Source organism: Oryzias latipes, chromosome 13, assembly GCF_002234675.1.
Source record: "Oryzias latipes chromosome 13, ASM223467v1".
Lineage (NCBI taxonomy): Eukaryota > Metazoa > Chordata > Actinopteri > Beloniformes > Adrianichthyidae > Oryzias > Oryzias latipes.
Genome location: NC_019871.2, coordinates 12610655 through 12680809, shown reverse-complemented (window position 1 = coordinate 12680809; position 70155 = coordinate 12610655). Strand labels below are relative to the sequence as shown.

At 38.5% G+C, this 70155-nt stretch overlaps 9 protein-coding genes across 9 annotated transcripts in view; all 9 read left to right on the top strand.

The window, feature by feature from the left end:
- The first annotated feature begins 6575 nt into the window (after window positions 1-6575).
- On the top strand, window positions 6576-9509 carry LOC101174763 (extracellular calcium-sensing receptor-like). Its single transcript, XM_004075615.4, has 6 exons — window positions 6576-6703; window positions 6788-7076; window positions 7150-7899; window positions 7968-8195; window positions 8285-8408; window positions 8554-9509. Exons 1-6 carry the CDS (start codon window positions 6615-6617, stop codon window positions 9453-9455), a joined length of 2382 nt encoding a protein of 793 aa, XP_004075663.2. The 5' UTR covers window positions 6576-6614; the 3' UTR covers window positions 9456-9509.
- Window positions 9510-17468: 7959 nt separating this feature from the next.
- Window positions 17469-21548, top strand: LOC101174520 (extracellular calcium-sensing receptor-like). Its single transcript, XM_023961858.1, has 6 exons — window positions 17469-17644; window positions 17723-18011; window positions 18171-18977; window positions 19061-19288; window positions 19801-19924; window positions 20620-21548. Exons 1-6 carry the CDS (start codon window positions 17469-17471, stop codon window positions 21546-21548), a joined length of 2553 nt encoding a protein of 850 aa, XP_023817626.1.
- A 2055-nt stretch (window positions 21549-23603) lies between these two features.
- On the top strand, window positions 23604-27174 carry LOC111948491 (extracellular calcium-sensing receptor-like). Its single transcript, XM_023961857.1, has 6 exons — window positions 23604-23790; window positions 23862-24150; window positions 24367-25173; window positions 25257-25484; window positions 25767-25890; window positions 26264-27174. The coding sequence occupies exons 1-6, from the start codon at window positions 23615-23617 to the stop codon at window positions 27172-27174; spliced, it is 2535 nt and encodes an 844-aa protein (XP_023817625.1). The 5' UTR covers window positions 23604-23614.
- Window positions 27175-35167: 7993 nt separating this feature from the next.
- On the top strand, window positions 35168-37176 carry LOC101174281 (extracellular calcium-sensing receptor-like). Its single transcript, XM_023961856.1, has 4 exons — window positions 35168-35484; window positions 35652-36458; window positions 36560-36769; window positions 37021-37176. Exons 1-4 carry the CDS (start codon window positions 35230-35232, stop codon window positions 37174-37176), a joined length of 1428 nt encoding a protein of 475 aa, XP_023817624.1. The 5' UTR covers window positions 35168-35229.
- Window positions 37177-46678: 9502 nt separating this feature from the next.
- On the top strand, window positions 46679-47478 carry LOC101174038 (extracellular calcium-sensing receptor-like). The gene is made up of 2 exons (XM_023962029.1): window positions 46679-47038; window positions 47111-47478. Exons 1-2 carry the CDS (start codon window positions 46821-46823, stop codon window positions 47424-47426), a joined length of 534 nt encoding a protein of 177 aa, XP_023817797.1. The 5' UTR covers window positions 46679-46820; the 3' UTR covers window positions 47427-47478.
- On the top strand, window positions 47478-48383 carry LOC111948489 (extracellular calcium-sensing receptor-like; the record flags this gene model as incomplete). Its single annotated transcript, XM_023961855.1, has 1 exon — window positions 47478-48383. A coding segment is annotated over one exon (906 nt), but the record flags the coding sequence as incomplete, so codon positions are not given.
- Window positions 48384-54219: 5836 nt separating this feature from the next.
- On the top strand, window positions 54220-57862 carry LOC101173802 (extracellular calcium-sensing receptor-like). Its single transcript, XM_020708219.2, has 5 exons — window positions 54220-54659; window positions 54785-55070; window positions 55198-56022; window positions 56090-56320; window positions 56443-57862. The coding sequence occupies exons 1-5, from the start codon at window positions 54400-54402 to the stop codon at window positions 57601-57603; spliced, it is 2763 nt and encodes a 920-aa protein (XP_020563878.1). The 5' UTR covers window positions 54220-54399; the 3' UTR covers window positions 57604-57862.
- A 2082-nt stretch (window positions 57863-59944) lies between these two features.
- LOC101173565 (extracellular calcium-sensing receptor-like) lies at window positions 59945-63384 on the top strand. The gene is made up of 5 exons (XM_023961671.1): window positions 59945-60223; window positions 60321-61115; window positions 61235-61462; window positions 61556-61679; window positions 62306-63384. The coding sequence occupies exons 1-5, from the start codon at window positions 59960-59962 to the stop codon at window positions 63208-63210; spliced, it is 2316 nt and encodes a 771-aa protein (XP_023817439.1). The 5' UTR covers window positions 59945-59959; the 3' UTR covers window positions 63211-63384.
- Window positions 63385-68031: 4647 nt separating this feature from the next.
- LOC110014533 (extracellular calcium-sensing receptor-like) overlaps window positions 68032-70155 on the top strand; it is a 3309-nt gene continuing 1185 nt past the window's right edge. Inside the window, exons 1-4 of the mRNA XM_023961854.1 lie at window positions 68032-68323; window positions 68418-69212; window positions 69337-69561; window positions 69672-69795. Coding sequence (XP_023817622.1) covers window positions 68066-68323; window positions 68418-69212; window positions 69337-69561; window positions 69672-69795 — 1402 coding nt within the window. The 5' untranslated portion in view covers window positions 68032-68065. The remainder of the gene's footprint in view (window positions 68324-68417; window positions 69213-69336; window positions 69562-69671; window positions 69796-70155) is intronic.

Below are 70155 nucleotides of genomic sequence, written 5' to 3'. Positions count from 1 at the left end.
GACAGAAGTGTTTTTTTTATATTTTGTTTTTTTGCCCGGAGATTAATGAATAACAACTTGTACAACTACTACACAATACGCACTTGGGACGTACTTGTTTGTGCGCTCAACATGAAGGCGTGTGACACCATGACATCATGTCAAACCTGCCAGATTACCTTTTCCACCTCAGGCTAAAAAAGGGCGGGTGAGGAACCAGATGGGCAAGCACAGACAAGCAAATGTTTCCGATAGGAGTAATTATATCGAGACCCGAGGCTGTAAAACATCAGCTCACCAGGTGGTGTGCAGGAAATTTGGTTTGAATAATCAAGACTTAAATAATTGTTTTTCCCAAACAGTTTTTCCAAGTAAACTAATATTGAGAAAGTAAAATTATCCTCTTGAAGAGTGAAACAAAACATGCAAAGCTTATAGATTTGTTTATGTGAAGATTATGATTTAAACTATGCATACATAAATAAGAAAAATAAAATTCATATAAATAGAAAAATATCCACATACTTTGCATAAGAACCATATTTTAAGAAAAGATGAACAGTTAATAAAGTAACATAAAATAAATCTAATTAAACCTGTAAAAACTAAAAAGTGTTATTTTTATATTTATTATTATAGTATAGTATAGTATAGTATAGTAGTATTTTTATTTCATAATATTAATAAAAATATCTCTTTATGTTTGTCCCAGTGTTACTGTTGTCCAGCCTTGGTCTTCATAGTAGGATCAGAACCCTGTACCTGCACTAAACATGCGGCTATAAAGACACATGGCAAGAAAAAAAAATAGATAATTAAACATTTTAAAAGATGCTGGATGTCTTTTATAACTTAAATATAACTTAATTATTTGATTTCTGCTCGCAAAGCATTGTTGGGCATAACATCTAACACTGGTAAAAAAAAAAAAAAAAAAACAGTACAAAATGCCATGTTTTGTGGAACTCCTCTAAAAGTACTAGATCGGATTGTTTGAGGGGCATTGTATGAATGGTTCAGTACCATGGAGAACATAGTGCACTCTTTTGACAGCATACATGAGTCTCATTTGTACAAAAACCCAGCTCAGATGCCACAAAAACACATTTTCCTTTTCAGGCTGAAACATTTTTTGTTTTTATTTGGATTAGATAAATGTATGTACCGGTATTTTATCAGTGTAAAGGATTTGAAATTGCTCTTAATTATGCGTTGGTAGGTACATCATCTTGTGTAGATTATTATTCGTCATGTAATGATTTATGCCAGTAGGCTTATTTTATCAGAGTTTTGACTAAATAAATATTTGGATACATGCACACAGTCATCAGATATTTATGGCAAACAATGATTTAAGTCAATTATTCCCTGATGCTCTAGTTTTCTTATTTTTGGGAATAAAAATCTTTTTGCCTTTAGCCTATGAGGTAACATTGCTGGTGTTGGAGTCCTAGGTCTGGGTGAATTAAATATTAAAGGGTCTCATAAATTTCCCAGTGATATTTTATATCAAATGATGTTTCTCTGCACTACTATTGATCATAGTTTGTTTCCTGCAGCACCTAAAGATTTTGTGAAGGATTAAGAAAATATAGAATGAAAGATTGCAAGTTAATCATTGACATTCAAAAGACTGTATGACAAACATTTTCAAAATTTAGATTCCAGTTATGACCCTACAATCTACATTGTTGTAGAGTCCTAGCAGAGGCAGGAACAACTTGAAACACTACTTCTGAAACAATTTAAGGCCTAAATAAAGTAAGATGCTTGTGCCAAAAATGTTGGCGTAGGAAATAAACTAGTGAGTTTTAAAGTTGATTAATCTGAAAATGCAAATATTTTTTTATTTGATTTTATGCTTGAGTCAGTCTCAAGCTAAATTCTATGTAACATAACCTTCGATTTTTTTGACAGTCTGATTTGTTTTAAAGATTAAACCAAAAGATTTTTTCTGTTTAATCTTAGTCTTTAAAATGTTTGTCATAAATGTAAAGTTGTGGCACATTGGAGACTGCTCTGGCACAATGAGGAACAGCCAAGACACTATTTTTTACATATATTATAATATATTATTTTATTAAAGTGGTTTGGCTTTAATTTCCTGCCCCACAACATCCTAATTATAGTTCATAATTGCATTTTCTATTTAAAATATTTTACCTCCAACACTGCTAAATTTACTTTCTGTGTTTGCCTTTAAATATTTGTTGCTCTTTTGTCATTTTTCTCTTTGCATCACCAGCGTTTGCATACTAACCTGTGGTATTTTTGGTCTTTAAAGCAGTACCACAGCATCTCCAGAAGATGGAAACCTAATGCATTATATGAAAGTTGTGCACCCTTCAGAAGTCAGAGTTGGATACCATAGACTGTAAAGCAGAGTTTGTTGGTTTCCACCATTCAGTTCTATTGTATGTGGACACTACACCAACATGGAAAATTATCACCACTGGACCTACAGAAGCAAAACTTTGCAGCTGATCTGTTTGATTCAGTATATTACATTTATTTCAGACAACTTGGATGCAGTCTGTTTTTATTATTGACAGGTGAAATTCTTCTTTATTTAAGAACAAAGAAAGAGAAAATATGTTTCCAAATCTGCAAGTGAGCAAACAATGACACATCTAGAGCAACGGCTGACAACAGTTTAGTCTCTGGCATGGAGCAGAATTGACACTGGGGTTTGAATCACTGCACAAGTCGCTGGCAATGATTCTGATATTTATTCATATTCTTTGCCTTTTGGCTGCTCCTTTTAGGGATTATTACAGCAACTCAACCGCCTCCATTTAATTCTGTGTTCAGTATTCTCTTCATTCACACCAACTGCCCTCATGAACCTCCTCTGTGGGCTTACACTAGGCGTCTTTCCTAGTAGCTCCAATCTCAGCATCCTTTTACGAACATTATCATACCTTCTACTCTCAATGTGTTCAAACTACCTCAATCTGCTTCCCTGCATTTATCTCCAAAACATCTAACATGAGCTCTTCCTCTGATGGATTCATTTCTGATCCTTTCCATCCATGTCACTCCTAAAAATAACCTTTAGATCTCCAACTTTGCTTCCTCCAGCTGTCTTCCTCAAGGTAATATGCCACCAACAGATACATTCATTCATCATTCATTTTCTTCCGTTTATTCCCTTTCGGGCTCACAGGGCTGCTGGAGCCTATCCCGGCCACTTGTGGGTGAAGGCAGGGGGCACCCTGGACAAGTCTGTCGCAGGGTAGATACAACAGATACAATGAATTAAAAAAATAGATTTAAAAAAAGGCTTGAGTCACAGGCCAGACCTTCGCCCAGACTAAAGTAAGCTGGATAAATAGATAAGCGAATAAGGTCAATGAACTGATACAATGTTGTAAAGATAAGTGGGTAAAAGCTCCTCTATGAGAATAACGGAGCTGCATAGATAGTCAATGTTGAATTGGCAACAATAGAGCTACTTAGTTGTATCTACACATTTTATTTCTTAATCATTTATTTAAGTGTTTAAATGTTTAGACACGCCAAAACAAATGTTTACATAATTAAATACTATTTTAGAAAATGACCACATTGTTTAGTGTTCAAAATCTTTAAAACTGTATATAGATTTTAAACCAAAAAATCTTGATTCTGCATCTTTGTGTTCTAAAGTTAAAAGTAGTGCCATGTTTAATTAAAACTTCCACTGTGTCTCGAGTGGGTGTCGGGATTCTGATGCAACCTTCCTGAGATGAAGTTTCCACTCCAACATTACAGGAACATTCTCAAGGCAGGATGGAGACCTTTTCAAATCCCAAAGGAGTTGGTTTATTAACAAGCTCATGTTTTGGAAGAGCAAGAGTCACAGTCAAGCCTAAGGCAACTGCAATTTACCACCGGCGTGTTGCTAAATAAGCTCCCAAAAGGCATGACCAATGGCGTGTGAAGGCCACATCTAAAAAAGCGAAGAGTTGAATTCTTAATTTTAAATTGAAGAGGGATTAAGAGACATATCCAATGACTTTCAAACCTCCCGTAGGCTAAAAACTAGAACAACACCAAATTAAACTTGACACAGCTCAATGCTTTGTTAAGTCAGCTATACCTAATTGTTTGTTTTGATCTTATGAAGAAAGTGTCATTTTTAATTCCCCATTCAGTAACAAATCCCTGTGTAATGTGACATGTATAGCTAAGAGAATGATCAAAGCCAAAGTAATGAATTAATTATTTGTATGACTTTTTTTTTACAATCTTCATTCACTGTTTTGAAAATAAACATATAGAACAAATTAGGAAATGAAAAAAATTAATAAAATAGAACAGAAATATAATATAACATATATTTAGAAATATATATTAAATATGTAAATACAGTGAAAAGATTCCATTACAATATTGCTAAGTTCAGCTAAATTCTTCTTCCACTTTCGGCTTCTCCCATCAGGGGTCGCCACAGCGAACAAGTCGCATGGTAAATTTGGCAATGTTTTACGCCGGATGCCCTTCCTGACGCAACCTTCTCAAGCCGGGCTTGGAACCGGCAGAGGTAGAGAAGGGAACAGGGAGCAGCCCGGAGTTGAACCCTGGTTTTGCTAAGTTCAGCTAAATAACGTTATTTTTTTATTTAATTCGTTTTTTCATTTTTTTTTTCATGAAGCAGTAAACTGGTGGCTCAGGTGGTCTCAAGGCCCCACAGGAAATCCAGGAAAAACATAGAAACAAGCAATGTAAGTTATGGTTATGATAGCAGATTTGTCAAAAATCAATCTAGATTTGCATATCTGATCTACTGAAGATTCCTTCAAAATGTTCAAAATACTCAAATTGTTCTTCAATAAAACCCTATAAATAATCAATAAATGAGAATTAGTAGAATAATTGCTCTGACTGCAGTTTGATGTCTGTGTAAGGGGAAGGAGTGGTAATAAAAAGGATAAAAAGTCAAAAAATCTCAATTCACACATATTACAAATGTCAGATTTACACTTCACTGGCTGATAAAATTTTTAACCTGAAAAAATAGTAATATTTCTTGCAAGATCACCCAGTATAAATCAAATATGTGAACAAACAAACAAACAAGTAAACAAGAATTAATGTCAAATCCATTTACTTTTGTTTCATAAAGTTCAGTCCACTGTTGTTTTTCAACATCAAAGGAAATATTAGAACATTCTACCACACTATATGATCACATATCTTTGCAAAATTCAAAGTGTTTCCACACATGGTATTGGAACGATGGCTTGATTATTTTTGCTGTCATCACACATGTGTTGTCCGCTGTGATGGAACGTAGTTGTTTTTACCGTATTGTAAAATAAACCTACTTAACCTCAATCCAAATGGTATTTTCCAATATCGATCATAATAGTTTTTTTTTTTTTTCATTTTGAAACAATTTTATAATGGTAAAGGCCAATTTGATTAACAACTTGCCTTAGACAGATGGATCTGGTTGGATCATGGGAATATAAATCGATTCATTGATTAAGTCCATTAATTGTTACACTCCTATTTCCTCTTCCCCAAAAGCTTGCAGTGACACAATATAATCAGAATAATAAGCCAAACGAATTCTTCGTGCCACCATTGCGATTGACATTCCAACAAACTTAATCTGATTTGTGCAGACATGCAGATAAACTTAAGTTGAGCTTTCATAAACACTTAGTTAAATGGTTAAACTAACTCTAATAAATGTGTTTTTGAAAGCTCCGGAAATACAGAGAGACCACTTTGATTGACAGAAAAAGAATACGATGGTTAAAGAGCTTAAGGTCTGATTGTGCTCACCTAAGCATTGTGCTTTTACAATCCAAACTAAACTAGTTTTAAAATGGTCTTGTATTAAAAATGTTCAGTGTGTTTGACATTTGTCTATGGCCACCATCTGACTTAAGCCGCCATTGTCACATGATAAGCCAAAGCTTCATTGAACATAAATCTGTTTAAAATTTTATTTTAAAGTACTTTTCCTATTCAATCTATTATTCTTTTAGTACCATAAAAAACTAGTTAAAATCAAGAATCACTTAACATTGTGAGCTTTTTAAATAGCAGCACTGAAGTAAGGTATGTAGACTTTGTATGTAGAATTCTAAGAGTCAGAAGATTGAGAACAAACAAAAAGTATGACTGAAATAACACAAAATAGACATTGAAATACTTAAAAGAACAGAACACATTTATTTTTTCCTTATGTGTTCATGTTTTCATCAAAACAGCAGTGTGGTTGTGTCAAATAATCATTACCAGTTTATGCTTTATTGCATAAAAGTATTTAGAAGAATTTTGGTTTGCATCACTAAAAATGCAGTAATGGGATTTTTTTTTTATAAAAAAGAGAGATGTTCCAGGAACTGCTAAGGCACCATGTGAGAACAAGAAGTTAAGCAAGTTACAGTGATGATAGCGCTACTTTACTTGTCTCTGATTGGCTATTAGGTGGACAATAAGATAATAAATGCCACCTCACGTTCACATGGAAGTCTGTATTCCTGTAAACATCTATGGGAATGAAAATGGCACCATTATTAACAGGGCTGTTTTTCATGGGGCTACTGTTGGCTTGTGACACAGCAGGGGAAGATGCTTCTGACTGTCACGTACTGGAGAGCCCGGAGCTTCCCCTGCTGTCTAAAGACGGAGATGTGATGATCGGAGGAGCCTTTTCTATCCACAGCAAAATTGCACAACCTTCTCTTTCCTTTACAGAAAAACCAACACCCTTCACATGTTCCAGGTACTACAATTTTGAGCTTTTTGCTGAATCAATTAACCTAGCAGTAGACTGGAAGTCTTTTAAACTCAAATGCTTTTGTTCCAGCATTAACCTCAGGGAGTTTCGATTTGCTCAGACAATGATATTTGCTATTGAGGAAATAAACAAGAGTAAACATCTTCTTCCAAATGTATCTATTGGATATAGAATTTATGACAACTGTGGCTCCACTTTATCTTCAATGCGTGCAGTGATGGCTTTGATGAATGGCGATGAGTTGTTGATAGAAAAAAATTGCTCTGGTCAGTCAGCAGTACATGCTATCATAGGAGAGTCTGAATCCTCGTCAACTATTGTGCTGTCACGCACCACCGGACCCTATCAAATACCAGTGGTAAGAGAAACATGTCAAATGTGTACTGTGTCCAGTGCATTCACTACTAGAACTTTCTCCATCTCTTTTACAGATAAGTCACTCAGCTACATGTGAGTGTTTGAGCAGCAGGAAGGAGTATCCCTCTTTTTTTCGAACCATTGCCAGCGACTTGCATCAAAGTCGAGCTCTAGCTCAGCTGGTCAAACACTTTGGCTGGAGCTGGGTAGGAGCAGTGAACAGTGACAGCGACTACGGCAACAACGGCATGGCCATCTTTCTTTCTGCTGCTCAAGAGGAAGGAGTGTGCGTGGAGTACATTGAGAAGTTTGACAGGGCAGAGCCGGAAAAACTCCTCAAAGTGGTGGAAGTGATTCGAAAGAGCACGGCTCGGGTCATTGTTGCTTTCCTGGCGCATGTAGAAATGAACAACCTGCTGGAGCAGTTAAATGTGCACAACATCACGGGTCGACAGTTCATTGGTGTTGAGGCCTGGATCACTGCGGACAGCCTTGTAACTCCTACCAGCTTTAGTGTGCTGGGAGGCTCACTCGGGTTTGCTGTGCAGAAGACCAACATTAGTGGACTGAACACGTTTTTGGTGGAAGATTTCTGGGAAACAGATTTTCAGTGTGAGGAGAACCACATTGATGTTGCTTCAAAAAGCTGCAAAGAAAATCAAGATTTAATGAAGTTAAGAGATTACAATGATGATGTGGAAGAGCTAAGATACTCCAGTAATATATACAAGGCTGTTTACGCAGTGGCCCACTCACTGCACAGCATCATGAAATGCTCAGACAGTCAGGGGTGTGACAAGACTTCTGAAGTTAAACCGTGGCAGGTAACACAAACCCCTGACTACACTTTTCAGATATTACCTCCTTAAACTATTGTAATTTCTTACAACAGGTTATAGAAGCTCTGAAGCAGGTGAACTTCATCATCAAGAATGGTGAGCAGGTGTGGTTTGATAGCACAGGGGCAGTCCTGGCCAGGTATGAAGTGGTGAACTGGCAGCAGAGATCAACTGGATCTGTTCACTTTGAGCCAGTTGGCTACTATGATGCTTCTCTGCCTCCTGGACAGAAGTTTGTACTCAACACGGAGGCTATAATGTGGCCTGGAGGAAGCACGAAGGTACACATTTCAAATGGTAAAATTTGGTTTTCATAAAAACAGTTATAAAAAAACATTCAAACTCATAACTCTTTTTGTTTGGAATAAAGTTGCCTGTATCAGTATGCAGTGAAAGCTGCCGTCCAGGAACTTACAAAGTCCTTGAAAGAGGAAAGCCAGTATGCTGCTTCCACTGTTTGCCATGTCCAGATGGGGAAATCAGCAACAGCACAGGTACCTCAAACTTGAATTGCGAGAATCTCCATGCAAGGTTTTCTTTTTATAGTATTTGCATTATATTAAAGTCGGAAATGCTTTGGTCTCTCTTTAGCCAGTTTGTTATCTAATATCAATAATACTAACATTATTTTTGTTACAGATTCTAATGACTGCAATCAATGTCCTGAGGAATTTTGGTCCAATCAAATCAGAGATGCCTGTGTACCAAAAAATGTTGAATTTCTAAGCTACACTGAGGACATGAGCAAAATACTGATGTTTTTTACTCTGTTCGGTGTTGTCCTTACTGTAACAGTGGCTGTTCTGTTTTTAATCAACAGGGACACTCCATTGGTAAAGGCCAACAACTCTGAACTGAGCTTCTTATTGCTTTTCTCCCTGTCTCTGTGCTTTCTTTGCTCTCTTACCTTCATAGGCCGACCAACTGAATGGTCCTGCATGCTGAGACACACGGCTTTTGGTATCACCTTTGTCCTCTGCATCTCTTGTATTCTTGGGAAAACAATAGTGGTTTTAATGGCCTTCAAAGCAACACTTCCAAGCAGTAATGTGATGAAATGGTTTGGGCCTGTTCAGCAGAGACTCACTGTTTTTTCGTTAACTATCATACAGGTCATAATCTGCATCCTATGGCTCACAATAAATCCACCCTTTCCCTTTAAAAATATGAAAATCTTTCGGGAGAAGATTATTCTTGAGTGTTCTCTTGGGTCATCTCTTGGCTTCTGGGCTGTTTTAGGTTACATTGGAATTCTCGCACTTTTATGCTTTGTATTGGCCTTTTTGGCAAGAAAGTTGCCAGATAATTTTAACGAGGCTAAGTTTATTACTTTTAGCATGGTAATATTCAGTGCAGTCTGGATCACATTTATCCCAGCTTATGTTAGCTCTCCTGGAAAATTGACTGTTGCTGTGGAGATTTTTGCAATTTTGGCATCAAGCTATGGCATACTTTTTTGTATATTTGCACCAAAATGCTATATTCTTGCACTAAAACCTGAACTGAACACAAAGAAATCCATGCTGGGTAAATCAAAATGATGTTAAAAAGCATGTAATGCCTTTTCTTTTAAAATTACACAAAACATTATCTTTAGAGTCACTTGTACTGTCATATAAAGTTAAACAGTAATGTTCTGTAAATAAAATAAATATAAAAAAAAGACTTTGTTTTTGTGATTATCCTTGTCAGGGCCGCAGAGACTGTTGGTTTTTAAAGGAAGGCTTAAGACCTACCTTTTTAATCTAGCTTTAGGTTGACATTTAGGAACTTATTTGATATTTTTTGTTCTATTTTTACCAATTTGATATATGTGTAAGTGTATATATTTTTTTATTTTTACTCATTTATTTTTTATTTATTTATTATCTATTTATTTATGTTAATGTATTTATTCACATTTGCCATTTTATATTCATATGATGGTTTATACAGTATATGTTCTTATTTGTTTTTTTGTTTTAAATCTATTTTAACTTTTACTTTTTTTATTTTTCATTTTAGTTGTAACTTCAGTGTTTTCCTCAGAGTGATGGCGAACCAGTAGAACAAAATTATTCTTGCACATTTTTTCTACGGAAATACAGTAGTCGACAAGTCATGGCCAACACTTACTACTTTCACACCAATTGTGTGCCCATTATAAATGCCTCACAATACACTCATATGCACAGGGATGGTCGTTATTATCATGATGTCCCTCAAGGTGGCCTCACAAACCTCAAGGTAACTGCAAGACACACCTGCACTCCCTTTAATATGCACACCTTTCTATGACCCTCCACAGCAAGCCAAAAATACCCTACAGGTGCATGTGACTAAGATTTTACTTGATAAAGAGAGAATCAGAGAGTTGAACATTTCTTTAACCAAAAAAATTATTTGGTTGTACACTTGAAATCAGCAACCTTTTCCATCAGCCACATTTGACATCCTAAATTTTTAAACAGTAAAGCAGCTTTCTGTGTGCCTCTGCAAATTATTTAAAATTATTCTATTCATTAGGTTACTTCCGGTTAATTTTTGGGTGTGGGTTTTTATGTAAATAGTTGTGTTTGATGATATTATAAAGGACTTCTTAAACAAAAGGTTGTTTTTTTTTCAATAATTTATTTTCATTTTCAAGTGTACAAAATCAAACAGGCAAAACAAACAGTTCAGGTGCTCTTTAGACCATTACAATACAGAATGTAAAAATGCAAGTAAATAAACAATTGCCAGTTACATTCCATTCAATATTTATTTAAAAGGCCGTCCAAATAGGACATAAAGAGAAGAAAGAAAAATGCAGTCCCAACACAGAGATAAATAATTTCAACTTTCTTTAAGTGATTTAGAAATGGTGTCCAGAGTTTATAGTGAACATTAACTGAGGCAGTCCTGAAATGGTGAATTTTTTTCCATGTGGATGAGAGATAGCATGTCAGTGAGCCACACTTTAAAGTATGGAGAAGCCGCAGAATTCCACTCTCGCAAAATTTGTCTTTTTGCAATCATCAACCCAAGTTCTAGTGGCTGCTGCATTATAGTTGGGATAGCTCTTGTACGTAAGCAGCCAAAAATGGCATGCTCTGCACCGGGTGTAATAAAGCAACCATAGGCTTTGGAATACCAGTCAAATATTCTGTTCCAGAAGTCAGCCAATGAGGGACAAGACCAAAAAGCATGAGCCAATGTGCCTTCAGATATTTTACATCTATCACAAATGGGAGTAACTGAAGGATATATTTTGTCCAACCGTACTTTGGAGTAGTGGAGCCGATGAATGATTTTAAATTGTATGAGTTGGTGTCTGCTGTTAACTTCTTAAACAAAAGTTAATGCAAATATAAAACGTCTTAATCTTAAAAAAACAAAAAAAAAAACGGCATAAACCTTTACCAAAAAACACACACGATGCCCCCAACACCCCACCCCCCGCACCCAGTTTAAGGTAACATAAACTGCTATATGATTAGCACGCTGAATATGAATACAAACTTGGATTGATGCTAATGTTTAGCAATGAAGCAATGATTAAGTCTTCATCAAAGTACCACACTAAAATAAATAGGTGTTTCTAGTTTATTACAGATCCTTTTTGCATATTTTGTTACAAATATACGGAGCCTTTGTCCTGACATTACGATATTAAAATATATCTTGTTCCCACAGATTAATATCTTGTTCCCTCAGATTAATATCTCGTTCGTACGAAATACTATTCCGTTCCCACAAGATACTTTTCCGTTCCCACAAGATACTATTGCGTTCCCTCGAAATACTAGCCCGTTCCCTCGAAATGATTAACTCGTGCGAACGCAATAATTAATCTGTTCGAACGCAATAATTATTCACGTCATAAGTCATTCACCACGCGGATATGCTCTCTGTACGCCGACGAAAAGCCGCTTTCAGCGGTAACTTCCGTGTCTCTGTGACCCACATTCGTTCAAAAAAGGAACATGAAAAACAAAATGATCACTTTATCACTGTCTCAATGAATATAAGAAAAATATCAAAAGATTTATGATAACTAGGCTGCTTTGTCATACGATAGCTCCTGCTAGGCTACTGCTAGCTCCGCCGCAGAGCTCTTTGATCTATGCCGGCATTTGGGCAACTGGCTGGTCGGTTGACAGACAGACAGCTGATATTGTAGTTTAGGGTCGAATTGGAATAATAATTCAATTCAATTCAATTCAATTTTATTTGTATAGCCCAAAATCACAACAACAGTCGTCTCGATGGGCTTCGAAGTAAAACATGAACTTAAAAGGATCACGAATACAAAGAGTTCAATAGGAAAATACTAAAATGAACTAACAAACTGACTATGCTATACTGGCATCCCTGCCCTTGGACCCCCCCTTCGCGGTAAGGAAAAACTCCCAAAAATAACGGATTCCGGAAAAAACGAAGAAACCTCAGGGGTGCCCACATGAAGGAGGGATCCTCCCCCAGGACGGACAGGCGATTTACCAGAACTCTTAGAGAAGAATTAACTTATCTAAATCTATAATAACATATATAAAAGTCCAGCAGACGAGCTTCATCCAGCCGTGGTTGTGGGGACAGTCAAAGGCGCGAGTCGAGCCAGAGACAGGAACCACAACCAGGTGTAGGAGCAGGAGCAGAGACGAGGTACTTGGTCAGGTACAGAGCAGAGACGAGCCAGAGATGAGCCAGAGGCAGGATCCACAGCCAGGTGTAGGAGCAGGAGCAAAGGCGAGGTAGACGGTCAGCAACTGGAGCACGGATGAGCCAACTGGAGTCTGGAAGCACTCCCACTCCCCAGGAGGGGAGAGGAAAAGAGGGACAATACATGAATCGCACTGTACCAAACAGAGGCATGGAGAACTAAATGATAAATTATGATCAAGAATAGAGGAGAGGAAGGGTAGAAGTAGAAAAGAAAAGAGGACAGAACCCCAGTGCACCATAGTTACCCCAGCTTCAACTTAGCAGCCTTTTAAAAGAAATAATTATTAAGTTTAATTTAAACAAATTAACATTAAGTTAAGTAATCTCTAAATACTAACTAGTCTGACAATAAGCCTGTCCAAAGAGGAATGTTTTCAGTCTAACTTTGAATGTAGAAACTGAGTCGGCCTCTCTTACATGAGCTGGGAGCTTATTCCATAAGACAGGGGCTTGGTGGCTAAACACTCTACCTCCAACCGTACTTTTACTAATTCTAGGAACCACAAGCAGTCCTGCATTTTGCGAGCGAAGTGTTCTCATTGGATAGTATGGGACTATGAGGTCCTTAATATAGGATGGGGCCATTCCATGTAAGGCCCTATAGGTTAACAGGAGGATCTTCAACTTGATTCTGGAATCAACTGGGAGCCAATGGAGCGAAACTAACACAGGAGTGATGTGATCTCTTCTGCTAATTCCTGCTAACAATCTTGCTGCTGCGTTCTGAACAAGCTGGAGACTTCTTAAGGAACTCTTAGGACACGCTGCTAACAAGGAGTTACAGTAATCCAGCCTCGACGTAACAAATGCATGGATGAGTTTTTCAGCATCACTCTTAGAAAGTATATTTCTGATCTTAGCAATATTCCACAAGTGAAAAAAGGCAGTTCTACACGCCTGAGATATGTGAGCCTTAAATGATAAATCCTGGTCAAATAAAACCCAGTTTCTAACTGTGGAATTGGGGGCTATACTTATGCCATCCAGGGAGACTATCTGAGCAGACAGAGTATCTCTGAGGTTTTTAGGACCTAGTATAATGACCTCAGTTTTTTCTGGGTTCAAGAGGAGGTAATTAATTGTCATCCAGGTCTTGATGTCACTGATGCAGGCGTTCAGTTTCTCTATCTGGTCATTCTGGTCAGGCTTCATGGATAAATACAACTGCGTATCGTCGGCATAACAATGAAAATTAATGCTGTGTTTTCTGATTATGTTTCCTAGGGGTAGCATATAAAGCGTAAACAGGATCGGTCCCAAGACTGAGCCCTGTGGGACTCCATAGTTGACTCGAGTGCACTGAGAGGAATGGCCATTTACATTAACGAACTGATACCTATCGGACAGATAGGATTTAAACCACTGGAGAGCAGATCCTCTGATCCCTATGTCCTGCTCTAATCTATGGAGTAAAATACTGTGGTCGATGGTGTCAAAGGCTGCACTGAGGTCCAACAGGACCAGAATAGAAAGTAGACCCTTTTCTGAGGCCAATAACAAGTCATTAGAAACTCTAACTAGTGCAGTTTCCGTACTGTGGTGGGGTCTAACCCCCGACTGAAAGTCTTCAAAGTGGCTGTTGTCCTGTAGGTGGCAGTAAAGCTGCTTAACTACAACTCTTTCTAGGATTTTAGAAATAAAGGGGAGGTTTGATATTGGTCTATAGTTGGCCAAGATGCTAGGATCCAAACTGGGCTTTTTCAGAAGAGGTTTAAAAACTGCATATTTAAAAGACTGTGGCACGTAACCCGTTTCCAGAGAGGCATTTATCATTGTTAATATGGGATCATTAATTAGGGGAAAAGTTTCTTTAAAAAGTCTAGTGGGAATTGGGTCTAACAGACACGTTGAGGATTTGGAGGACGTAATAATTGATGTTATTTCCGCTTGATCCACAGCAGTGAAGCAGTCTAATGTTACAGAGGTTTCTATAGATGCCTCCATTTCTACCGCTTCAGCCTGTTCTGGGCTGATAGTAGGAATAACTTGATTTAACTTATGTCTAATATTTGAGATTTTACTATCGAAAAATGTAAGAAAATCATCAGAGCTTAGAGAAACAGGAACATGTGGTTCTACTGAGCTCTGACTGCGAGTTAATTTAGCAATAGTGCTAAAAAGAAATCTTGGGTTGTTTCCATTCTCTGATATTAAGGTTGAATAGTACTGGCTTCTAGCTCTACGCAGAGCTTTTTTATAATTTAATAGGCAATGTTTCCAGATATCCAGAGACTGCTCTGACCCGGAGCGGCGCCATTCTCTTTCCAACTTACGGGTTTCTTGTTTAAGAGAACGTGTTTCAGCGTTAAACCACGGTGCTACTCGGTTTTGTCTAATGAACTTAGGTTTCAAGGGGGCAACAACATCGAGTGTACTCCTGAGGGCTTGTAAGGCATCATTAACAAAGTGGTCATTTATACTAGGACTGATGCTATGGGAGCTGGACTCAGAGTATTTTCTCAGAATATCACTAAGTACTGGCTGAACTGCGTGTTTAAACTCAGACACAGAACGGTCAGTTAAGGTTCTTCTAAGCTGTTTCTTATTCACTGGGGCAGAAGGATGTTCCAGTGTAAACTGGAAGGTAATCATAAAGTGATCAGAAATGATGAATAATGAATGATGAATAATGATGAATAATATTCAGGACTTGTATTTTATTAACTTTAGCAGTCAGTCGCTTTACACTCGAAGGCTATTAGGCTACATGCAAACTAACTAGCCGATCATGTATCCTGTTATTAATTTACGTCATAGATTTACAGCCCATAACTTCACATTTCTGTCTGTGTGTGTCTCATCAAATTGCATTGAAGACACGAAGGATGTTTAGAGAACAGATTTATTTATTTTAAAAAGCACAAAAGCATCCATCATATTCACGTTCATTCACATCATCCTGATGGTACGCCCTCAGTCCGTCATCTTGCTGCAAAAGCCGCTTCCTGCCGCTACTTCCGTGTCTCTATGAGCATTGAATAGGGGTAAAAATAAAAGCAAGAATGGTCGATCTGTTATTGTCTTGATGAAATTCTGAAAAATATCATATTAAGCTGGCTGCTCCGCCTAATGCACTTACCTTTAGGTCGTAGCATAACAACAAGAGCAGTACGTCACGTTTCCCAGAATGCTTTGCGGTCAATCATTGGTCTTGTTGTTACACCTGGGTTACAGGGACACGGTGATTGGCCAATGATGAATAACGTGAATAATTATTGCATTCGAACGCATTAATTATTGCGTTTGAACGCAATAATTATTGCGTTCGCACGAGTTAATCATTTCGAGGGAACGGGATAGTATTTCGAGGGAATGCAATAGTATCTTGTGGGACGGAATAGTATTTCGTACGAACGAGAAATTAATCTGAGGAAACAAGATATTAATCTGTGGGAACAAGATATATTTTAATATCTTAATGTCAGGACAAGGGCTCCGTACAAATAAATAAAATTTACGCCAAAGTTTATTTAAAGATAACCTGGAATAAGATACAACTCTGATTAAATGATTAAATAAATAATTAAATGATTAATTTAATTATTTGCACAAAAGGCTATTACATCTTTATTGGCCATGTAAGATTTCATATCTCCTTTGTGCTAACTTTAGGGCAGGAACTTATGATAACAGATAGTTTTTTACATTTAATAAATATTATGTGTATTTTTTTGATAGAATGAAATCAAAAGCATAAGGTTTTTCATCACGAGCACATTTTTTTAAATCTGACTACACCGTCTTAAAGTCCCACTCTGATCATCTTTTGATATTGTAAAGCGTTCGCAGGAGTCTTTTAATTGTGATTATACCATTTTTTACCAACATTAAAAAATGTTTCATTTTCTGGGACATAGTTTCTTCAGAGCCTCGGGAACTCGTGGGTGGAACTGTTAGTGCAGAGTAAGCCTATACCCTTTCCCATCATCTACGTGTCTTCATGCCCTCTCGCTTGTTTACAGCCCCTCCCACCACTAACCAAACATTACAAAAATGGTGAGCAATATTGGACCTATCCAGCTGTACAGTTTTGAGCTAGCTAAAAACAAGAATCAATAAATACAAAGTAGGAAAACAAAGACATACATCCAGCTATTTGTCTGCAAATGGATCTATCAGAATGGAGCAGAGCAGGGAGCTTATGGCTTTACTTTTTGAACAGCCTTAATGCGTCTGCTCCTGCTATGACTATTTTAATTAAGAAATACTCACAAATGCAACTTTAAGATTTAATTTTGTTATATGTGTCCTCCATCATAAGAAAAATCCCAAAGGAACATGTTAAAAGCATCATAATCACATTTTTTTTAAATCAGGCATAAGTGCATGTGTTACTTCAAAATCCATCCGTTTTTGTTTTATATTTGTTTATATATATTGATTTTAAGTCATAATTTGAGTCATTTAGAGTTGCTTAATCTAGTGGATGCTTGGTTCATTTAAACCAATACATTACTTGAGTCCCCCAGGCCATGAACTGATGGAACATTTTATGTCAAAGCCTAAAAATCGATTGCTTTATTAATTACTGCAAGTAAATCTACACTTTTAAAGATAACATTGAAAACATTTTTAAATATGAAGAACCACAGTGTGATTCAAAAAAACTCAACAATAGCCTTTACAAGAATGAATCATACAGTTCATTGGCGACTGAAGGCGTGTCTCTAGAATGTGTGCACCCATATGTTAGTAGATAAATGTAAGTGTTTGCCAAAGGCAGCTCAGAAAGCCTCAGTCTTCAACTTCTGTAGAAACTATATATTTATCTGCAAATAGAAGGATATGTTTTTTGAGACATGAGATTAGAAGATCTTAAACAATTGGTAAACATGTATGTCTATATATTTGTAATGTCATTGTTGGTAGTTATGGAAATCTTAGCAGAAGACGACTCTGCTGTCTGTGAAATGCTGGGTAGCCCTGAGTTTCCCTTGCTGTCTAAGTCTGGAGATATCATTATTGGAGGAGCTTTTTCCGTGCACTCTCAAATAGTAGCGTCTTCATTCTCCTTGAGTGATGCTCCAGATCCTCTGATTTGCACCAGGTATTGGCTTATTGTTTTCTTTTAGAATAGATACTTGGTTAAAAAAAAGATCAGCATAAATTTAAATTCTTTTCACAGATTGAACTTCAGAGAATTCCGTTTTGCTCAGACAATGATTTTTGCCATTGAGGAGATCAACAAAAGTAGCTCTTTACTGCCGAACATCTCAGTTGGTTATAAAATATTTGACAGCTGTGGTTCAACACTTCCTTCAACACGTGCAGCCATGGGTCTCATTAATGGACAGGAAAGAAGTTTTGGAAAAACCTGCTCTGGTCACTCAACTGTTCATGTTATCGTTGGAACATCTGAGTCCTCTTCAACCCTCGTCTTGTCACAAATTGCTGGAATTTTCCAAATACCAGTGGTAAATATGCATTTTGCTATTTTACTAATTCAAATCAGGCACTTCGTGTCAACAGGTTTTTTATGAATAGGTTTGGCAATATTTATTTTTTTATCTCTGGTATAGGTAAAATGTTGATCAAAGTCTGTCTAGTATCTTTCATTGTGTTTTTTCATTCAGATCAGCCACTTTTCCACATGTGCATGTCTCAGTAACAGAAAGGAGCACCCCTCCTTCTTCAGAACCATCCCCAGTGACTACTATCAGAGCAGGGCACTGGCTCAGCTGGTAAAGTACTTTGGATGGACATGGGTCGGTGCAGTCAGAAGTGACAATGACTATGGCAATAATGGAATGGCAACATTCATTGAAGCTGCAACCAAGGAGGGGATTTGTGTTGAATACTCTGAGGCCATAGCAAGAACTGCTTCCAAAGAGCAAGTTGAGAGGGTGGTCAGAGTAATCAGTAGAGGCACTGCAAGAGTTTTAATTGCCTTTCTGTCATATGATGAGATGGATGCTTTACTTGAGGCAGCTTTGAGTCAGAACCTCACTGGGTTACAGTGGGTGGGAAGTGAATCCTGGATCACTGCTCATCATTTGGCTACTATGAAATACTCAGGTATTCTTTATGGGTCCATAGGCTTTGCCATAAAGAAGGCAAAAATAGCAGGTTTGCAGGATTTTCTTTTACAGGTTCACCCAAGTCAGGACCCTCAGAACCACATACTGAAGGAGTTCTGGGAAGAAACCTTTGGCTGCAGTTTTCAGTCAGGTTTGCAAGACACAAAGCAGTGCTCTGGATCTGAGAGACTACGTGACATTAAAAATCCTTTCACAGATGTGTCAGAGCTGCGAATATCCAATAATGTATACAAAGCTGTATATGCTGTAGCTCATGCAATGCACAGCATGTTAAAATGTGGAGAAAACAGTGAAACAGTCAACGCGTCATGTACCTTGAAAAGCATTTTACAGCCTAAAGAAGTAAGAGGCTTACTTTGTAAAAAGCTATAACTATCTAGAAATATTCAACCTTACATTAGTCTCGTATTTTTGTGTTTTAACAGGTGGTGAAACACATCCAGGATGTGAATTTTTCTCTTGAGTCAGGAGAGAAAGTGTATTTTGATGAAAGAGGAGATCCTGCAGCAACCTATCAGCTGGTGAACTGGCAAAGGAACCCAGCAGGAGACATTGTGTTTGTGGTTGTTGGAAGTTATGATGCTTCACTACAAAACGGAAAAGAATTTACCATGAATGGACTTAACATTACATGGGTTACAGAATCCTTTGAGGTATTATCATCTAAGATGATTAAATACATTTAAGACTTGGGCCTACATTTGTAAATTGCTCTTCTTTCAACTTTCGTCTTTATAATTCCTTCATTAAGATTAATAGGAAATAACATGATGCAGTGCTTAGGGTGTAAGCAGAGCATTGTGACATATTGATCATACAGAAAAAATACAAGCACCATGGAAAACAGGACAAATAATTATGAACTATAAAGTCTGTCACTTTAGGAATTCAAACAATCATTATTGTAATTATCTGGTCATTTTGGCCTTTTTAATAATCCAATGTATATGCCATGTAAAATATTTTTGTTGCTCTTGTTAAAATGTTTGATTGTATATATGGGCTATTATACAAAGTTTTTCTTCTAATGTACAGTGATGTGCACATATAGGTCATTAATAACTACACAACTCCTTACATTTTGTTGCCATGTTAATGTTACACATCATCTTGTCTCAGATATCTGCATCAGAAAAAATGCTGAAATGTTTTTTTACTGTCACAGAGGCCAGTTTCTGTCTGCAGTGAGAGCTGTCCACCTGGTTTCCGACAGGCTATAATTAAAGGAAAACCCATCTGCTGCTTCTCCTGCATCACCTGTGCTGCTGGAGAGATCAGTAACTGCACCAGTGAGTTCATGCTACCACACTTCTTACTTTAATTTTGGGTTACTGCATTACTATAAATTGATTTATTATTTAGAAAATTATTGGTTACATCATAATCTAGATTTTCTTTTATGTTGTATTCACCCAAAGTATGAATATGTCCTATCATTTGGACAGTTGATGTACGTTTTTTTAAGGCAGAACATTTGCACTTATACATTCCCATTGATACATACCTTCCCCCTGGATCTATAGAATATGAGGACCTTTATTACAGATGATTCTTCTGTTCAAGACTTTTACCAATACATAATAGTTTCCATTTGTATTAATGCAAATGGAAGTTCTTGGGAATACAACGGCAATATGACAGGAAAAAGACTCGCTACAATCCTCTTCCATATCAACAAACATCTTGGGTTAAAAAAATAAAGACTATACCATCTTATAAAGAAAGCAGATCTCTGTATCAAACAGAGATCTGCTTTTTATGCAACAAAAAGTTGCATAAAAACTTAAACTCTTAAAAAAGACCAAGAACGAAAGATAGCATCTTATATAACAACTCTCTCTCTCTCTCTCTCTCTCTCTCTCTATATATATATATATATATATATTTATATATATATATATATAATTGCTAGCCATTTACAAGTTTAATTAAATCTTTTCATTCACACCATTAAATATTTTTATGTTTTATTTTTTCCAAGCAGATTCTGCAGAGTGTTCTCCGTGTCCACTGGAGTACTGGTCAAATGAAGATCATAACAAGTGTGTTCCAAAGGTCCTTGAGTTCCTATCTTATGAAGAGACAATGGGCACCCTCCTCACTGCTTTCTCTTTGTTTGGAGCGGGTCTAACGCTTGTTGTGTCTTTTGTCTTCTTTTGGTTCCGTCACACACCTCTGGTCAAAGCCAGTAACTCTGAGCTGAGCTTCCTCTTGCTATTCTCCTTGACTTTGTGTTTCTTGTGTTCTCTGACCTTCATTGGCCGGCCCACTGACTGGTCCTGCATGCTTCGCCATGTAGCATTTGGCATAGCCTTTGCCTTGTGTATTTCATGTATTCTGACTAAAACTATTACAGTAGTGATAGCCTTTAAAGCAAGAACACCAGCCAACACAGTTCCTCAGTGTTTGGCTTCACATCAGAGAATGGGTGTTGTTGGAGGTACTTTTCTGCAGGTGTTGGTTTGTGTTGTATGGTTAGCTCTGGCTCCACCATTTCCACACAAAATTACAATGTATGCAGCTGAAAGGATTATTCTAGAATGTAACTTAGGTTCATCTATCGGGTTTTGGGTTGTGTTAGGGTATATCGGACTTCTGGCGGTGTTATGTCTGATCCTTGCCTTTTTAGCCCGAAAGCTGCCTGACAATTTTAATGAAGCAAAATTCATCACATTCAGCATGTTGATATTCAGTGCAGTCTGGGTCACATTTATCCCAGCATATGTGAGTTCTCCTGGAAAATTCACTGTAGCTGTAGAAATCTTTGCAATTCTGGCCTCAAGCTTTGGATTGCTTTTCTGTATATTTGCTCCCAAATGTTACATTTTACTTCTAAAGCCAGAGAGGAATACTAAAAATCACATAATGGGGAGAGATCTGCAAAAAAAACAATTAAGTGAAAATGATAAGTAAGTTTCCTTTTAGTTAAATTGGCTTATTCAATTACCCGATTATCGTCTCACTGGTACCAGCTTTAGTGGAAACCAAAAGGTTAAAAAGTGTAGCCTACGTATATTTGTAAAAAAAAAAATATTTAAAATTAATTAAAATTTTTTTTAGTTTCCAAACATTCCATTTAGAGCAACCATGGTTTTGGTTTGTGAAATGTACAGATTGCATTCTGTGAAAAATAAAAATGGAAAACCAAATGAATGTTAATGGTCACTGTACTTTACACAACATGTTCTATTTTCAGAATTTTTTTCTGCAAACAAAAGAGGAAATGTCTTTACAAAAGCATCCAGCAGGTGCCTGTACAGCAGTAGAACAAAGAGACACAAATGAGTTGACGTGAAAAAGGGCTTTTGAGCAGCACGTGGAGCAGGATGCAACTGATATAGCAACTAACATCAATGGAAAGCTAACATACTCACTAGTGTGTGCTAAAACTAACACCCCATTAAAAAAGTCCTATCGAGAGAGGATGGCATACACTTTTTGAGATTGGCAGATGGATGCTTATTGAAAACAGTTCCTAAACGCATGTGGACCTACACTGTCCAAAGGGTCATTGTAGTCCAAAATAGATGATTTATTGGGCAAACATGAAACACCCCTTATCAAATGCTGACAGATAAAGTGGTCTGTACATCTGAACATTAAACGAGGATTAAGGAAAGATCAATTACAAATGTGACCAAGGACATTCTATGTTAGTCTAAAAACATCCTGATTCATTGCTAACAGAGTGTTCGCCCTGAGACTGGAAAGTTGTTAGTTCAAAGCATGACCGAGTCATACCAGAATCTAAGAATGGGACCCAATACCTTACTGCTTCACATTCAGCATTAAGGGGTTAAACTGGGGTGTTAAACAACCAAATGGCTGTGTCACCACTCCCCCAGGGAATAGGTCAAATACTGAGAACAAATTTCACACGTCGAGATGCGTGACAACTCCTAGGACTTTAACTTTGGTGACTTGTTAAACCCTCCTGGTGACTTACTTTCTCAAAGGTGACTGGAAACAAATATGGCAACTTTTGTTGATGTTACTGGATATCTTTCTAGTTTGTGGTGACACAAATTTTAAAGCACTTATTGTTGAGTCGTGTCTCTTCTCACCGGGCAAGAGCAGGTGAGGCTCCACCCACCCCAAAACAACCATTGTATCAAGCAGCATGAGTAGAGCTAAGTGAGGTCCTCCGTCACATTACAAGTGCACATACACTAATAAATCAGATTGTGATTTTAAAGGGTCACAAAACTAATGTATGTTGTCAAGCATGTTAGATATTGCACAGTATGTTGCACTGCAACACGTTATGTCTTCATTAACTTTGCAGCTCAATCTGCATATCAAAGCAGTTCCAACCTATCAGAGTCATTGTGTTCAAAAGAGTAAGTTAATGCTTGGGAAATTACGAGGAATTTTAAATTACTATTTTCTTTCTGAACTCAATAAATAATTGTATGTTTTTTGCAGTTCTAAATAACATTTTAAAGGTTTTACTGACTTTTTGTCTCTCCCACAAAATTAGTATTTATTTTCCTCCAAAGGTGCTGTGCAAACAAATTAGCAAGTCAAACAAATTGTAAAATTAACACTGTCTATAATGTCAACTTCAAAAATTGTTATTATAGACACAAACATTTATTTATATATATATATATATATATATATATATATATATATATATATATATATTTTGCATTAAACACAACCAAAGTGTAATGTCTATGAGTCCTGTTTGTAACATGTAGTATATTAACAACAGCTAAAAATAGCTTTCATTATTATCCTGCCATGATTTGATTGGAGGAACACAGTCTACCTCCGTGATCATGGCTATCTATTAAAGTATAAAGCTCTGTCTCAGGGAGTTTTTTCATTTGGTAAAGATACAAATAGGTATAAATGTCTGCATGCAGCTCAATTTTGGTCAGTGAAGGGTCTGTAGAATATTAGGACCAGTGCATTTGAAATGCATTGTAAACATGTGTTTTTGGATCTCTGTAATGTCACTGATGGTGGTTATTATGGGCATCTTAGCAGAAGAAGAAACAGCTAACTGTGAATTACTGGGTAGCCCTGAACTTCCCTTGCTGTCTAAGTCAGGAGATATTATTATTGGAGGAGCTTTTTCCGTGCACTCTGAAATGGCAGCATCTTCACTCTCCTTAAGTGATGCTCCAGATCCTCTGATTTGCACCAGGTAATAATTTATTTGTTAGGGGTTATTTCATTCTTTCAAGAACAGAGGTGTGTGACACTTTTCTTTTACAGAGTGAACTTCAGAGAATTCCGTTTTGCTCAGACAATGATTTTTGCCATTGAGGAGATCAACAACAGCAGCTCTTTACTGCCGAACATCTCGATTGGTTATAAAATATTTGACAACTGTGGTTCAACACTTCCTTCAACACGTGCAGCCATGGGTCTCATTAATGGACAGGAAAGGAATTTTGGAGAAACCTGTTCTGGTCACTCAAGTGTTCATGCCATTGTTGGAACATCTGAGTCCTCTTCAACCATTGTCTTGTCACAAATTGCTGGAGTTTTCCAAATACCAGTGGTAAATATTTGTATTAGCTTTGTATTTATCAAGTCAGGAACATTAAGATTTATATTCTTTACATATTTTGACATGAAATGTGCAATAACAATCTGCTTTTATAAATGTTAGCAGGTTTTTTATGATTAGGTTTGGCAATATTTATTTGTTCATCTTTGGTAGGTAAAATATTGATCAAAGTGTGTCTGGTATCTTTCATTGTGTTTTCTCTTTCAGATCAGCCACTTTTCCACATGTGCATGTCTCAGTAACAGAAAGGAGCACCCCTCCTTCTTCAGAACCATCCCCAGTGACTACTATCAGAGCAGGGCACTGGCTCAGCTGGTAAAGTACTTTGGATGGACATGGGTCGGTGCAGTCAGAAGTGACAATGACTATGGCAATAATGGAATGGCAACATTCATTGAAGCTGCAACCAAGGAGGGGATTTGTGTTGAATACTCTGAGGCCATAGCAAGAACTGCTTCCAAAGAGCAGGTCGAGAGGGTGGTCAGAGTAATCAGTAGAGGCACTGCAAGAGTTTTAATTGCCTTTCTGGCTCAAAGTGAGATCGATATTTTACTTGAAGAAGCTTTGAGTCAGAACCTTACTGGGTTACAGTGGGTGGGAAGTGAATCCTGGATCACTGCTCATCATTTGGCTACTATGAAATACTCAGGTATTCTTTATGGGTCCATAGGCTTTGCCATAAAGAAGGCAAAAATAGCAGGTTTGCAGGATTTTCTTTTACAGGTTCACCCAAGTCAGGACCCTCAGAACCACATACTGAAGGAGTTCTGGGAAGAAACCTTTGGCTGCAGTTTTCAGTCAAGTTTGCAAGACACAAAGCAGTGCTCTGGATCTGAGAGACTACGTGACATTAAAAATCCTTTCACAGATGTGTCAGAGCTGCGAATATCCAATAATGTATACAAAGCTGTATATGCTGTAGCTCATGCAATGCACAGCATGTTAAAATGTGGAGAAAACAGTGGAGCAGTCAACGCGTCATGTACCTTGAAAAGCATTTTACAGCCTAAAGAAGTAAGAGGCTTACTTTGTAAAAAGCTATAACTATTTAGAAATATTTAACCTTACATTAGTCTCATATTGTTGTGTGTTAACAGGTGGTGAAACACATCCAGGATGTGAATTTTTCTCTTAAGTCTGGAGAGAAAGTGTATTTTGATGAAAGAGGAGATCCTGCAGCAACCTATCAGCTGGTGAACTGGCAAAGGAACCCAGCAGGAGACATTGTGTTTGTGGTTGTTGGAAGTTATGATGCTTCACTACAAAACGGAAAAGAATTTACCATGAATGGACTTAACATTACATGGGTTACAGAATCCTTTGAGGTATCATCACTTAAAACATGCAATAATATTTTGAAATATGTCATTTCTTTTACCCCCCCCCCCCACCTCTTAATTGCAATTATCAGTAAAGTATATCTTTTTGGGAATTTAAAAAATTTAAAACAAAAACAAAAATTGTCATAGTGGCAATTTAATGCTAAACTAATGCCTTTGTCTCCATACCAATCTTTTTTCTATTTTTTTATTTTTATATCTTACCATTATCTTGGCTCAGATATCTAGATCAGAAAAAATACTGTAATGTTTTTCTTACTGTCACAGAGGCCAGTTTCTGTCTGCAGTGAGAGCTGTCCGCCTGGTTTCCGACAGGCTATGATTAAAGGAAAACCCATTTGCTGCTTCACCTGCATCAATTGTGCTCTTGGAGAGATCAGTAACTCCACCAGTGAGTCCAAGTTTTAATGGTTACTTATTATTTTTTATCTTTTTGTCATTTATTTCTTTTAAAGAAATACATATGGAAATTGTAACCCGTCATATATTTATTCCCCCTATATACTATACATGAATGACAACAATACCAAGGGACATTTTACAAAGTTACTGGAGCTTGTCTTAGTTTTTGTCTTGAAAACAATTCCCATCAAGGCGTACTTGGGGGTCAGTCCCCTCATAAATGCTTTGCGGGATAATTTTGAAATTGAAAAAGAATTGCTGCATTGTTAGTGCACTTTTAAAACTTTAAACATGTTTTTTCCTATTTTATAATTTAAAAATATAATGATACTTACTTTTTAACATTTTTTTTTCAAATGCAGACTCTGCAGAGTGTTCTCCGTGTCCACTGGAGTACTGGTCAAATGAAGATCATAACAAGTGTGTTCCAAAGGTCCTTGAGTTCCTATCTTATGAAGAGACAATGGGCACCCTCCTCACTGCTTTCTCTTTGTTTGGAGCGGGTCTAACGCTTGTTGTGTCTTTTGTCTTCTTTTGGTTCCGTCACACACCTCTGGTCAAAGCCAGTAACTCTGAGCTGAGCTTCCTCTTGCTATTCTCCTTGACTTTGTGTTTCTTGTGTTCTCTGACCTTCATTGGCCGGCCCACTGACTGGTCCTGCATGCTTCGCCATGTAGCGTTTGGCATAGCCTTTGCCTTGTGTATTTCATGTATTCTGACTAAAACTATTACAGTAGTGATAGCCTTTAAAGCAAGAACACCAGTAAACACAGTTCCTCAGTGTTTGGCTTCACATCAGAGAATGGGTGTTGTTGGAGGTACTTTTCTGCAGGTGTTGGTTTGTGTTGTATGGTTAGCTCTGGCTCCACCCTTTCCACACAAAAATACAATGTATGCAGCTGAAAGGATTATTCTAGAATGTAACTTAGGTTCATCTATCGGGTTTTGGGTTGTGTTAGGGTATATCGGACTTCTGGCGGTGTTATGTCTGATCCTTGCCTTTTTAGCCCGAAAGCTGCCTGACAATTTTAATGAAGCAAAATTCATCACATTCAGCATGTTGATATTCAGTGCAGTCTGGGTCACATTTATCCCAGCATATGTGAGTTCTCCTGGAAAATTCACTGTAGCTGTAGAAATCTTTGCAATTCTGGCCTCAAGCTTTGGATTGCTTTTTTGTATATTTGCTCCCAAATGTTACATTTTACTACTGAAGCCAGAGAGAAATACTAAAAATCACATAATGGGGAGAGATCTGCAAAAAAAAAATTAAGTGAAAATAACAAGAACGCTCCTTTTAGGTTAAACTGGCTTATCCAATATTAAGACTGATTATCGTCTCACTGGTAGCATTAGTAAAAGCCAACAGCTTTGTAAGAGTAGCCTATCAATATCTGTAGGCATTTTTTTTATTTAAATCAATTTATAGCAAGTTTCCAAACCTTTCATTTAGAGCACCCATTGTTTTGGTTTGTGAAATGTACATATTGCATACTGTGAAAAATAAAAAAAGCAAAACCAAATCAATGTTAATTGTGAATTATTACTATGACTTTTTTCTGTAAACAAAAGTGCAGTTTTTTTTTTACAATAGTATGTCTATGTACCTTTCAGCAGTAAAACAAAGTGACACAAAGAGATTGACATGGAAAGGGGGTTTTGAACAGCACAAGGGACAAGATGCAACCAATATTCAATTCAATTCAATTCAATTTTATTTGTATAGCCCAAAATCACAACAACAGTCGTCTCGATGGGCTTCGAAGTAAAACATGAAATCAAAAGGATCACGAATACAAAGAGTTCAATAGAAAAATACTAAAATGAACTAACAAACTGACTAAGCTATACTGGCATCCCTGCCCTTAGACCCCCCTTCGCGGTAAGGAAAAACTCCCAAAAAAAACGGATTCCGGAAAAAACGAAGAAACCTCAGGGGTGCCCACATGAAGGAGGGATCCTCCCCCAGGACGGACAGGCGATTTACCAGAACTCTTAGAGAAGAATTAACTTATCTAAATCTACAACTACATATATAAAAGTCCAGCAGACGAGCTTCATCCAGCCGTGGTTGTGGGGACAGTCAAAGGCGCGAGTCGAGCCGGAGACAGGAACCACAACCAGGTGTAGGAGCAGGAGCAGAGACGAGGTACTTGGTCAGGTACAGAGCAGAGACGAGCCAGAGATGAGCCAGAGGCAGGATCCACAGCCAGGTGTAGGAGCAGGAGCAAAGGCGAGGTAAACGGTCAGCAACTGGAGCACGGATGAGCCAACTGGAGTCTGGAAGCACTCCCACTCCCCAGGAGGGGAGAGGAAAAGAGGGACAATACATGAATCGCACTGCACCAAACAGAGGCATGGAGAACTAAATGATAAATTATGATCAAGAATAGAGGAGAGGAAGGGTAGAAGTAAAAAAGGAAAGAGGACAGAACCCCGGAGCACCATAGTTACCCCAGCTTCAACTTCTAGCAGCCTTTTAAAAGAAATAGTTATTATTAAGTTTAATTTAAACAAATTACCATTAAGTTAAATAATCTCTGAATACTAACTAGTCTGACAATAAGCCTGTCCAAAGAGGAATGTTTTCAGTCTAGCTTTGAATGTAGAAACTGAGTCGGCCTCTCTTACATGAGCTGGGAGTTTATTCCATAAGACAGGGGCTTGGTGACTAAACGCTCTACCTCCAACCGTACTTTGACTAATTCTAGGAACCACAAGCAGTCCTGCATTTTGCGAGCGAAGTGTTCTCATTGGATGGTAAGGGACTATGAGGTCCTTAATATAGGATGGGGCCATTCCATGTAAGGCCTTATAGGTTAACAGGAGGATCTTGAACTTGATTCTGGAATCAACTGGGAGCCAATGGAGCGAAACTAACACAGGAGTGATGTGATCTCTTCTGCTAGTTCCAGCTAACAATCTAGCTGCTGCGTTCTGAACAAGCTGGAGACTTCTTAAGGAACTCTGAGGACACGCTGCTAACAAGGAGTTACAGTAATCCAGCCTCGACGTAACAAATGCATGGATGTTGAAAAATGTAAGAAAATCATCAGAGCTGAGAGAAACAGGAACATGTGGTTCTACTGAGCTCTGACTGCGAGTTAATTTAGCTATAGTGCTAAAAAGAAATCTTGGATTATTTCCATTCTCTGATATTAAGGTTGAATAGTACTGGCTTCTAGCTCTACGCAGAGCTTTTTTATAATTTAATAGGCTATGTTTCCAGATATCCAGAGACTGCTCTGAACCGGAGTGGCGCCATTGTCTTTCCAACTTACGGGTTTCTTGTTTAAGAGAACGAGTTTCAGCGTTAAACCACGGTGCTACTCGGTTTTGTCTGACGAACTTAGGTTTCAAGGGGGCAACAACATCGAGTGTACTCCTGAGGGCTTGTAAGGCATCATTAACAAAGTGGTCATTTATATTAGGACTGATACTATGGGAGCTGGTCTCAGAGTATTTTCTCAGAATATCACTAAGTACTGGCTGAACTGTGTGTTTGAACTCAGACACAGAACGGTCAGTTAAGGTTCTTCTAAGCTGTTTCTTATTCACTGGGGCAGAAGGATGTTCCAGTGTAAGCTGGAAGGTAATCATAAAGTGATCAGAAATGATGGGGTTAAGAGGAAGGACACTCAGCTGGCTGATCTCTATCCCATGGGTTAGAACAAGGTCCAGGGTGTGCTTATGACAGTGAGTGGGTTCATTCACACTTTGGGTGAAACCAACATCATCTAATAAAGCTGCAAAAGTCTTTCCTAGGCAGTCACTGGGGTCATCAACGTGAATATTAAAATCCCCTAATATTATAGTTTGATCAGAATCTAAGACAATAGTCGATAGGAAGTCGGAAAACTCAGTTAAAAATTCTGAATATGGGCCTGGGGGGCGATAAATAATTATGAGTAAAACAGGTTTTGGAGTTTTCCTGTTTGGGTGACTTAAAGACAATATGATGTTTTCAAATGAATTATAAGCATTTTTAACTTTAGGGCTGAGAAGTAAGCTAGACTGTGATATTACTGCCAAACCACCTCCTTTACCTGAAATCCTGGATTTCTGATAGTTAGCATAAGTGGGGGGGGTTGCTTCATTCAATCTAACATAGTCATCCTGATGGAGCCAAGTTTCTGTTAAGGCTAAAAGACTAAGGTTGTTATCAATGATTAACTCATTGACTAAGAAGGACTTGGAGGAAATGGATCGAATGTTTAATAAACCGCATTTAATTACATCATAATTCTGCTTGTGAGAACTGCTGTCTGTCACTTTAAGGTTTCTAAGACGCGCTCCTTTCATTTGTCTTTCAGCACATGAGCTAAAGCTCGAACCTGACAACTAACAGCAATGGAAAGCTAACATACTCACTTAAGTGTGCCAAAAAGACCATCACAGCAACTATCACAGTTTTTCAGAACAGTTTTGTGTATGTGTATGTGTATGTTTATATATAAATATATACACATATATATAAATATATACACATATACAAATACATATACATATACAAATCTCCGCCCAGACATGATAGTTATCTCTAAGGTTTAAAAACATCTGATCATGCTTAGACATACGGTGTTTTGGGAAGAGCATATTGAGGAAGCAAATGAGAGTAAATGCATGAAGTATCAGGAACTAGTGGAGGGGTGCAGGGAGAGAGGCTGGCAAACCTTGTATAAGCCTGTAGAAGTTGGTTATAGAGGCTTTGCGGGACGTTCTCTTTAAAAGTCCTCTGTTGTTTCAGCATTACAGGGGGGCCAGGAGGAAGGACATTCAATCTGTGAGCGAAACCGCATAGAGGGCCAATAGGTGATTTTGGATTAAGTGGGCTGATTCGTAGACTGCTATTGGGACGCAAGTCAGGGTTTGATCAACCTCAGCTGGGTCGCCTGGGTTAGGGTGTATGATGCTATGAGACCCGAAACACTCAACGATCTCAGGATACAACACTGAGGGTGCATCCCAGTGCATCTATTAGATGTTTTCTTGCATAGTGGACTGCGTTTCATGGCTTAGTTTAAGTAGTCATGTATTTTATTGGGTGACATGAAGAGAAAATATCTACAGCAAAAATAAAAAGACATTACCATAAATGGACTGGCATCTCATAGATGCAAATTACAAAAGAAACCAAAAAACTACACTTTTAATCCCAGCATCTGCAGTTTAATAGTCGTTATGGAAAAAAAGTGTCATTATCATAACCTCAAAGATGTGTCCTCTGGTACAAAACCTTAAAACGGGATCTGGAGTACAATTGTGTCAAAAAACAAACAAAACAACTAATGAAAAGCTGTGGCATTATATGAGCTATTTCATAAGATTAAAAATTTGAAATAAAAAAGTGCTTAAAGGATCTAGCCTAAAGTATTTTGTGGAGTTTATCAAACTGCTGCACTGTGTGAATTATCATATAATACTATTGTGTTCAAACACAAAAGCGTTGGCGACGAGATCTACATTTATATGCAACTATATTTACAATCAACTAATATTGTTGACAACATTAATTAACAAATTATGAATTATCACTTTTCTGATAGATGAAATTAGTAACCTGCAAACTTTAATTTTGTATGTACAAATTACAAACATTTTAGAATTGAATACAGCCAATCAGTAGTTTTTTTTTGTGTCCCTTCAACTATACATCTTATCAACTACAGCCAGATGTACCTTTCATTATTATTATGGTGTGATTTGGTTATTATGGCCCGTAGCAGCAGTCACTGACTGCAAGGACCATACTGTTTTCGCAGTTGGAACGACTTCGCCGCCTTTCAGCGAGAATGTGACCCCCGCCGCAAGTCATCAAAATGTGCACACACCTGGGATAAATTGCAAATGAATTTTACACAAAGTCAACGTCACCGCCCGACGACGATGACATCACGGCCAGCGATCCCGTCAAAAACAAGAATGGGCCGAAAATCGCGTATGGGACCGAACAAAATGTACTTCAAAATACGGTTACGAAACCAAAACACACGTGTTGGGGATATCCCAAAGAAGTTTTAAAATCATTATGGGACGGCCACACGACCTACGGCTTGGCGGCCATTTTGTGGGGAACTCTGAGAAATTGCAACTGATAGTGCCCCCCCCAAAAGCCCTCCCCACAGGACAGGGCCAACAAGCCCCCCACCCCACCCCACCCCCACCCTCAGACCCTGCAGCCCCGGCGGATGACACCCAGAGCGACCGGGGGCCCCAAGAGGGTTGCCCTGCCCCGTCCCAGTGCCAGGGAAGAAGTGATCCCAGCCCCAAGTGTAGATGGGCAGCCCATCCAGTGCCGCTGGAACTCACACCCCAACCCCCCCGAGTAGGGCCCCCTGCCAACCCCCCCCCAGCACAGGCAAAGAGACCACCCCCCCCCAAGCCAGACCACCACTCTTGGTTAATAATTATATTAGTGCATCTGAAATACTACGTCCTCCATGTGCTGTGGAGTGTATCAGTCAAAGCTAATTGGCAAGGGCTGCGGTTTTTAACATTACTGCCGTCCCCAGTGTCCCTTGGGATCGTCTCATCTTTTATGTGGCCATCTAACATCAAATTCAAAGCCACTGGGCTGTAAAAGGCAGGTTTAGTGTTCCAAACTCCTGAGTAAGAAAAGTAGCAATTGGTTAATGTAGAAGTCACTAATAGTCGCTGAATGATGTCATTGCCTAATTATTTGGATAGAGCCTTTCGAGAAATGTGTCTATTGCTGCTAAACTTCTGTTTTAATTGAAGTAAAATGACTTGCCGGCTTTTTTTAACCACGTCTTAAGAAATTTTAGACATTTATATGTTATTATCGAAAGTCTTTAATTGATCACATGGCTGATTGTAAAATAGTCATAAAAATATTTGAATACGAATAATTGATATGTTTAACCCTCCTGTCGTGTTCGGGTCAAATCTGACCGTTTTACAACTTATAATACTCATAAATATTATGTTTTACATCTGATTACCTCAAGACCTTATGATATCCTTCACATTGTGTACTTGAACATATAAAAGTGATGATCACCTATTTCATTCAATTTTGAGTGTTTTAATCAACCTTGTTACACCTGTGGTGTTCCCGGTCAAAAGTGACCGTCATAGGAAATGAATGGGTATCCAGAGTAAATTCATTCAACATACAGAAAACATCCCCATACACACTGCCCCAGCTCACTCACACACTCTCTCTCACACACACACACACACACACACACTCTCACACACCCACACACACCCACCCACCCCCACACACACACACACACACACACAATTTCTTTTGTGGGTACACATGTCTTTCTGCTTATGTGCCGATCCTCTCACGTGAACCAACTTCCTAATGATACAATGTATCATATGTTTACACAGACTAGACAGGTGTCTTTTGAACCCATTTCTTTCCCACGCTTCTGTACCTATCACACGTGAACCACACCTTCCAGACTAATCAATGTATCATATGTTTACACAGACTAGACAGGTGTCTTTTATGTGAACCCATTTCTTTCCCACGCTTCTGTACCTATCACACGTGAACCACACCTTCCAGACTAATCAATGTATCATTTTTACACAACCCCATACTATATATAGCTCGATGTTTGCCTTGCATTCCTTTTACTCTGAGCACAATGAGTAGACGACTGAAGCGTTTTTCTGTGGAAGAGGTTCTGGTCCAGGTTCTTGGGCATGATGAAGAGGGCACTGAAATTGAACCAGAGATAGAGGAGGATGTCTCGGAATTGGAAGACATCACAGATTTTGAACCAGACTCTGAGGAGACTGACCAGTCAACAGATGGAGAGGGAAAGGCACCTGAAGAACAGGCACCTGAGGAAACATTTCAGTCCAAAAGTGGACACTTGCTCTGGTCATCATCCCCCCAGGACCGAGGAGGTAGAGCGAGAGTGGAAAACATCATAAAGATGACACCAGGACCAACGCGTTATGCAGCATCTCGTGTGGATGACATCAAGTCCAGCTTCCAACTCTATTTACCAGAGTCCATTGAGGGAATTATACTTGAGATGACAAATCTGGAGGGGAAGCGTGTGTTTGGGGACACCTGGAGAGAAATCGACCTGGTAGACCTCCAAGCCTACATAGGTCTGTTGATTTTAGCTGGAGTGTTGCCAGAAAAGGAAGCGTTGTGGCCTCTGTGCCCCTAGAGACATCAAAACGAGCCTGACATGCTGCAAATGTAATCCTTATGTTTGCAAGGCCCACTCTGACCTGAGTGTCACATGCCACTCATGTGCATGAATACACACACAAACACACACACACACATACCCACACACACCCTGTTGAGTTTGGTGTTTGGTTTTCCATTTATTTTTTGTATTATATGTTCATTTTGTAGTTCATTTTCAGTGCCCAATTGTATTTTCACTGATGTTATTTAATGTTTACATCTACAAATTGTCGTTAGACACTACTTTTAAATGTTGTTCTCAACTAAAGAATGTTGAATAAAAAAATTGGTGGTGAAATTTTTTTTGTGTGCTAATTTAAGACCAGTTAAAACAGACCGGTCAATTTTGACCGGGAACACTAAAGTAGGGGGCTGAATGCGAACACGACCGGAGGGTTAATATGTGTATATCACATATAAAACACATTATCACATTTAATTTGGTTGATAACAGAAAAGCTAATTTATAACTAAATTCAGAAACATAGAGGAAAGCATTCCACACAAAACTAAATGTCAAATTCAAAGAGTGATTTACTTTACTGCAGTGACCACTAAAAACACGGATTACCAAAGGAAAAAATGAAAAACACGCTAATATGTTATGCACAGAAATTTGATGAGCATGGGAGGAAAGTTAGATGACATCACCCCCACACTGTGATTTGATTAGAGTGCCTCAGTCATCATCACCTACAGAGGTATAAAGCTCTGTCTCTAAGAGGAAACATATTTTAGTTTTTTATAGAGAAGGCAAAAGAAAAGAAAGCAGAGTTGGTATCTGTGATTGTGGGCCCCCCTATGAAATATGAATAACGGCATTTGTGTTATGGTACTCTTTATGCTTACTATGGGAGTCATCGCAGAAGATGAAACAGCTCTCTGTGAGCTGCTAGGAAGCCCTGTGTTACCTCTGTTATCGAAGAAAGGCGACATCACCATTGGAGGAGCGTTTTCTGTCTATACCCAAACCCCAAAGTCTTCACCTTCTCTGACTGAAACTCCAGAACCTCTCATTTGCTCCAGGTATCTTCTTTTTTTAAAAGAAACTATTGTATTTTTCAACTTCAGACAAATATATTTAATTGCAAGACTTTGTTTTACAGGATAAGTTTCAGAGAATTCCAATTTGCTCAGACAATGATGTTTGCCATTGAGGAGATCAACAACAGCAGCTCTTTACTGCCAAATGTCTCGGTTGGTTATAAAATATTTGACAGCTGTGGTTCCACACTTCCTTCAACACGTGCAGCCATGGGTCTCATTAATGGACAGGAAAGAACTTTTGGAAAAACCTGCACTGGTCAGTCAACTGTTCATGCCATTGTGGGAGCCTCTAAATCTTCCTCAACGATCGTCTTATCACAAATTGCTGGGATCTTTCAAATACCGGTGGTAAATGTGATTAACATTTGTTTTTAATTTCTTCATTATTATTTCTTAACTGTGATTATAAATTCATTGCCATAACAGAATATTGAAAAAAAAAAAAACAAGTAACATTGAGGTTAGAAGCGTTTTGCATATCTTTTTGCATCTTTTCATTGTGTTTTCTCTTTCAGATCAGCCACTTTTCCACATGTGCATGTCTCAGTAACAGAAAGGTGCACCCCTCCTTCTTCAGAACCATCCCCAGTGACTACTATCAGAGCAGGGCACTGGCTCAGCTGGTAAAGTACTTTGGATGGACATGGGTCGGTGCAGTCAGAAGTGACAATGACTATGGCAATAATGGAATGGCAACATTCATTGAAGCTGCAACCAAGGAGGGGATTTGTGTTGAATACTCTGAGGCCATCTCAGGGAGTAGTTCATATGAACAGGTTGAGAGGGTGGTCAGAGTAATCAAAACAGGCACTGCAAAAGTATTAGTTGCCTTTCTTGATTCTGATGGAATGGATATTCTGCTTGAAGAAGCTCTGAGGCAAAACCTAACTGGTTTGCAGTGGGTGGGAAGTGAATCCTGGATCACTGCTCATCATTTGGCTACTATGAAATACTCAGGTATTCTTTATGGGTCCATAGGCTTTGCCATAAAGAAGGCAAAAGTAGCAGGTTTGCAGGATTTTCTTTTACAGGTTCACCCAAGTCAGGACCCTCAGAACCACATACTGAAGGAGTTCTGGGAAGAAACCTTTGGCTGCAGTTTTCAGTCAAGTTTGCAAGGAACAAAGCAGTGCTCTGGATCTGAGAGACTACGTGACATTAAAAATCCTTTCACAGATGTGTCAGAGCTGAGAATATCCAATAATGTTTACAAAGCTGTATATGCTGTAGCTCATGCAATGCACAGCATGTTAAAATGTGGAGAAAACAGTGAAACAGTCAACGCGTCATGTACCTTGAAAAGCATTTTACAGCCAAAAGAAGTAAGAGGCTTACTTTGTAAAAAGCTATAACTATTTAGAAATATTTAACCTTACATTAGTCTCATATTGTTGTGTGTTAACAGGTGGTGAAACACATCCAGGATGTGAATTTTTCTCTTAAGTCTGGAGAGAAAGTGTATTTTGATGAAAGAGGAGATCCTGCAGCAACCTATCAGCTGGTGAACTGGCAAAGGAACCCAGCAGGAGACATTGTGTTTGTGGTTGTTGGAAGTTATGATGCTTCACTACAAAGTGGAAAAGAATTTACCATGAATGGACTTAACATTACATGGGTTACAGAATCCTTTGAGGTATCATCACTTAAAACATGCAATAATAATTTTGAAACATGTCATTTCTTTTACCTCCCCACCTCTTAATTGCAATCAGCAGTAAAGTATATCTTTTTGGGAATTTAAACAATTAAAAACAAAAAAACATTTGTCATGTGGGCAATTTAATGCTAAAATAATGCCTTTGTCTCCATACCAATCTTACTATTATCTTGGCTCAGATATCTGCATCAGAAAAAATGCTGAAATGTTTTTTTTTACTGTCACAGAGGCCAGTTTCTGTCTGCAGTGAGAGCTGTCCGCCTGGTTTCCGACAGGCTATGATTAAAGGAAAACCCATCTGTTGCTTCTCCTGCATCACCTGTGCTGCTGGAGAGATCAGTAACTCCACCAGTGAGTTCATGCTACCACACTTTTTACTTTAATTTGCTATTTTGGGTTACTGCATTACTAAAAATTAATTTTTTATTTAGATTTATTCATTGGTTACATCATAATCTAGATTTTCTCTAATGCTTTATTCACCTGAAGTATGAAAATGTACTTTAATTTGGATAGTTAATGTACGTTTTTTAACGACATAACATGTGCACATAGACATTTACAGTCGTATGTACCGTCATGTAATTTAATACAGGAACATGCTTTAAGACAAAAATGGATCTGATAGACCTCAGAGCCAGCAGTGACTGGTTTAGGCCCATTACATAGTGAAACACTACTTGAGACAGAACATGTCAGACTGGGTCGTGTTATGCAGGACACCTGGTCCAGGTGACGGCAAACTCACAATTTGACGTCTTGCATGAAAGTTGGCACCATTTCCTAAAAGTCACCAGATTTTAGTGGGTGGGCAGCAAAGGCGGAAAAACTTTATCTGATTATAACAAACGTTTACATACGCCACACTTTCGATCGGAATATATCATTAGGACATGAGCAGAACTATCTCAAATACCTGAAACGGCCGTTGAACACTCTAAAAACATTCATATTGAATGAACATAAAAAATTTATGGAAAGGATTTCCACCTGATTAGATAGCTTTACTTGAACAAAATGAATCATATTGGTCCTACGTAATGTACCTAGGTTGGGTCAACATAATGTATTTAGGTTCAACCTAATAAATTTGAGTTGATTCAATTTAAATACTACAGTTGGACCCAACTTTAACTTAATATTGTAGCTCACTCTAAGAAGAAAAAAGTTGATCCAATTCAAATGAATCGCTTCAACTGGTAACACATAATTGAATTAGGTTTATTAAACTTAAATTTGTATGTCTAGCCAACTCAATATAATATTTTGAATTTAATTTAAATTTTATATTACTTTTGCTTTAATTTTGTTTATATAACTGAAATTGACACACTTTTCTAAAGTTCAACCACTGGGCCTTGTAATTTCCATATCAAAGACATGAATAACCCAGCAATGTCTCACATTGCAAGGCAGGAGCTCACGTGCCGTGAACTTTGTCTTTAGTATTGGGACATATGATGTTTTACCGCACAAGGGGGTTGGTCATCATCCTCTCCCAAACTTTAACTTATGGTGCAGAAAAAAATAAACTTAACAGTTTAAATTACTAGTTAAAACAGAGTAAAACAGCTTCAAAACAAAACACATGGACACAAACTAACACTTAAACCCCAATCTGCCTAGATAGGCAAAGAAAATGGTATCCCACAATTCCTTGCGATTACTAATGTAAATCAATTTAATGGTATCATGTTGGATCAACATGATTGAATTAGTAACTGCTAAATTGATTATTTCTATGTACAATCGACATGAATCATTCACGTATGATTTACAAACATAACATTTTCTGTCTGCATCAAAGTGAATTTGTTACCATTAACTCACTCATCAAGCACCTCTGGGTGTTTGACAGACGGAAAAGTCTATTCAAGGTTGTGTAAAATGGACAAAAGATCAAAGGAAACATAACGCTCATAAATAATTAAAATAAATAATTAAATAAATATCCTGACAACATTTTTAATCAATAAAAGTATTGCCAAATGAAGTATCGCGATACATCTGCAAAACACCCCTAGTGTTGCGACTGCCTGTGCTTTCATTTCTGTGGGAAACTGATCCAAATGGCTCTTTGAATGGTACAGGTTACAGACCCCTGGCATAAACGATTGCAGAGTTACAGTTTGTCAAAGATATTGTTTTATGTAGATGTGACCGGCACCATTTTCAATAGGGTAAAATGGTCATATACCAATCTTAGACAGTGGCACATTAGACTGCAAGGCTCTGAGTGGATGTGCCTTGACAGAGCCCTGCATTTTACATTTAGAGGGTTTATCCAGAGTCTATCCTGGTGGCAGGATATTTGGGGATACAATGCCAACAGGTCAGAAAAAAGACTCATTACAATTCTCTTCCATATCAACAAACAGCTTGGGTAAAAAATACTGACTATACACTCTTATACAGTAAGCCGACCTAAGTGTCTGTCTACGCCGGTTAAAAACTGCATAAAACAAAAAAGTTGTATAAAAACATAAAGTCTTAAAAGAGGCCAAGAATGAAGGATAACATCTTATATAACATTATTTCCCTGTGCATTACCATCACAGGTTATGACTCAAAAAGATTTCACATCAACTGTCCATTTTGGATGCCTCTAAAGATATAAAGATGTCTCTTTATGTCTATGCATACTGTATGTAGCTTAGAGAAAGTTTTGATGAGAACATTAGCAGAATCACTATTTACAGGTTTAATCAAATCTCTCCATTCACACCATTAAATATTTTTATGTTTGATTTTTTTCCAAGCAGATTCTGCAAAGTGTTCTCCGTGTCCACTGGGGTACTGGTCAAATGAAGATCATAACAAGTGTGTTCCAAAGGTGATTGAGTTCCTTTCTTATGAAGAGACAATGGGCACCCTCCTCACTGCTTTCTCTTTGTTTGGAGCGGGTCTTACGCTCGTTCTGTTGTTTGTTTTCTTTTGGTTCCGTCACACACCTCTGGTCAAAGCCAGTAACTCTGAGCTGAGCTTCCTCCTGCTGTTCTCCTTAACTTTGTGTTTCTTGTGTTCTCTGACCTTCATTGGCCGGCCCACTGACTGGTCCTGCATGCTTCGCCATGTAGCGTTTGGCATAGCCTTTGCCTTGTGTATTTCATGTATTCTGACTAAAACTATTACAGTAGTGATAGCCTTTAAAGCCAGAACACCAGGAAACAGAGTTCCTCAATGTTTGGCTTCACATCAGAGAATGGGTGTTGTTGGTGGTACTTTTCTGCAGGTGTTGGTTTGTGTAGCATGGTTAGCTCAGGCACCACCATTTCCACACAAAAATACAATTTATGCACTAGAAAGGATTATTCTAGAATGTAACTTAGGTTCATCTATCGGGTTTTGGGTTGTGTTAGGGTATATTGGACTTCTGGCAGTGTTATGTCTGATCCTTGCCTTTTTAGCCCGAAAGCTGCCTGACAATTTTAATGAAGCAAAATTCATCACATTCAGCATGTTGATATTCAGTGCAGTCTGGGTCACATTTATCCCAGCATATGTGAGTTCTCCTGGAAAATTCACTGTAGCTGTAGAAATCTTTGCAATTCTGGCCTCAAGCTTTGGATTGCTTTTCTGTATATTTGCTCCCAAATGTTACATTTTACTACTGAAGCCAGAGAGAAATACTAAAAGTCACATAATGGGGAGAGATCTGCAAAAAAACAATTAAGTGAAAATAATAAGAACGCTTCTTTTAGCTTCAACTGGCTTATCCAATTTTAGGACTGATTATGATCTCACTGGTACCAGCATTAGTAGAAGCCAACAGCTTTATAATGGTAGCCTATCTATATCTTTAGACAGTTTTTTTAATCAATTAAATATTTGGTTAAGTTTCCAAATCTTTCATTTAGAGCAACAGTGGTTTTGGTTTGTGAAATGTAAAGATTGCATACTGTGAAAAATAAAAAAGGAAAACCAAATGCATGTTAATGGTTGATGACTACCTTTCACAACATGTTACATTTTCAGACTTTTTTCTGTGAACTAAAGAGCAACTTTTTTTCAATAGTATGTCTGACAAATGTACCTTTACAGCAGTAGAACAAAGTGACACAAAGAGACTGACATGGAAGGGGGGTTTTGAACAGCACATGGGACAGGATGCAACCAATATGACAGCTAACATCAATGGAAAGCTAACAAACTCACTTAAGTGTGCCAAAACTAAGACCACCACAGCAGGCATCACAGTTTCAATGTGTGTTTACATATATATATATATAGATAGATAGATAGATAGATAGATAGATAGATAGATAGATAGATAGATAGATAGATAGATAGATAGATAGATAGATAGATAGATAGATAGATAGATAGATAGATAGATAGATAGATAGATAGATAGATAGATAGATAGATAGATCGATCGATCGAGAGAGAGAGAGAGAGAGAGAGAGAGAGAGAGAGAGAGAGAGAGAGAGAGAGAGAGAGAGAGAGAGAGAGAGAGAGAGAGAGAGAGAGAGGGAGGGAGAGAGAATCAATCCAATAATATATTAAATATACACACCCCATCAAAATGGTCCTATCGAGACAGAATGGCATACACTTTTTGAGATGGCCTACACTGTCCAAAAAGTCAGTGTAGTTAAAAATAAATGATTTAATGAGCAAGTGGCTGTACCAACATCGCAGAGCCAACTCAAGTGGACCTTAGTCTGAAGTAAACCTCCACCTGAAAGCCACAAACCACTCTTTCAAGGATAGTGAAGTCCAAATTTTAGTCAGAGAGAAAGGATGTTTTGAACAAGGAGTGAAAGAAGCCATCTTTGTCAAGAAAGGTAAATTTTCCCTTGATAAGAATGGTGGTCTCATGTTTATTCTTCCATATATCTACAGCAGTGTTCTGAAACCCAAACCAACTCAACCAATTTAACTTAGGTAATTAACACCTGCAAGAGATGACCTGGTTAGGGAGGGGAGCCACTGCCTCCCCAATGCCAGCTGAGGACAAACGACTCCAAGTCCAAGTAAGCAATACCATCCAGTTTCAGGTCTGACTTCTCCCCCATGAGCACATAAACCAGTTCTTTCACCAGTTATTTCAGAATTGTCAAAAACTTTTGCATAAGAGGTGAAAAGTCTTCAACTTTGAAAACCAAGTCCAGATGAAAACCTTTAAACCAACTACTATGATGGAATAAACCAGGATGAATGAGAGTCTTCATAGACAAGTGGAAACAATATGCTAATTAGGCTAATGCATATAAAGTAACTTTTAAGGACCTCTAGGTCAAACAAATTGTAAAATTAATACTGTCTTTAATGTCAGTTTGAAAAATAGTTAAAGTAAACACATATATTTACTGTTGCAAAAATTTTGGAAACGCTTTCTTTTACAGTACAGTACTTAAAGTGTACTTAAGTGGTATTTACATGGTACTTATTGTGAAACTACTGGGTACTTTCAGGGTATTTACATGGTACTTTTTATGGAATTTACTGGGTACTTACAGTGTGTTTACATGGTATTTTTTATGGGACTTACTGGGTACTTACGTGGTACTTTTTTGTGTCTACTCTGTATACATGGTACTTACTGTATTCATAATACACTTTTTGGGTATTTACATGTTGTGCAAAGGTGTCTTTTGTGGTACTTACCACATGTAAGAACAAGGTAAGTACAAATAAAGTACCTTGACCTTTAGGTCTGCACTCTTTGTATGTTTCATGGTATTTACCATGAATCAACACAGAAACTACCCCTTAAGTACAACGAAACTGGACTGTAAAAGAAGGTCAGCCCAGTAAGTATATTAAAGATACCCAGTATGTACCACATAATTATGAACCAAATAGTACCACATAAGTACACAATAAGTACCATGTAAGTACAGAGTAGACACAAAAAAGTGTTATGTAACTACCATAAAAAGTACCATGTAAACACACTGTAAGTACCCAGTAGATTCCATAAAAAGTACCATGTAAATACCCTGAAAGTACCCAGAAGTTGCACAATAAGTACCATGTAAATACCACTTAAGTACACTGTAAGTACTGTACTGTAAAAGAAAGCTTTGCCAATTTTTTTTCCATCAAACACAACTATTAGTCCTGTTTGTAATATGCATTATATTAACAACTGCTAAAAATATTTCATTATTATCGTGGCATAATTTGATTGGAGGAACACAGTCTACCTCAGTGATCATTTCTATCTATTTAAGTATAAAGCTCTGTTTTGTGGAGTTGTTTGATTGGTAAAAATACAAATAGGTAGACAGTAAACCCTTGTTTTTCATGGGGGTTACGTTCGAAAAAGAACCCGTGATAGGCAAAATCTGTAAAGTAGAAATCTTTATTTTTTTTTAACAATTATTATACATTAAATACTCTATTACACATTGAAAAGAAAGAACAAACCATTTTACAGGCTCAAGCATTTGTTTCACAAATAAAAGTACTTTTGAAACGTTTTTTTCAACAAATAACTTCTGTACTGTCCAGTCAAATAATAATATGAATCATCAATCTGAACAGAAGGCTTCAAATTGCGGAGATTAGCCCCCCACCTGAATAATTGGATTAAACGGGAGAACATTTAAAATGATTATGAAAAAAATACAAAGTACAGTCGGCACAAATAGTGACTCAGGTCTATTTCACTGCTCTTCAGACCAAGCCGCTGCATCCTGACTCTGCTCTGCAGTGTTTTCTTCTTCTGAAGCCCACGGTGCAGGTGTGTTTGTTCTGGAGAAGAACATAGTGATAGGCAGTTGTTGTCGCTCTTTTGTATGGGTTTTAGAGAAACTTGAAATTGCAGTCAGAAATTGTAAATTTGGCAAGCTGTTTTGTTTTGACAAGTATGTGTACATATTAAACTGCAACGTTATTGACGCACGGGTAGAGAAGAAGCGGAGTGACTTTTTAGCCAATCAGAATGCAGAACACAACGCACAATGCAAAACCGTGAAGTAGCGAAACCGTGAAAAGTAAACCACGTTATAGCGATGGATCACTGTACATATCTAATAAAAAAAAAAATGCGTTGTATTTGTCTGCGCTTTTTCAGACACATAAAGCGCCCACAATGTGTCCATTATTCATTCACTCCTCATTCATACTAGGTAATGTTAAGCTACTGATGTAGCCACGGCTGCCCTGGGGCACACTGACAGAGGTGTGGTTACCAGTTCGCGTCTACAGCCCCTCTGACCGTCACCAGGACATTCATACACATTAAGGACACAATAACAGTTGACTGGGGGGATCGAACTGCCGACACTTCGATCGTTGGACGACCTGTTCAACCACCTAAGCAACTGCCACAGTCGCCTTTTTCAAAGCTGGAGAGAAATCTCAGGTGTGGCCACAATTAACAACAGTCCTTCTCCACAAAGCCTCGGACTGGCAGCTGCAGGCCGACTTAGGAAAACAGCTGATGATCCCTCAGCACATTGTATAAACAAATGTCCGCCCAGACATGATAGTTATCTCTGAGGTTTCAAAACGTCTGACCATGCTGGAACTTACGGTGTCTTGGGAAGAGCGTATTGAGGAAGCAAATGAGAGAACAAGTGCTACGTGCCGGGAACTAGTGGAGGGATGCAAGGAAAGGTGCTGGAAAACCTGGAAAACCTTCTATGAGTGGGCTGCTATTGGGACGCAAGTCAGGGTTTGATCAACCTCAGCTGGGTCGCCTGGGTGAGGGTGTATGATGTTGGGAGACCCAAAACAACTCATGATCTCAGGATACAACACTGAGGGTGCGTCCCAGCGCATCCATGAGATGTTTCTTGCATAGTGGACTGCGTTTTATGGCTTAGTTTAGGTAGTCATGTATTTTATTGGGTGAAATGAAGAGAAAATATCTCCAGCAAAAATGAAAGGACATTACCATAAATGGACTGACATCTCATAGATGCACATTACCAAAGAAACCAAAGAACTACACTTTAAAACCCAGCAACTGCAGTTTAATAGTCCTTATGGAAAAAAAGTGTCATTATCATAACCTCAAAGATGTGTCCTCTGGTGGAAAACCTTAAAACGGGATCTGGAGTACAATTGTGTCAAAAAACAACGAAAACAACTAATGAAAAGCTGTGGGATTATATGAGCTATTTCATAAGATTAACAATTTTGAAAATAAAAAAAAGTGCTTAAAGAATCTAGCCTAATTTATTTTGTGGATTTTACTTGGTTTATCAAACTGCTGCACTGAGTGAATTATCATATAATACTATTGTGTTCAAACTCAAAAGCGTTGGCAACAATATCTACATTTATATGCAACTATATTTACAATCAACTAATATAGTTGACAAAATTAATTAACAAATTATGAATTTTCCCTTTTCTGATAAATGAAATAAGTAACCAGCAAGTTCCATTTTATATGTACAAATTATAAACATTTTCGAATTGAATACAGCCAATCGGAAATTTTATTTTCAAATAATGATGTCATCGCCTAGGTATTTGGATAGAGCAGGGTTTCTCAAAGTTTTTGCAGTGGAGGGCCATATTAGGAACTCGATATTAGACTGGGGGCCAATTTTGGTGAAAAAAATGGATAAACAGAAAAAGTTGTTTTTAATAACTTAAATGACCAAGTGTCATTTGTACAATTAACCAGGCCCTCCAAATGTTTTCCCAGTTGCGGTCAGAGGCTGCTGCCCAGATCTTCCACTCATCTTGTAATTGAATCATTTGATAGGCTTATTTCTTCAAACTTTTTTTTCCCCTTTGGACAAAAAATGTCAGCTACTTTCATCATACATTCTTTTTACAAATTCCCCGTCACTTATTTACATAGCCACAACGTAGCTAGCTTCTGTCACAGCTTCACTGGATTTAGCTATTTTTGTAAACATCTGCTGTGCAGCATAGCCTCGTGGTAGTTGTTGAAGCCTTTTGTTGCGCTCCTCGCCCGTAAATTTGTCATATTTTTTATGATTTACTAAACAGTGACAATTTTTAGTGAATTTTACTAGAGCATAATTTCCCTCTGGATTAATAAAGTATCATTGATTGAATTAGTTGAGCGTTGCATTTACCTGCTAGCAATAAGGCGCACGACTTTATCCAGCCCATGAGGTACGACAAAGTAAGCATTTGTCCACTTAGCTTGAAAGCGCCTTTTCTCCTTGCCAACACGTTTTTCCTCAAAGAACCTGCTCTAGCTCTTTATTGAGGGCCAAAAATAAATCTACCAGCAGACCGCCGTTGGCCCCTGGGCCGCACCTTGAGCATCCCTGGGCTAGAGCCTTTCGCGAAATTTGTCAATTGCTGCTAAACTTCTGTTTTGATTAAAGTAAAATGACTTGCTGTTGTTTGAAAACTCTAACTTAAGAAATTTTAGAAATTTATATTTTATTATCTAAAGTCTTTAATTGATCACATGGCTGATTGTAAAATAGTCATGACAATATTTGAATATTAATAATTGATATGTTTAACCCTTGTGCTATCCTAGGCACTTTTACATTGGGAGTTGGGTCATCTAGACCCACTAGACAGTGCTCTGAACCTTTTTTCTTCAATGATTTGTGAACCTCACTGGTGTCCATGGATTACATGAAATCTTTCCACCTTTATCCACCTTTGTCATGGTAGGGAGAACACGTCAATGCAAGGGTGGGGTCATCTAAGATAGCACAAGGGTTAATATGTGTATATCACATATAAATAATCAAACATTTAACTTGGTTAATAAAAGAAAAGCTAATTTATTACTAAATTCAGAAGCATAAAGGAAGGCATTCCACGTAAAACTAAATGTCAAATTCAAAGAGTGATTTACTTTACTGCAGTGACCACTAAAAACATGGATCACCAAAGGAAAAAATGAAAAACACGCTAATATGTTATGCACAGAAATTTGATGAGCGTGGGAGGAAAGTTAGATGACATCACCCTCACACTGTGATTTGATTAGAGTGCCTCAGTCATCATCACCTACAGAGGTATAAAGCTCTGTCTCTAAGAGGAAAGATATTTTAGTTTTTTATAGAGAAGGCAAAAGAAAAGGAAGCAGAGTGGTGATCTGTGATTGTAAGCCGCCCTATGAAATATGCATGACTGCATTTGTGTTATGGTACTCTTTATGCTTACTATGGGAGTCATCACGGAAGATGAAACAGCTCTCTGTGAGCTGCTAGGAAGCCCTGTGTTACCTCTGTTATCGAAGAAAGGCGACATCACCATTGGAGGAGCGTTTTCTGTCTATACCCAAACCCCAAAGTCTTCACCTTCTCTGACTGAAACTCCAGAACCTCTCATTTGCACCAGGTATGTTTAAAAAAACTCATTTTTTTTCAACTAGGGACAAATGTATTTAATTGTACATACTTTGTTTTACAGGATAAGCTTCAGAGAATTCCGATTTGCTCAGACAATGATGTTTGCCATTGAGGAGATCAACAACAGCAGCTCTTTACTGCCAAATGTCTCGGTTGGTTATAAAATATTTGACAGCTGTGGTTCCACACTTTCTTCAACACGTGCAGCCATGGGTCTCATTAATGGACAGGAAAGAACTTTTGGAAAAACCTGCTCTGGTCAGTCAACTGTTCATGCCATTGTGGGAGCCTCTAAATCTTCCTCAACGATCGTCTTATCACAAATAGCTGGGACCTTTCAAATACCGGTGGTAAATATGATTAACATTTGTTTGTGATTTCTTCATTATTATTTCTTATCTGTGATTATAAATTCGATGCCATAACAGAATATTGAAAGAAAAAAACAAGTAACATTGAGGTTAGAAGCGTTTTGCATATCTTTTTGCATCTTTTCATTGTGTTTTTTCATTCAGATCAGCCACTTTTCCACATGTGCATGTCTCAGTAACAGAAAGGTGCACCCCTCCTTCTTCAGAACCATCCCCAGTGACTACTATCAGAGCAGGGCACTGGCTCAGCTGGTAAAGTACTTTGGATGGACATGGGTTGGTGCAGTCAGAAGTGACAATGACTATGGCAATAATGGAATGGCAACATTCATTGAAGCTGCACCCCAGGAAGGGATTTGTGTTGAATACTCTGAGGCCATCTCAGGGACTAGTTTATACGAACAGGTCGAGAGGGTGGTCAGAGTGATCAAAACAGGCACTGCAAAAGTATTAGTTGCCTTCCTTGGTTATGATGAAATGGATATTCTGCTTGAAGAAGCTCTGAGGCAAAACCTTACTGGGTTACAGTGGGTGGGAAGTGAATCCTGGATTACATCAAGTAATTTGGCTCTAAATAGGTATTCTGGAATACTAACTGGCTCTATAGGCTTTGCCATAAAGAAGGGAAAAATTGCAGGTTTGCAGGATTTTCTTTTACAGGTTCACCCAAGTCAGGACCCTCAGAACCACATACTGAAGGAGTTCTGGGAAGAAACCTTTGGCTGCAGTTTTCAGTCAAGTTTGCATGGAACAAAGCAGTGCTCTGGATCTGAGAGACTACGTGACATTAAAAATCCTTTTACAGATGTGTCAGAGCTGAGAATATCCAATAATGTGTACAAAGCTGTATATGCTGTAGCTCATGCAATGCACAGCATGTTAAAATGTGGAGAAAACAGTGAAACAGTCAACGCGTCATGTACCTTGAAAAGCATTTTACAGCCAAAGGAAGTAAGAGGCTAACTTTGAAAAATATAAATATATATTAAATAAACACACTGACATCCTATGACCATCTTCTACACCTTGTTTCTGTCATTAGATTGTCAAACACATCCAGGATGTGAATTTTTCTCTTCAGTCAGGAGAGAAAGTTTCATTTGATGAAAGAGGTGATCCTGCAGCAACCTATCAGCTGGTGAACTGGCAAAGGAACTCAGCAGGAGAACCCGTGTTTGTGGCAGTAGGGAGCTATGATGCGTCCCTTCCAAATGGGAAACAGTTTACAATAGAGGAAATGAATATCACATGGGTTGGAGCATCTCGACAGGTATCTGAGATTTAAGCTTTTTCAAGGAGTACTCAATCCAGATTGTCAACATAAAAAATATGTAGTGTCAAATCAGAAAGCTGAAATATCTCAACAGCTTCAAAAGCTTCAGCTGCAATGTTTTAGGATTATTCTTATCTGTTAGTTGTGATATTCCAAATTTTAGAAATTAGAAATGGTTGCATGGCCTTCAAATTAAGTAGTTTTAATAAAGAAATCCATTATAATGATTCATGAAGTCAATATTTACTTTGAAATTAAACCAATTTGAATTTCATAGAGTTGCAGTTTTTTATGAAAATCAAAGTGATTATTATTACAATATCCACTCGCTTTTAAAAAAAATGTCTGACTTCTTTTATGGTTTGATCAGAACTTTCGTCTTACTGTTTCTTATCCAACAGCAGATGTTAAAATATAAAACTGATGATTGAAATCCATTGTTGTTTCAGAGGCCGATTTCTGTCTGCAGTGAGAGTTGTCTTCCTGGTTTCCGACAGGCTGTGATTAAAGGCAAACCCATTTGTTGTTTTTCTTGCATCGCTTGTGCAGCTGGAGAGATCAGCAACTCAAGCAGTGAGTTTCTTTCATTTAAAGGTCCTAATCAAGGAATGAAAATACCATCAAAAAAGTGTATCTATTTCAGAAAATCAGTTAAAAGGGTAACTTCAATTTATTTTGTGGTTTCATAACTTACGGGCTGTTATATTTTGGGAGAAGTTTTGCTTTAAAATGTGATGACATTTTACTGCTCCTGAAAATTCAACATTTACTGTCCTTAAAAAGGAACTGGAGGGTTGCCCACTGGTCCTTTATTCATATTTAGATGTTTCAATCAAGGTCCCACAGTACATCACCAAGAGACTCTAAGAAAACTAGGAACTCTATACTCCTAGTCAGCCTTGAAAGTGAGACAATAGTAAGAGACATGTGTAAAGCTGGAGGACATGGCTCTCGCTCAACAGGGTAAACTTTAATGTATAGGCAAGCCCATAACAACCCAATGGCTCTCACTGTGGACTTAATATGGCCCCTCAACCTCCATACTCTTTCCATACTATGAGAGAGTACCACCCTTCTTGAGGAATTGGGTTTCAATGGCCAATCTGTAGAGGTGGGGCCAACTAACAGGTCAACCTTCTGTGCAAGCTCAGACTCATTCCATGATCTAATGGTTAGAATTAAATTTACATGAATTGGGCTCTTGAGGCTCTTAGCTTTGACCACCATCCAAATTACACACCTTCCTTTGTTGTGGGCCTACAAAAAAACTGAGTTACAAATTACTTTGTTTACAAGTGAGTTTGTATATTTGTTGGTTATAAGATTCAGAAAGAAAGAAAAATCTCACAAATGACACGATTTCACTTTTGAAATGGATTTACACATTTTTTGATGATGTTCTAAATAATGCCAACCAAGTAATTAAAAAAAATATAATGATACTTACTTTTTATCATTTTTTTTTCAAATGCAGATTCTGCAGACTGTTCTCCGTGTCCACTGGAGTACTGGTCAAATGAAGATCATAACAAGTGTGTTCCAAAGGTGATTGAGTTCCTATCTTATGAAGAGACAATGGGCACCCTCCTCACTGCTTTCTCTTTGTTTGGAGCGGGTCTAACGCTTGTTGTGTCTTTTGTCTTCTTTTGGTTCCGTCACACACCTCTGGTCAAAGCCAGTAACTCTGAGCTGAGCTTCCTCTTGCTGTTATCCTTGACTTTTTGTTTCTTGTGTTCTCTGACCTTCATTGGCCGGCCCACTGACTGGTCCTGCATGCTTCGCCATGTAGCATTTGGCATAGCCTTTGCCTTGTGTATTTCATGTATTCTGACTAAAACTATTACAGTAGTGATAGCTTTTAAAGCCAGAACACCAGCCAACACAGTTCCTCAGTGTTTGGCTTCACATCAGAGAATGGGTGTTGTTGGTGGTACTTTTCTGCAGGTGTTGGTTTGTGTTGTATGGCTAGCTCTGGCTCCACCCTTTCCACACAAAAATACAATTTATGCAGCTGAAAGGATTATTCTAGAATGTAACTTAGGTTCATCTATAGGGTTTTGGGTTGTGTTAGGGTATATCGGACTTCTGGCGGTGTTATGTCTGATCCTTGCCTTTTTAGCCCGAAAGCTGCCTGACAATTTTAATGAAGCAAAATTCATCACATTCAGCATGTTGATATTCAGTGCAGTCTGGGTCACATTTATCCCAGCATATGTGAGTTCTCCTGGAAAATTCACTGTAGCTGTAGAAATCTTTGCAATTCTGGCCTCAAGCTTTGGATTGCTTTTCTGTATATTTGCTCCCAAATGTTACATTTTACTACTGAAGCCAGAGAGAAATACTAAAAATCACATGATGGGGAGAGATCAAGTAAAGACATCATAATTGTTTATGGTAGTTGTACCAAAATGTTTTGGTAGCTTGTTACTGTGGTTAGCTGATTTTAGCAGATTTTTGAGATGTCTACAAATGTCCAAGACATTACAAAATGTGAGTTTGGTTTACCTTTACAGACAAACGATCCAATTTGGTTCCTTTTTTTGGTCAATGTGTAGATAAAGGTTCCCAGAGTCTTCTGCCACCTCTCTTAAGGCCCGTACACACCGGGACGAATATTCGCCAGGCGTTATTCGCCAGCGTTTTTCGCCACGTTTTTTGTGTTCACACCCAGGCGATTTTTGCTGACGATGAGTGGAGTGAACATGCAATTTCATTCCCTGACATTAGATGGCGCTTAATGTAAAACAGAAATACTCCTGTACACAAGGTGGCGCTGCGCAACTTTACGCTTCTTAAAGTCGCTTTTCACTCAGAAGAAGAGAGCAAGTATTTACACGCTTGTCAGAATCAAACAAAGAAAACATGAATATTTCAAGCACCAGTAGCTCCAACTGGTGCTTGGTTCGGGGATATTTTAGAATGTCCGTCATTATTGCTTCGCGGCTGTGTGGACGCTACTTGGCGTCTATCTTCTTCGCTGGTATGTGTGCTCAGCAAGGCAGTTTTGTGTTTGAGCGCCCTCAAGTTGTGTTTTACTGTAACTTCAGAAGCTCCAGACACGTGTGCAAAAGCGCCATTCTCATTGGTCGAGTAGATTTCGACGCGACGCGTCGAAAAAAAAAAACGAACCCGAGGCGTTTTTTTTTTTTGACGCTTTAACGCGTGGCGTTTTTTCGCGTCGGTGTGCACACTCACATTGGTGCCCTTTGTTTAGTCACGAGGCGTTAAACGTCGGCGAAAATCGCCGGCGAAATTCGTCCCGGTGTGAACAGGCCTTTAGCTTATCCAGAAAATTTGAAGGTGATTTGAGGTCAAAACATGAGAAAGATGTCTGAACATCACACAGAGAAACCATGGGGGGCAATCACCATCATTGGCTGTGATTGATATGAAAGAGCAGTTCCTCTTTATGTCTTATGTCACAACCACCTTTTCTGGTGGACATGGGCTGTTTGCGGCCAAAAAATGGACAAGTCTGTATGGGACATGCTGGTTCAGCATACCTGTTTAGCATTTGTGTTTCACATCTTTGCATTTATATTTAGAATCAGCATGCTTTTAATGGACACTTATCACATTTGTTTTTAAATAATTTTAGTTCAAACATGTAGCAATTGGGACAAATGTTTGTTGAATCTAATGCATCTCCTTCTAACTAGTTGAACTTTCACATCTATTTGTTGCTGCCCAATGTTTTGTAAGACATAGAAAACACCTGGTCTTTTGTTTTTTCAGTCTTCGTGCACCTGTTAAGCAAATACGACGGAGTTTTAGGGCCACGGTGAGGAAAAAAAATTCTGGCCAACGTGACGAGATTAAAGTCGTCATGTCGACTTTAATCTCGCCATGACGAGAAAAAACTCGACACAAAGTTTCGAGAAAAAACTCGTCTTGTCGAGATAAAAGTCGAAATAAAGTTTCGAGATTAAAGTAGCAATGTTGCTCGCGAGAGAAAAAACTCGTAAATTTACGAGATTATTGTGGAAGTGAGCATGCAGAGCAGCAGGTGAACACCGTGCAGCAGCAGAGAAGACCGATTAAACTTTGTTGAACAGGTGAGCTGAATGTTTATTGATAATGTTCCAGATGTCTGGAGGCTCATTTGATTCATTTACGATTCATTAAAGTTGTATTTATTGATGGTTGGTTTGCAGGATCCCTGCAGCCCGATGATGAAGCCATCGGTATCCCTGCAGCTGTTCACTTGAATCCTTTCTTCCTCCACCAAGGACCAGATCTCTATGTTTGTGTGATGCTTCCGTCTGAGGAGCAGCACTTTTTTGCCTATTTCAACGTTGTAATGCTAATATAACAGACTATTTTCATTCATCTTTGTTTTTGAATGATCAAACGGGACGCTTCATCTGCAGCAGTGGGCGTATGTAACACTGTTTACTTCCGCACTGGTGATCTGATGACAGATTCATGACGTAATGTGACAGATGAACTTCAGGGTGTGTGAATGAAAAGGAGAATAAAGGCTGCAGCGATCCTCTACACCCAAACGTGTCTCTGAGCTCCTTATTTTACAGATGAAAGTCCGCTTTACTGACACTGAACAATACACCGAACCCCGGAAAGGCGGCTCCACTGACAATAATCTGATTTTGAGTCGCCAAAAGGTTCAGAATCTTTGTTTTAAACCTATAATCCGGAAATAAAGCTTCACAAAAGGCTCCACATCTTTCATCTTCAAGATAGGCTCCGATAAACAGACAACTTCGGGGTTTTCTCCTTGTTAATCTATGACTTTTTTCCCGTAAATTTACGAGTTTTTATCTCCTAATAAAATAACTTTTTTTTTGGTGGCCATAAAACTCTGTCGTAAACTCTTAAATACAAAGCCACTAGCTCACTAACAGCCATAACACTGAATACTCCTGAAAGACTCAGCTTCACTGCTCTCGCGCAATATTGCGACTTTAATCTCGAAACTTTATTTCGACTTTTATCTCGACAAGACGAGTTTTTTCTCGAAACTTTGTGTCGAGTTTTTTCTCGTCATGGCGAGATTAAAGTCGACATGACGACTTTAATCTCGTCATGTTGGCCAAAATTTTTTTTCCTCACCGTGGCCCTAAAACTCCGTCGTAAGCAAAAACATCAAATTAAATTGTTGGCATTTTCTGAAATGTTTTGTTGGTTGTGTGATGCTGGAGACAAATGCAGGACAGACGGATGTGAGGTTTGAATACATTTGCTTTATTAATAGACAGACATCCCTTTAAGTGCTATCTTAGATGACCCCACCCTTATATTGATGTGTTCTCCCTACCATGAAAAAGGTGGATAAAAGTGGAAAGATTTCATGTAATCCATGGACACCAGTGAGGATCACAAATCATTGAAGAAAAAAGGTTCAGCACACTGTCTAGTGGGTCTAGATGACCCAACTTCCAATGTTAAAGTGCCTAGGATAGCACAAGGGTTACGGAAAGTGCTATGATTACTAAATAAAAACTTAAAGAAAATTCAAAAGAAAAAAAATAGACTTACAAGATATAATTCTGAACTTGCAAATGAATATGTAAAAAACTCTTACAATCTAAATATTATGTTTTATTACATATTAATATTGTGGTAAAAGCAGGGATTTTAATGGGTAGTACTTGTAAGCGTGTAATAGGGCCTTTCTTCTGTCACTCACAATCAAACACTGCCATTGGTGGAAGACCTGGTGGCCTTTTGATGTGAAGCTCCTATAATATGATAAGACTTTGCAGTGTTAATCTTAAAACTGCGGACATTAGGAGAGGTACAATGCTGCTGATAGCAGACCTGCTCCTTTTTTTTCTTGTGGCTGTGAGAGAAGGAAAACCTACGTGTCAAACGTATGGGACCAAAGAACTGTCTTCATTTTTCAAGGAAGGAGACATTACTATTGGAGGAATTTTTTCTTTTCACCAAAGCCCAGTCACAGCGAGTTCAACTCTTGAACTCAACCCAGGTTCAATCCAGTGTAAAGGGTAAGAGAGTGATTAAAATGCATGTAAATGATGTATATTCCCTTTTTTACATCATTTACACGCTTACATACTTTTTGTGTGTTTTTATCTTTTACCAGAATAAACCTTTTTTTCTCTTTTTTAAGGCTGGACCAAGGTGAACTTCAGTATGCATACACCATGATGTTTGCCATAGAGAAAATAAACAACAGCTCAGAGCTTTTACCAGATGTGACACTTGGTTACAGAATATTTGATTCTTGCCCCAGTATCCCCTTGTCCATCAGGGCATCGTTAAGTCTCATGAATATGTACAAAGGGGAGAAAAGCAGCTGTGATAAACCCTCCAGCGTGCATGCTGTCATTGGGGATACCACTTCCACCTCCACAATAGGCATAGCACGTACACTAGGACCCTTCCATATACCTGTGGTGAGTGTTATAGACGAACTTCTCTTCTTATCACAGATCACATTTCAATCAGAAATTGTACACATTTTATAGTGATGAGTTTAAAATCTGACAATGTTGCATTTCTCCTATGTTCCTTGTCTTTTAGATAAGCCATTCAGCCACTTGTGCATGTCTTAGTAACAGAAGAGAATACCCTTCTTTCTTCAGAACCATCCCCAATGACATTTTTCAAAGCAAAGCCCTCGCAAAGCTTGTGAAACATTTCGGCTGGTCTTGGGTGGGAGCCATAAGAACAAATAATGATTATGGAAATGGTGGGATGGCCACTTTTCTCGACTCTGCAAAAAAGGAGGGCGTGTGTGTTGAGTACTCTGTAGCCATTTACAGAACTGATCCCAGGAAGCACTTCTTAGAAGTAGTGAATATTATCAAAAAATCCACTTCTAAGGTAATAGTGGCATTTGCAGACGGCACAGACCTTGACATACTTTTCAAAGAGCTGCATGCTCAGAGTGTAACTGGCCTGCAGTGGGTAGGAAGTGAAGGGTGGATTACATATCGACAAATTGCCACTCCGATGAACTATGCTGTGGTCCAAGGAGCAGTTGGCTTTGCAGCATTAAGTTCTCCCATCCCTGGATTACAGGAGTTCCTAAGAAACAGTAAGCCCTCAATTACAGAAGGAAATCAGGGGCTTGTGGAGTTATGGGAGATGGTATTCAACTGCACCCTGAACTACAAAACAGAGGCTCATGCTCAGGATTATGTAGCACCATGTAATGGGATAGAGACTCTAAGGAACATTAACCTGCCTTTCACAGATGTGTCAGATACCAGCCTACTGAACAATGTTTACAAGGCCACATATGCCATTGCTCACGCTCTGAACCTGCTAATCAACTGTGAAAATGGACAGGGGCCATTTGATAATAAATCTTGTGCTGATAGGAAAAATATACAGCCGTGGCAGGTAAAAGACAACACTGCCCCCTTACCTAAATTGTTAAGACTCTTGTAACACGTCTGTTTTTCTGCAGGTATTGTATTACCTGTCACGGATACGTTTCACCGCTGACACTGGTGAGAATGTGTTCTTTGATGATTTGGGAGACCCTGTAGCACGTTATGCTCTGGTAAACTGGCAGATAGATGAAACAGGGCAAACACGGTTCCAAACCATTGGTTACTATGATGCCTCCCGGCCTGAAGGTCAACAGTTTGACATCAACCCAGGTGTGAGTGCTGTTTGGGCTGGAGAGAACCATGAGGTAAAAACGTAACTGAATTGCACATTCTTTAACTCACATTAAGAGAACATATAGTTTAGCTGAATTACAAAAAGTATGATTTTAGTAGAACAATTTATTTTGCTTTCATTTTATCAATACAGGTGCCAAAGTCGATTTGCAGTGAGAGCTGTTTGCCTGGAACTTTTCGGACTTTCATTAAAGGCAAACCTATCTGCTGCTTTGACTGCATCCCCTGCGCTGAGGGGGAGTTCAGCAACAGTACAAGTGAGACTGCAGGATTCGTAGTCTTTACCCTGCTGCTCGTTGCGTTTCTGCTGGGCAAAATTCCGGCCAGCACTTCTTCGGCATGTCTAAAAATGTGTAATGTGTACCGCTTATTTATCCTTGCAGATGCTGTGAACTGTCATAAATGCCACCCTGAGTACAAATCCAGTGAAGAGAGGACTAGTTGTGACTTGAAAGCTATTGAATTCCTCACCTTCACCGAGTTAATGGGTATACTGCTGGTTGCCTTCTCTATCTTTGGTGCATGCCTTGCGATGATTGTGGCTGTAATATTTTACCACCACAGAAAAACTCCTATGGTCAAAGCAAATAACTCTGAGCTGAGTTTCTTGCTGTTGTTCTCCTTAAGCTTGTGTTTCCTCTGCCCTTTGACCTTCATTAGCCGGCCCACTAAGTGGTCTTGCATGCTGCGACACTCCACCTTCGGCATCATCTTTGTGCTCTGCATGTCGTGCGTCCTGGGAAAAACAATTGTTGTTTTAATGGCCTTCAATGCTACAGTCCCAGGAAGTAACGTAATCAAATGGTTTGGACCTGTGCAACAGAGGGTCAGCGTCCTGACTTTCACCATCATCCAGGTCTTAATTTGCATTATGTGGCTAACAATCAATCCTCCATATCCACACAAAAATGTTAAATATTACAAAGACAAAGTTATATTGGAGTGTTCTCATGGATCGTCATTGGGGTTCTGGGCTGTATTAGGTTATATTGGGGTTCTATCTCTGCTATGCTTTGGACTAGCCTTTATGGCCCGGAAGCTGCCTAATAATTTCAACGAAGCTAAGTTTATCACATTTAGCATGTTGATATTTTGTGCTGTGTGGCTCACCTTCATTCCAGCTTACGTCAGCTCTCCGGGAAAGTTTACTGTAGCAGTGGAGATCTTTGCAATCCTGGCTTCAAGTTATGGGATGCTCTGCTGTATTTTTTTCCCAAAGTGCTACATCATTTTATTTAAACCTGAGAAGAATACAAAGAAACATTTAATGGGTAAAGAGACAAAAGCTATTTAAAATACTGTATATGCAATGTTGCTACAGCTGAATCAATACTTTTTTGTTTTGTTTAGGCTTTAGTAAGGGAAAAACATGTCTGTGACTAGTGTCAGATTAAAAAATCTATTGGGTAATTTAGGAATATAAAAAATGTTTTGCACAGATATGCACTTTTTTTTAAATAATTAAACATGTTAACATCCCATTGCATAAATGAGTTTTTTTTTCTAGTTAAAACAGAATATGCTTTTCTTTTTGCATGTATGTGAAATTTGCATGTATGCCAGTATCAAAAACTTGTAAATAAATTTGGAACATTGGACATCCATAATTGTGTGTTTGTTGTGTATAGAAACATGATGTTTACCCATTGAAAAACATGTTTTTTTTATTTTTACAGAACTAAGTATATCCTGCATATTGCGCAAACCTTAAGCCAAAATTATTATATCTATTCTGCAAGAATTTAAAAAAATGACTGCAGTGAGTAGCCAAATTGTTATCGTTTTACTTGTTTAAAATCCAAAAAACAGCCTTTCTTTTATGAACACTCATTCTTTAAAGTAAAGACAAAGGGATTACACCAATTCTGAGGACTTATCAACCTGGTAACACATCAATATATACAGTATTCCACAATATTTCAAGTACCCTGAAGTTTTTGATCCTAAAGCATCAGTGCCCTTCTTCTAGCGAAACTCCACAGCAAAAATTCTAAACATTGTAAGGAAAAAAGCCCCCTATAATTAAAAGTAAAGAACATTTTAAGGAGGGTGAAGACATGACAGTAAACAGCATCACTTTGGTGATAAAACGTTTTATTTTATCGTGATTTTGACATTTTGATTATTTTCTTTTTAATTTGGTTAAATTAAACTTTTTGAGCTGTTAAGTGTATTATAATATTCATTCCTCAATAAAACAACCCTAAAGCGTTTTTTTAATCCATTCACGCATTTCTGAGTATTACTCTAAAAATCGGCTCTCTGAGCACCGGCCCATCCAAATCCATGAAAACGAGCGGGTTCTGTCATTGTGATGCAGATAAGTGAAAAACTGCCCCTTCCAGGAAAAGTCTGCGCTGCCAGCACCGTCTCCAGGCTAACGCATACACCCACCTTTTCTTCATCGAGCTCGGAGTGATCTGCAAAATAGCTTTGTAAGGCTCCACAACATGCACATCCGTCTTTGCAAAGGTTCAGATAATGTTTGCTTTTGTGGATGAAACACAAACACGCCGCCGAGGCTGACTCTAGGTTGATGTCATGAAATGGACGGCACCCACAAGGGGCGAAAAGCGGAGCTTTAGAGTGTTTGATTCGTCTTACCTCCGGGGGAGAAAATGAACTGCGAAAATAGCTCATATTTAATAAAAAAAACAGTTCTTTAGTTTGCCAAAGGTAATATATTATAATTATATATGGATGTAGTTTACTCTCATAGGCTAAAACTAAGACAATTTAATAAATGAATCATATAAGTCTAGTGGTTTTGCATGTTTTAATAAGCACTCATAGTTACTTTTATTTTTCAAACACGAAATGAAAATAGGCACAAGAGTTAAAAATAGACAGATAAAACAAAACAATATGCTTGAAAAATTAGTGGGTAGAAGAAAAATAGTGTATGATCCCACCCCTTTTTACAAAACCTTATGTTGTGCATATTTCTATTTACTTTTTTTTTCTCCTTAAAAACATATATTGATGATAGAATGTTTGTTTTACCTTGAAATTTTGTTCATGAAAAGGATAAAAAACTTTAAATTAAAAGTTTGCATTTACGCTGTCTAAATAGATCGATTCTAAAGTACAATAACTGCCAAAAGTTTAAAGTAAATTAAGCAAATAGAAAAAAAATCATACTATGACCTGTCACCATGTCCCTCCTCTTGCCCCACCTTGTAGCTCCATAGAGACTTAATATCACTATAATACTACACATTACCTCAAAAAAGAATTCACAAGTTCTTGTCTTCCAGGCAGCCATCGTTCAATGAAGTTTTCTTAAAACAGGAAAATGTGTTCACAGAAATGGCCAGAGCAGGGGTGTGCATTTTTGCAATTGTTGTTGTTGGTGTCTTTCTCTCAATCTGCGGAAACAGAGTGCACACAAAGAGGAGACCTGGACAATCCTCAACTATCCAAAGAGGGGGACATTTTGCTGGGAGGTATTTTTTCATTTCACAGCAGCTGGATAAACAGAGAGAATACATACAAGCAAAATCCCTTGCCACTGCAATGCACCAGGTAAATCGTGTCACAGAAATGTCTTATCTCTGCAGTATTGAAATTGCCAGATACATTTGATTGCATGTTATTTTTAAATGTCTGAATAAAGTTTGAATTTCAGAGAATTCCAATTTGCCCAAACCATGCTTTTTGCCATTGAGGAGATCAACAACAGTACAGAGCTGCTGCCGGGTATAACTCTGGGATACAAGGTTTATGACACTTGTGGTTCCATAGCCAGAAGTGTAAAAGTTGCTCTAAACTTGGCCAGTGGGAGTGACACCAAGACTGTGATGTCAAAAGCTTCCTGCATCAAACCTGCACAAGTGCAGGCCATAATGGGAGAAACGTCATCTTCTCCGAGCTCAGCGATTGCTACAGTCATCGGACCATTTTCGATCCCACTGGTGGGTGCAGTTACTAGTGATTCAGGTTCACATTCAAATGTTTCTAAATTTGTTGTCTTTGTTTCAACGTTTCAATATTTTTATTTTCTGATTACAGATTAGTCACTTTTCTACATGTGCTTGTCTCAGTGATAAAACGAAGTACCCATCCTTTCTCAGAACAATACCCAGTGATTACTTCCAGAGCAGAGCCCTCGCCCAACTGGTCAAGCACTTCGGCTGGATGTGGGTTGGAGCGATTAGAACCAATGATGACTATGGCAACAATGGCATGGTTACATTCACAGAGACTGCTGAACAGTTGGGCATTTGTCTGGAATATTCTGTGCCTTTCTTTCGAACAGATCCCCCAGATAAGATTCAGAAAATAATTGATCTGATTAAGGCATCCACCTCAAAGGTGATTGTTGCCTTCCTCTCTCACATGGACATGGATGTGCTTATTAAGGAGTTGTCAAACCATAACATATCAGGGTATCAGTGGGTCGGAAGTGAGTCCTGGATCTTTGATTCTCAGATTGCTGCGGTGGATCAGACTCACATTCTGGATGGAGCTATAGGTCTGTCCATTCCCAAAGCTCATGTCAGCGGCCTCAAAGAGTTTATGCTTGATGTTACACCCCTCAATTCATCCAGTAATGACTTGTTCGTAGAGTTCTGGGAGGCAATGTTTAGCTGTGAGTTCAAACAGTCAAAGTCGGCTGTAGAAATTCATGGAGAATGTACCGGACGAGAAGATGTGGCCGGAGTGAAAAACAGTTTCACAGACATGTCCCTAATGCCCATTTTCAACAACGTCTATAAAGGAGTGTATGCTGTAGCCCACGCTCTGCATATGATTCTAAAATGTAACGAAACGTGTGACAATGGTGTGCAGCTGCAGCCACTAGAGGTAGTAAAAAGTGAACATATAAACTGTATTAAGCAATTCAAAGAAACATGATAACATTGTCTTTGATATTTCAGTAATGTATTAGCAATGAGTGACACATTTATTGCTTATTGTCACAGATTTTAAAGTACATACAAAAGATTAGATTCAAAACAAAAGAAGGAGATGAGGTCTATTTCAATGAAAACGGAGATCCAGCTGCAAAATATGAGATTATAAATTGGCAGCCGAGAGAAAATGGCATTGTGGACTTTGTCAAAGTGGGTCTCTATGATGCATCATTATCTGCAGACAAACAGTTGAATCTACAAGATGAGTCTTTAATTTGGGCAAAGAACTCATTAGAGGTTTGGAAAAAAAGTTATTTTATGACTGTATGAACTTCAGAAAATTATTAGGAAGGTGTTTTCTATTTTTCTTTAACACTGTGTTCTATGCAGGTTCCGGTGTCGGTTTGCAGTGAAAAGTGTCCCCCAGGAACACGCAAGGTTCTCCAAAAAGGAAAGCCTGTTTGCTGCTATGATTGCATTCGATGTCCAGATGGAGAAATAAGCAACAGCACAGGTCTAGTACTATATATTTAATATATAATATTGATGTACTTCCGAAAAGAAGTAAACAAGAATATCATTTAGCTTGACACACGTTTATGGTTATACCTCAACTTATGAAAGCTGACTTAAATATATGTTACCAAAAAATGTTACAAGGGTTCTTAAGTGAGACACAGGCCTTTTCTTTTGAGTCTCAGGGATGCTGACAGGATGAGTAGTCATGCAATACCATCATGTTAAAAAAAAAAAAAAAAAAGAAACTAAGATTTAAGTGACTTAAGTGCTCAGGTCTTGTACAGAAATTATTTGAAATGCAAGAACAATTTAAGCCCAAATTTCTTCTAAAGTGCATTTGACATTCATCAACCCATTAAGTGTGATTCCAGAAAGTAGTTTTACCTAGCGTAGTAAACCACAACAGGGATACTCTTCACAGACATTAAGAATAATAAAAAATTAAAAAAAAACACAGGAAAACAAACACATTTGCTATTTACGTCCTGGGGTATAATTCCCTTAGATTTGGTGATTGGTAGAAAATGCATTTTAAACAGCATGTTGATAGTGATTATATGCAGCGATAAAAGTACGATTTCTGACTTATAAAATATATTTTTCTTCAAAATGACATTACAGATTCCATCACATGTGTAAAATGCCCTGAAGAGGCCTGGCCAAATGAAAGACGAGATTCCTGCTTAGATAAAGAGTCTGTGTTCCTGTCTTATGAGGAAATAATGGGGGCACTGCTCACTGCTGCCTCTTTATTTGGAACGTGCTTGACAGCCATTGTAGCGTTCATTTTCTTCAGGCACAGGAAAACTCCTCTGGTGAGGGCAAATAACTCTGAGCTGAGCTTCCTACTGCTCTTCTCTCTCATTCTGTGTTTCCTGTGCTCTCTGACCTTCATCGGCCGGCCCTCTGAGTGGACCTGCCAGCTGCGGCACACTGCTTTTGCCATCACGTTTGTTCTCTGCATCTCTTGTGTTCTGGGGAAGACAATAGTTGTCCTGATGGCTTTTAAAGCCAGACTTCCTGGTGGAAACATGATGAAGTGGTTTGGACCTACACAGCAGAGACTCAGCGTTCTGGGACTCACTCTTATTCAAGTTATTATCTGTATCCTCTGGTTAACCATTTCCCCCCCTTTCCCTTTTAAAAATGTTCAAGAGTTTAGAGATAAAATCATCTTGGAGTGTGCTCTTGGCTCAGAGTTAGGGTTCTGGGCTGGACTTGGGTATATAGGTCTTCTGGCTGTCTTGTGCTTCATTTCTGCGTTTTTGGCTCGGAAACTGCCCGATAATTTCAACGAAGCCAAATTTATTACATTCAGCATGCTGATATTCTGTGCAGTTTGGATCACGTTCATCCCAGCATACGTCAGCTCTCCAGGGAAGTTCGGCGTTGCCGTGGAGATCTTTGCCATCCTTGCTTCCAGTTTTGGACTACTGATTTGTATTTTCATCCCAAAATGCTATGTCATCCTACTCAAACCTGACAAAAACACAAAAAAATATATGATGGGTAAGGGAGGATCATAATAAACAACAAAAATATCCCAACTTTTGAAACCCCTTAAAGGCTGTCAAACCTGTAAGACATTTTAATGAAAGTTGTTTTTAAACTCTAGGTTAACCTGCAGCTGTAACCAAGTACATATGGAATGCACAGAGTCAAGTGATATTTTACATGTTTTCTTTAGTTTTTTTGCTCAACTGATGTAACTTTGACACTATGTTTTTGTAGTTCACAGTAATCATGCCTTAAATATTTTATTGAATCAAAATGTGCTTTATTAAATTCCAATGAGAGCACAAAAAATAATAATAATTAAAGCCGCAAGCGGCGTTGTATGGCCCGCAGACGCAACCCGCCTTCCACGCCCAACTGTACGCACCACCGCCGCCTTCACCGCCCTCACTGCCCTCACTGCCTACTTTTGATAAAGGCTAGTCAAAACTGCAATTGCTAATTATGCTAACTATGCTTCCTATGCTAATGTGGCTAAAAGTGCTAGCATTGCGCTCAGCATCATCAACTGACTAAGGAAAACACATTTCTTAAAATGCTAATTATGCTAACTATGCTAGCTATGCTAATGTGGCTAAAAGAGCTAGCATTGCTATCAGTATCATCAACTGACTCAGAAAAACACATTATCTAAAATGATAATTATGCTAACTATGCTAGCTATGCTAATGTGGCTAAAAGTGCTAGCATAGCGATCAGCATCATCAACTAACTCAGAAAAACACGATGCTCCATTGGTGAGAGCTACATGTCAGAAGTTGATAAAAAATCCCCATTTTTTCAAAATGGCGGCTGTTCTGTTGATTTTATCTCCATAGCAACCATTTTGTTCTTGGTCGCCTTTTGATGACGACCAGATTGATGTTAGTTTCAGACGATTCGGCAAAAATAAACTTTTTGTTGTCCTTAGCAACAGTCGTGTCATGCTAACCACGCCCACATTCCTTATATGTCCATGTCCGGTGTTTTTAATTGTGTTCAGTTCCTGCTATGGATGCATGCATTCAATTTTCACTGTATTCCAATGAAAGGCATGGGAGTTACAACAGTGCGCCACTTTGCTAGCTCGACACGCGCACGCCGTTCAAAATATACAACTTCTAATTCCAACATTTTTTCCACAGTAGCTTGCCATTTATGCCCAAAAAGTTTCCAGACGATCGTTGAAAATTCCAACGACGAGTTTACGTTTGAATCCGCCAATCAAGGTGTTTTTTATAGATAATTCAAGATGGCGGCCTTTTCCCGAGGTCAAAGGTGGACGAAACTCCAGAGCTTTGTGTAGACTTAGGCTAGGGAGACGCGAGTCAAAATTTCATGAAAATCGCTCGAAAAAAAGTTCCTTTTTCCATATTGTGTAAAAACGCGAAAATCTCAAAATGGCAGATTTTGGCACAAAATGGCCGCCAAACCGTAGGTCGTGTCGCCTTCACGTAATTCTTTCAAAATTTTGTTTGGATATCCCCGACAAAGTTATCTGTGTTTCGTTAGCCGATTCTTAAAAAAAAATGCAGATTTCTTTTTTTTTTGCCGAGTCGGCACATTTTTTTGCGACGGTTTTTTGCTTATCACGCCCACATTCCTTTATCGATCTTGTCGTGCGTGTCATCGTTTTGTTCAGCGTGTGCCAGGGAATTGCAAATTTCCTCTTTACGACATCCCGATAAAAAATGTGCGAGCTAGCTGAGACGGCAACGGTTGTGAATCCGCCACGCGCACGCCGTTCAAAATCTACAACTTCTAATTCCAACATTTTGTCCGCATCACCTTGCTATGGATGCCTAAGAAGTTACGAGACAATGGCAAAAAATCCCTAGGACGAGTTTTCGTTTGAATGTGGCGCTAAAGGGGCTGTATTTTAAAATGCAGGATGGCGGCCTTTTCCCAAAGTCAAAGGTCAACGACACTTCTGTGTTGTTTGTAGACTGGAGCTGGCAGCAAGTGTGTGCAATTGCGTGAAAATCGCTCAAACAAAAGTGTCGTTTTCCCATATCATGGGAAAACACAAAAATCGCCAATTCTCAGAGTTCGCCACAAAATGGCCGCCAGGCTGTAGGTCGTGTGGCCGTCCCGTAATGATTTCAAAACTTCTTTGGGATATCCCCAACACGTGTGTTTGAGTTTCGCAACTGTATTCTGAAGTACATTTTGTTCGGCCCCATACGCGATATTCGCCCATTCATTTTTTAGACGGGATCGCTGGCCGTGATGTCATCGTCTTCGGGGGGGTGACGTTGACTTTGGGGAAAATTCATTCGCAATTTATCCCAGGTGTGTGCACGTTTTGGTGACTTTTCGAGCATGCGGCGGGGGTCAAATTCTAGCTGAAAGACGGCGAAGTCGTTCCAACTGCGAAAACAATATGGTCCTTGCAGTCAGTGACTGCTGCTGCGGGCCATAATAATAAAAGTCTGACCAATTTCCATGTATTTCTGGTCGGATCCACACCACATCTCTTTGATTGGTCTCTTCTTTGTTTGGCAAGTTTGAAAGCTCCCATCTACACTGTTCTTGATCGAAGGAATTTCGTTTTATTTTTAACGTGGGCACCAATCTTTTCACAAATGAACATTGGTGCAGAGTAATTCTTTGCAGCACCATCTGTATCAGTCCACACAAATAACTGACAAATTGCTGAACATTACTGGCTGCACCCAACATGTTTCTTTAGCATGCATGTATGAGCTCAATTCCTACACTATAACAAAAGGCGGTGATCTTTTCTGATACTGTCAAGAGTGAGACATTGAAGCCTGTTTACACTGCACATTCATGGCAGGTCAAGCAGATACCCTACTTCAGCTCCAGACCAGATGAACCATTTTGTCATTATGTTTGAACATTTTTGTTGCAATGTGGACAATGATAAGTCACATTTTGCTCTTATATAAAATGGGTAGGTAGCCCATTATTGCATAATGGTCCTTTCTGTGAGGAGTTTGAATGTCCTCCCTGTGCATGTGTTGGTTTTCTCCAAGCACTCTGGCTTTCTCCCATATTCCAAACACAAGCTTTAACCCTTGTGCTATCCTAGGCACTTTTAAATTGGGAGTGAGGTCATTTAGACCCCCTAGACAGTGCGCTGAACTTTTTTCTTCAATGATTTGTGATCTTCACTGGTGTCCATGGATTACATGAAATCCTTTCCACCTTTATCCACCTTTGTCATGGAAGGGAGAACACGTCAATGCAAGGGTGGGGTCATCTAAGATAGCACAAGGGTTATCCACCTTTGTCATGGAAGGGAGAACACGTCAATGGTCGTCTTGGTCCCATAGGATAGCACAAGGGTTAAAAGCACCAGTTTCGATTGTAAAGTAATGTCTGTTTTCAATTGACTTGAATGGGTTGATAAAAATTAAACATATTTACATATGTACAATAATCATTGACATGATTTTGTTTTCTGTCATGTTTCAAATTCATTGAACAAACCCACCATTCTAAAGTTTAGGAATCAAGCCATGGAACACCTCTGCAAGCAGGCCAAGTGTTAAGTTCCCAAGAACAGAGGGAACGTGATTACAGTAAACACACCAATCAGAATTGTGGTCAAACTATCTCAAACATGAACACACATTTTATGCTGTTTTTTGGCCGTTTGTAAGAATGAAAACAAATTAATTTTTCACCCAAAAACAGGGGAAGGGAGTAGGTAAGGGAGAGGAAGGGAACTATACTGTCATGCCCCTAAGTAAATTATCTGTACATAGTTTAGGATCTTGTGCATCAGCAGAGAAAGTCACTTTGGATCTGAAATAAACTTTTGGAGAAATATAGCTTTAACAGAACACGTTTTTCTGTGGTACGACTTGTGCCATAGATATTTGAAGAACAACAGATCTTCTAAATCTCACATATCAAGCTAAAATTTATGTAATTAACTGCTTTATTGCTTAATTTGCTTTTTAATTATTTAGAGCAGGTTAAGAAAATGGATGAAGGAATCATGGTGTTAAAAATATTGTTGTTCTAATTTTTGTCTTTTACACTTTTATTTTTGCCTATAGTCAAATAAGTATGCGAGTTCTTTTGAATATTTGCAACTTAATTTCATCGACACCTCTTCCTTAACACAATTTAAATTTTTAAATGAGTTGAGAAAAATAATTTTAAGTTATAACAAAACCATAAGAAGTTTACATGAAATTTATATCAGAATAAAGCACCAGAACTTTGGTATAAAAAGATAGTTTAATTTAATAAACAACAAAAGGTTATATTAACACAACAAATCATGTTGGTTATCTTGAATAAAAAATTTAAGGCAGATGGTTTTTATGTTGAAACTTCATGTTTTGTTTTGCAGCGTAGATTTACTCAAAAATGTATTTTGAACGTAGGGATGTGTATGACATCACCTCCCTGTTTTTGCCCCACCTTGTGGTCTGCAGAGATACACCTTCTTTGTTGTTTTACTACTACTGAAGTCTTTCCGTGATGTATAAATACTACTGCAGGTCCCTCCGGTTTGGCTCTGCCTCTCATCACAATGTCCAGACAGAGCTGGCACCAACAGTGTTGGATACTTGTTCAGTTCTTGCTGGTGGTTTCTCTCTCAAAGCCTGAGACGACATGTAGCCACAGAGGAGATCTGGAGAATCCCCAAATAGTTAAGGATGGGAACATCCTCTTAGGGGGAATCTTTCCTTTCCACAGCAGCTGGAAGAACAGACAGGAAAACTTTACACATAAACCTCTGCCACTGCAATGTGAAAGGTAAACACTCATGTCGACTGGGAATATTGAGTGATTTAGCAACAAAAAGTTTATTCTTTTTTATTGTGTGAAGAAGGAATCTGTTGAAGAGCTAAACTTAAATTTGTGCTAAGTTTGAATTTCAGAGGGTTCCAGTTTGCTCAAGCTATGCTCTTTGCCATTGAGGAGATCAACAACAGTACAGAACTGCTACCAGGCATCACCCTGGGCTATCAAATGTATGATGCTTGTTATTCCATTGCTAGAAGTGTCAAAGTTGCACTTGCTTTGGTTAATGGTAATACAGCTGAGTTAACTTTGAAGGAATGCAAAAGTGCTGCACAAGTGCAAGTCATAATGGGAGAAACAATTTCCATCCTTAGTGCTGCCATTGCCTCAGTCATGGGACCATTCCATATACCTTTGGTGGGTAACGATAGTGGACCCTGAAAATATTTGCACAATTTGGTTCAAATTTTTGCTGCTTAATGGAAGAACGAGATTTGATCATCTATTACAGATCAGCCACTACTCTACATGTGCCTGTCTCAGTGATAAAACGAAGTACCCATCCTTTCTCAGAACAATACCCAGTGATTACTTCCAGAGCAGAGCCCTCGCCCAACTGGTCAAGCACTTTGGCTGGACGTGGGTTGGAGCGATTAGAACAAATGATGACTATGGCAACAATGGCATGGCTACATTCACAGAAACTGCTGAACAGTTGGGCATTTGTCTGGAATATTCTGTGCCTTTCTTTCGAATGGATCCCCCAGATAAGATACAAAAAATAACTGATCTGATCAAAGCATCCACCTCAAAGGTGATTGTTGCCTTCCTCACTCACATGGACATGGATGTGTTACTACATGAGTTTTCCAAACATAACTTGAGCGGTTACCAGTGGGTCGGGAGCGAGGGCTGGATCTTTGATTTTCAGACTGCAACAACAGATAAAACTCACATCCTGGATGGAGCTATAGGTCTGTCCATTCCCAAAGCTCATGTCAGCGGCCTCAGAGAGTTTATGCTTGATGTTACAACCCTCAATTCGTCCAATAATGACTTGTTCATAGAGTTCTGGGAGGCAATGTTTAGCTGTGAGTTCAAACAGTCAAAGTCAGCAGCAGAAATTCAGGGAGAATGTACCGGACAAGAAGATGTGGCCGGAGTGAAAAACAGTTTCACAGACATGTCCCTCATGCCCATTCTTAACAACGTCTACAAAGGAGTGTATGCTGTAGCCCACGCTCTGCATGTCATACTCAGATGTAACAAAACATGCAACACTAATGTGCAGCTGCAGCCATTGGAGGTAAGATTTCAATTGGTAATTGCACATTTCACAAAAAGTAGTATGTCATAAGTAATTTACAGTATAAAAAGAATAGGGACCAAGAATGATAATACAACCGCACAATTAAATTTTTCCTACCCAGATTTTACAGCACATAAGAAAAATACACTTCCGAACAAAAGAAGGAGAGGAGGTTTACTTTGATGCAAATGGAGATCCAGCAGCAAAATATGAAATTATAAACTGGCAACCAAAAGAAAAGGGCATTGTGGATTTTGTCACAGTCGGCCTTTATGACGCATCATTACCTGCAGGCAAGCAGCTCAATCTACAAAATAATCTAATCTGGACAAGGAACTCTCGTCAGGTAAACAGCCACAATTTAAAAAAAAGAGTGCATTGCTGTTTGTTTGTTTTTGCAGTTTTGATGTAAATAAGAAGAAAAAAGTGTGTGTCTTCATTTCTGTGTTCATACAGGTGCCTGTGTCGGTTTGCAGTGAGAAATGTCAGCCTGGAACTCGAAAGGTTTATCAGAAAGGAAAACCTGTTTGCTGCCATGACTGTGCAACATGTGCTGAAGGGGAAATAAGCAACAACACAGGTGTGAGTTTGCCTCATTTTTCTGAATTAACTGCCAAAGAAAGAAAGACAATTTTCTATTCATACCAACTCCTATAATTTTGGCATGCAGATAATTTCACATGATTGTTCATATAACCAAAAACTGTGAAGGATCTTTTGTGCTTGTCCAACTCTAGTTTATAATAAATTAAGTATAGTTACTGTGTGGGCCCTGCATTTCTGTATGTAAATCATCATTTTGAAAATATTATATCCTCTTCAAAATGTTTATCAAGTGTTTATTTTGGTTGAAAAATTAATGTACAACAAGTGAATCGTACTTCCTATATGTGTGTATGTGCGTGCTGCAAAAGATTCCTGTGATTCAAGCCACAAACTA

Bases quoted from the DNA above. Each gene is read 5' to 3' on its own strand.
- LOC101174763 (XM_004075615.4), top strand. From the start codon at position 6,615: ATGATCGGAGGAGCCTTTTCTATCCACAGCAAAATTGCACAACCTTCT. The intron at 7,077-7,149 runs GTAAGAGAAACA...TCTCTTTTACAG, and splicing joins GACCCTATCAAATACCAGTG to ATAAGTCACTCAGCTACATG. The intron at 8,409-8,553 runs GTACCTCAAACT...TTTTTGTTACAG, and splicing joins GGAAATCAGCAACAGCACAG to ATTCTAATGACTGCAATCAA.
- LOC101174520 (XM_023961858.1), top strand. From the start codon at position 17,469: ATGGAAATCTTAGCAGAAGACGACTCTGCTGTCTGTGAAATGCTGGGT. The intron at 18,978-19,060 runs GTAAGAGGCTTA...GTGTTTTAACAG, and splicing joins GCATTTTACAGCCTAAAGAA to GTGGTGAAACACATCCAGGA. The intron at 19,289-19,800 runs GTATTATCATCT...TTACTGTCACAG, and splicing joins GGGTTACAGAATCCTTTGAG to AGGCCAGTTTCTGTCTGCAG.
- LOC111948491 (XM_023961857.1), top strand. From the start codon at position 23,615: ATGGGCATCTTAGCAGAAGAAGAAACAGCTAACTGTGAATTACTGGGT. The intron at 25,174-25,256 runs GTAAGAGGCTTA...GTGTGTTAACAG, and splicing joins GCATTTTACAGCCTAAAGAA to GTGGTGAAACACATCCAGGA. The intron at 25,485-25,766 runs GTATCATCACTT...TTACTGTCACAG, and splicing joins GGGTTACAGAATCCTTTGAG to AGGCCAGTTTCTGTCTGCAG.
- LOC101174281 (XM_023961856.1), top strand. From the start codon at position 35,230: ATGATGTTTGCCATTGAGGAGATCAACAACAGCAGCTCTTTACTGCCA. The intron at 36,459-36,559 runs GTAAGAGGCTTA...AAACACATCCAG, and splicing joins GCATTTTACAGCCAAAAGAA to GATGTGAATTTTTCTCTTAA. The intron at 36,770-37,020 runs GTATCATCACTT...TTACTGTCACAG, and splicing joins GGGTTACAGAATCCTTTGAG to AGGCCAGTTTCTGTCTGCAG.
- LOC101174038 (XM_023962029.1), top strand. From the start codon at position 46,821: ATGCATGACTGCATTTGTGTTATGGTACTCTTTATGCTTACTATGGGA. The intron at 47,039-47,110 runs GTATGTTTAAAA...TTTGTTTTACAG, and splicing joins GAACCTCTCATTTGCACCAG to GATAAGCTTCAGAGAATTCC.
- LOC101173802 (XM_020708219.2), top strand. From the start codon at position 54,400: ATGATAAGACTTTGCAGTGTTAATCTTAAAACTGCGGACATTAGGAGA. The intron at 55,071-55,197 runs GTGAGTGTTATA...CTTGTCTTTTAG, and splicing joins GACCCTTCCATATACCTGTG to ATAAGCCATTCAGCCACTTG. The intron at 56,023-56,089 runs GTAAAAGACAAC...GTTTTTCTGCAG, and splicing joins AAAATATACAGCCGTGGCAG to GTATTGTATTACCTGTCACG.
- LOC101173565 (XM_023961671.1), top strand. From the start codon at position 59,960: ATGCTTTTTGCCATTGAGGAGATCAACAACAGTACAGAGCTGCTGCCG. The intron at 60,224-60,320 runs GTGGGTGCAGTT...TTCTGATTACAG, and splicing joins GACCATTTTCGATCCCACTG to ATTAGTCACTTTTCTACATG. The intron at 61,463-61,555 runs GTTTGGAAAAAA...TGTTCTATGCAG, and splicing joins GGGCAAAGAACTCATTAGAG to GTTCCGGTGTCGGTTTGCAG.